The 61,584-nt window shown below is 37.3% G+C and overlaps 1 protein-coding gene and 1 long non-coding RNA gene across 2 annotated transcripts; both read left to right on the top strand.

The window, feature by feature from the left end:
* The first annotated feature begins 17,461 nt into the window (after positions 1-17,461).
* LOC121738934 (frizzled-2) lies at positions 17,462-53,576 on the top strand. Its single transcript, XM_042131214.1, has 3 exons — positions 17,462-17,804; positions 51,795-51,972; positions 52,137-53,576. The coding sequence occupies exons 2-3, from the start codon at positions 51,811-51,813 to the stop codon at positions 53,568-53,570; spliced, it is 1,596 nt and encodes a 531-aa protein (XP_041987148.1). The 5' UTR covers positions 17,462-17,804; positions 51,795-51,810; the 3' UTR covers positions 53,571-53,576.
* On the top strand, positions 34,891-55,067 carry LOC121738935. The gene is made up of 4 exons (XR_006037366.1): positions 34,891-34,902; positions 47,632-47,638; positions 51,704-51,710; positions 54,702-55,067. It is a non-coding gene; the product is annotated as an uncharacterized LOC121738935 (long non-coding RNA).
* The last annotated feature ends 6,517 nt before the right edge of the window (positions 55,068-61,584 follow it).

The raw sequence follows: 61,584 nt of genomic DNA on the forward strand, positions 1-61,584 counted from the left end.
AAAGCTATAGAGTTTTCATCGCCCGAAGAAAAAATATTCTTCCTCACCTCTGAAAGCACAAAATTTACCATACAAAAGAATTAGAAGAAAAGTTTTATAATAATTTTCTGTAAAATGATGTCCACAAAATCGTAAATATGAAGATTGCGATTTCGCCAATTCTGGCCGTTTTATTGCTTTAGCCCACAACCTTTTCCTATTTTTATCTTTTGGGAACAAAAGATAACCATTTTCCTTGCATCCCGGCACTGCACACTTTGTCATTTTTATTAGATTTATTATAAAAACGTCAAAAATATCTCAAATGTAACGATGCACAGATAGGCATAACGGATCATAGGAATCGCGACACCTAGCGGAGAAAAATGGCAAAAATCTTCCCCATTAAGAAGTAGCTTAAAAACGTTATCTTGTTTTATAAAGTCTTGACTTACTAGCTGTTGCCCGCGACTTCGTCCGCGTGGACTTTATAGTTGTTCCCGTACATCGATTGAGTCGTTTACGCGCAAATCAGAAAAGTATATTGTGTGGGAACCGCACATTTTTCCGGGACAAAAAACATTCCTTGTCCCAGATTCAAATTAGTATCCTTATTTTCCTGTTCTGAGGTATCTCCAATCTCCATTCCAAATTTAATCAAAATAGATTAAATAGTTTAGGCGAGAATCTTAAAAGTTTATTGTGGGGGAACCGTATATTTTCCGGGATAAAAAGTATCCCTTGTCCTTTCCCGAGACTGAAAGTATTGCCATACTAAATTTCATCAAAATAGATTGACTAGTTTAGACTTCAGGCGATAATCACAAAGTTTATTGTGCGGGAACCGTACATTTTCCGGGACAAAATTAGTATTCCTTGTCCTTTCTCGAGACTCAAAGTATCTCCACACCAAATTCCATAAAAATAGATTGAATAGTTTACGAGCAAATCATATAAGTATATTGTGCAGTAAACAGTTATTTTTCCGGGACAAAATGTATCCTATGTTCTTTTACACGGGCGAAGCTGCGCGGAACGTTAAATTTCGCGTGGTCACGACATCACGCGTAAACGGCTGGACCCATTTTGCCAAAATTTGGTATAAAGATACATTGAGTCCCGAAAAAGAACATAGGATAGGTTTACTGCACAATATACTTTTTTTTTAATGAACGCGAAACATAACGTTCCGCGCAGCTTCGCCCGCGTAAATTAGATATTTCACAGACAAATTAGTCCACAAAATGTAGCCTATGATCCTTCACGTGGTCTACTTCTTACCTGTGCCAAATAACAGAAAAAATTCTCCAGTAGTTCGTGAGATAAGCCCTTTCAAATAATTTGCCCAGTTTTTTTTCCACATTTTCCTGTATTTCTTCGCTGCTTTTAGGCTGAGCGTGAAAAAATATAGCCTTTCTCGATAAATGGGCTATCTAACAATGAAAGAATTTTCCAAATCGGACCAGTAGTTCCTGAGATCAGCGCGTTCAAACAAACAAACAAACAAACTAACTAACAAACTCTTTCGCTTTATAATATTAGTATAGATGAGATAATAATCATTTTAATCTTGGAAGTTGGAAGTTAAATCGCTTTTAATTACTGCAATATTTTAGATCTGAGTTCTGACCTACATTTGTATGTCATATTTTATACGATTTATTAACCGGTATAACAAAATGCAGGACATGGTTTATTAAGTACCTATATTTATACCATAAAATGTTATAAAGTATAGTAAATATACGATTATCGTGTGTTATACGTTCTCTCGTTACTGGACACATATTTTTAGGGTTCTGTAGATACCCAAAGGGTAAAAACGGGACCATATTACTAAGACTTTGATGTATGTCTGTCTGTCTCTGTCTGTCTTCAGGCTGTATCTCAAGAAATTTTTACAGATTGTGTGTGTCTGTTGCCGCTATAATAACAAATACTAAAAAAAAACAAATTAAATTAAATACTTATTTTAAGAGGGGCTTCCATACCTACATTAACTAGCGTACTTATTTTAATTTTTTTTTGCTCGATATCAGTAATGGTAATAGGTAGGTACTTGAAATGTTTCCAAAATACTCAGTTATATTTATACTTCAATAATTAATAATAAAATTTAAATAAAATAAATAATTAAGGGGTGCTCCCATACAAAAAACACCTTTTTTACCTATTTTTGCTCTATAATGGTACGGAACCCTTCATGCGCGAGTCCGACTCGCACATGGCCGATTATTAGGGTTCCGTACCCATAGGGTAAAAACGGGACCCTATTACTGAGACTTCGATGTCTGTGCGTCTGTTTGTTTGTCTGTCTCCATTTCCAGGCTGTAACTGAATAACCGCGAAATTTTCACAGATTACGTATTATTCTGTTGCCGCTATAACAGCAAATACTAAAAACAAAATAAAAATTAATATTTGAGGGAGGGAGGAAAAAAAATAATGTTTGTTGTATGGGAGATACAACAAATTTTATTTTTTTTACTTTTTTTTCTCGTAATCAATAACGGCAACAGCTGGGCACTTCAAATTAATATCAGACCTTAGTTATAGTCTACTTAAAGTAGAATAATATTTTTAAATAAAATAAAAAAATTAAAAACACAGATTTTGGCATATTTTTCCTCTATGACGGTACGGAACCCTTCATGCGCGAGTCCGACTCGCGCTTGACCCATTATTATACTTTCCCATTTTACACAGAGGAAATAGTTCCCTTCGAAACTATACTTTGTCATTTTACAGCTTAGGTGTAAGATATTTTTAAGTCTTAATTAAGTACTGGTATTTGTAAAGTACTTTACATTAAGGAATAAGCTAGAAATGTTATTTAAAGCTGTGACATGCCATTCAGATTCAATATATAAAAATATAATAGGTAATGCCCTTTTTTAAGTCGGTTAAAAAACCATAAAATAAGTAAAATAAGCGAACGTACAATAGTACGTTCGCTTACTTGTTGCATCACTGCTTGCTATCACACACAAATATTAAGACTGGATTGCACCACCTAACTTCAACTTTAACTGTAACTTTAACTTTGACTACAGTGCAAAATGTCAAATCTTTGGGTAAAGTTAAAAATGAACGTCATCAAGACGCCATATTTAACTATAACCATAGAGCTCGACAAGGTTTTAAATGCATGTGGCAAAAAAAGGAACTAACGCTGTCATCATACAAAAACCGCAATTTTTGACAGTTCTCCTTTACCAGCAGCGCCCCCGCCCACGCGCATGTATAACCTTGTTGGATCAGCTGTCATCTGTCAATTTCTCCGGTCAAAGTTAAGGGTAAAGTTAAAGTAAAAGTTAAATTTACCTTAACTATAACTTTAACTTTACCCACGCCTCTGGTGCAACCCAGTCTAAGCAGTAAAACGTTATTTTTAACATTGGGATATCAATAATATATCAATAATGTGTATAAACCATATTGCCGCCTGTCGATAGAATCCGCTTATAAACTCATAGGCTCTATTAAACTTAACCCTATGTGGGTTGGCTTAAGGTGGTGTCTAGGGTAATATAAGTTTGAACGTCCAGTAGTATGTTAATTTGGCGGCCAAAGAAGCCGCGGAGAAAGCCGCCATATTATATTATCCGGCAGCTTAACGCATTGCATCGCCCGACACGAACCTAACCGATATAAGATTAGACAGCGATGCCGGATAAAATATAGATGGAATTGAAATCAAACATGTATAAGGTGTATAATTATGTACTCTATCTATATAATATAAAGTATAAACAGCACCTATACTGTACGAAATCGAATAGGGAGGATAGGAAGTAGGTAGTAGTAAAATATGATTGCGGATTGCCAGTTATATCAAAAGCTATAAAACAGGGGGTAAAATGGCCACAGCAAGAATATATGCTGCGTAAGCCGTATGCCATCGTAAATCGTATGCTCAGAGCGTACGGGTTACTTTTTAGGTGCTCCTCAGTAGACAACGTCGCGTTTCCACACAACCTGTGTTGCGATTTGCAAGGAATGAATAGCGAGGTGATAGGCAAAAAGCGATTCTATTACTTAAAAGGATACACCAAGGGCGAGAGAAATTGAAAATAGGTATTTGAAAATGTATTGCTGTCTCACTAATCTCAAGTCTCCCACCGCAGAGCACGATAGAGACAACACGACAAAAGTTCTAATAAAAGAACAGAAGTTGTCCGCTAATTCCTTCTCCAAAACTTAACGAATTTAAGTAAGTACTTTTTTTATTAAGAATTAAAGCAAGGCTTGAGCTGTGTTCCTATCTTTTTTTTTTGTATATTTTAGCCAGTTTTGTTTTCTGGGTGTTTGAACACAGAGGAAAATCTGGCCATTTTTTTTGGGTTTTTGGATGTTATTATCTTTTTAATAATAAAATTATGAAAACAAAGAAAACACAGGGACATGCTAATAGTGGCCATAGATATTCAGGAAAAAAGTCATAACTCTACCGGCATTATCAAGGGAGGAAACAGGGCGACAACGTTTGTATGGAAAAACGTACGTACGTGGGAGAGCCATGCTTCGGCACGAAAGGGCCGGCTCGACCGGAGAAATACCACGTTCTCACAGAAAACCGGCGTGAAACAGCGCTTGCGCTGTGTTTCGTCGAGTAAGTGAGTTTACCGGAGGCCCGATCACCTACCCTATTCCCTTCCCTACCCTCCCCTATTCCCTTCCCTTCCCTACCCTCCCCTATTACCCTATTCTCTCTTAAAAGGCCGGCAACGCACCTCCAGCTCTTCTGATGCTGCGAGTGTCCATGGGCGACGGAAGTTGCTTTCCATCAGGTGACCCGTTTGCTCGTTTGCCCCCTTTATTTCATAAAAATCATTAAAAAAAAACAGCGGTGTGGACTCCTCTTAAGTATCAAAAAAAAAATCCTTGCAACGAAGCTACGGTGGAAGCGTGGCCTAGTAAAGTGTTTACCGTAGTAAAATTATTTACCGTACTCTGTGCTCCAATAGTCTCTAATTTTCTAAGAATATCTACCACAGACATCGCTGCCCGCAAGATGTCGTGGCGAGATTTATATTCCCCCCTTCCCCCTTCTCTCTTCCCCCCTCCCCCCGCCGTCGCCCGTTCCGTTAGTTCATAAATAAATAAACTTTTTTCAGACCTAATGCGGTTTTTTGGCGGACCCCGGACGTTTTTTGTCTACTGCGCTATGGGGGTCCCAAAAAGAATGATAAAGTTGTAGCGCAGGAAGACGCATGGAGTTTAGAATGTTTTCAAAACTAAATCTTGTAGTAAGTATGTTTATGTATTTAATATTTATATTTTGGACGAGAACCGTACATTAAAATTATTATTAAAATAATTATGTTTCCAACGTCTTCGTACGTACTTACATAATTAAATTTGGCGAGGACCCACAGATATATTAATCAAGATTATTTCTGTGCGAGGACTCTACATGTTCTTGCGATAAAAGGTAGCTTAGATCAGGCTTAGATACATCTTTCCTTGTGTTCTATTTATCTACAGATACAGGTGCCTTTCATTAAAATCGGTCCTAGTTTATTAGCCCGTTAAACGCAAACGCAAAAGTTCAAACAAACCTTTTCTCCTTATATTTTATTTACTTAGTTGATTCAAGAAACAATATTTTTTCTTAATAGTGTGTTTTCAATGAAACCAATAATACTTAATTAATATTAATAACACAAAAAAATCTCGTAGAGTGTCAAAGAGCCTTGTATAATGTTGTCTACGTTGCGGTGGCGTCTGACATAGACAAACCCGAAAAACTACTTATGTTGTACGTATGGTAGTCTATTCAGAATTATTTCACCCCAGAATATCTATTTCTTTATGAAATTATTCTATATCTAACTTATACCCTCACTGTAACGCTATGTTAGGGGTAAAATAACTGTAAACGAACTAAGCCGCTACAGCTGTATCTAATGGAACCGAGCAATAAATCAAGTCACAGTATTTATGCTACGACTAACTTGTATGGAACACATTTGAAGGATGCGAAGCGTTATATTGGTTAATTGGTTTTTGGATAATTTAATCCAGATACTACCCATTTAAAGTTAATTTAAGTGAAAAATGTAGCATTAATACGTCATGAAATGATGAAATAGGTTGAGGATTATTTCGTTTGCTAGTTGTGAATTTACTTGGGAATACAGTAGTTCTGAGACTTAACCTCAAGAGAGAAATGTGTGTATGGACTTAAAGGCGTTGGTACGTGCTAACGTCTTTAAGTCCATACACACATTTCTCTCTTGAGGTTAAGTCTCAGAACTACTATATTCCCTGTCATATATAATTAAATTAAATTAAAAAATATATAGATAGTAGAATAAAGATGACACGTCTGACGTGTCATCTTTATTCTACTATCAATACTTTATAATATGTATACTACTCAAATATTGTGATTTCTCGGTACAATAATGAAACTACAAAATGGTATTCTAATAAGACATACAATATCAAACCATGTGAATAGCGTACTGAATACAGAATACTGACTACTTACTGACACAGCTCCAAGATTCAATAGATTTACGTTTGTTGTATCTGCTGGTATCTGTTTTGCAGTTTGACAGAATCCGGAATGAATCGAAACTGTAGTCATGTCTAATTAACAAAATAATTGGGGTACTGTAATCGAAGTTCGATTTAATAATTATCGGTAAACCACGTTTACTACATACTAGATGATGCCCGCAACTCCGTTGCGCCAAAATTCGTTTATCGCGCGGGAACCGTACATTTTCCGGGATAAAAAGTATACTGTGTCCTTACTCACCGGGACTCAAAGTATCTCCATGCCAAATTTCAGCAAAATCGGTTCAGCGGTTTGAGCGTGAAGAGGTAACAGACAGACAGACAGACACAATTTCGCATTTATAATTAACCCCCGACAAAAAAAGAGGGGTTTTATAAGTTTGACGTGTCTGTCTGTCTGTCTGTCTGTCTGTCTGTCTGTCTGTCTGTGGCATCGTAGCATCCAAACGGGTGGACCGATTTTGATCTAGTTTTTTTTTTGTTTGATAGCTGACTTAGTTGAGCGTGTTCTTAGCTATAGTTCATCATCATCAGCCTGCTCCGTGCTGAAAAATCGAGGTTCATCTGGTTCGTGAAGCGCCGATTAGCAACTTGCAGTCGTTTGGTGGGCTTTATTGCATTCTAGTTCGTAACATTTATGAATATTTACACATTAATGGAAAGTTGACCTAGTGCTGCAGCATCACCTGGTAATCAATAGGATACCCAACTCCTCACCAACTTAGAGCAATGGTTTCGTGTTTGGGCTCATTTTAATTGCGACAACTAATAAGACGTAGATAACCAGTGGCGAAGAGTCCATATAACCCGATTCCCGTCGGCTTCCCTTTTGGAAAATCGAATCTATGGGCCAAATACATTTTTATCTAATAAATATTTTACATACTTAAAAAACTTTGAATTCACTAAACGCCTACAAAATTGTATATGCAATAAATTTTTCTCTCACTTGAAATAGTTTGAATTAATAATTAATTACCTACATAATGCAACGTGCAGGCCGTCTCCGATAGAAGCCGATAAATTAGCGGGTTATTTCTTCATACAACGATATTTCATAGTAAGCATCTGTCCTTTTCATTCCTGTGAACTGATCGTCATGTTCTGTCTCGTTCTACCACGCGCCAATATACTCGGAAATAAGCCGATACTCGGCGAGTTATTACGGAGAAAGGTTAATTAGCAACGCACAAGTGCGAGCGAGAAAGATGAACTTCATGAAGTAAAATTGTTATGAGTCAAATGGCGGATGAGTGTTTGTAAACAACTTGTTTGTTTATGTTTAAATGTCGAATATTATTTGTTTTAGCGTTAAGAAGAGTGCAGTGTCGCGAATTTAAATTAATTTGTATTGTGATTATTTTGTTAATTGTGACTCGTACAGCTGAGACTGTTGTCTGACAGATTATTTTCTGTCGAAGGAAAGTTCGTTTTCCAAACTTAGTTTTGAATGATCGTAGTCCGTATGTGCCGTCAGTCAGTCGTCACGCATACAACTTAACTCAGAAGGCATTTTTCAAAGACATCATTATCAAACTTTAAACTCGAACATTGTTGAACATCAGTGCTGAGCGTTTTAGTAAGTAGATTTTTTACTCCGGATTCCCTTCCGAAAATATTCACCCTTCGCCACTGTAGATAACCAATAAAATTTTGCATGCTACTGCTGCAGCATCACCTGGATTCTATAAGAAATGAAACCTCCACTTTGGGTTCATATGGAGCTCGGCGCTCCATATGAACCCAAAGTGGAGGTTTCATGTTTGGACTCATATTAACGGCTTCATCCAAAAGGACATTCCTAGATGGTATGATATAATATGATCCTGTTTATGTTAATTATTCTGCACTATAACCAACAAAAGTTTAAAAAGCATGAAATAAAATTAAATTAAGAAATTTAAAAAAACTCCCGCCAAACAACTTTAAAAAGTAATGAAATAATATAGTTTACTGACTTTAAGTTTTAATAATTCCTATGTGTAAAGTGATATTTTAGTCCATAATTGTTGTCAAGGTGTGTCGGGGGACCGCTAATGTAGATGTTTGATTTCACATAACATGCATTATAGTTTAAGGGTCAGTTTTCAGCGAACTAAATCGATACAATAAGTGACATTTCGATACAAAATGCAAAAGACACTGTTGGCGGTCCCCCGACACACCTTGACAACAATTATGGACTAAAATATCACTTTACACATAGGAATAATTATTAAAACTTAAAGTCAGTAAAATACATTATTTCATTACTTTTTAAAGTTGTTTGGCGGGGGTTTTTTTAAATTTCTTATATTAGTACGGATTTCGTCTCCAGTCAGCTTAGTACTTAGCCTATTAAACCACGGCGTCCTCCCTTGAGGGCTGAGGGCTGAGTCCTTCAGTGATCCTACATCCTTGTTCCTACATAATTCCTCATCCATATTCATACACTCTTGTCCCGACTGCTGACCCAGTTCACTCACTCACATGACAGATATCACGATTCGTTCATTCGTTCGACGACACAGGTTTTATCATTCGTCAAAAAAGAGTGAAAACCTTCCTGAAGATCAAAAAGTCGCCGCAGTTCTTATTTATTTTTTGTCTATGGGTCCAAAATCCAAATGGAGAAAGTCAAAAAACTTTATATTAATAGTTAAAATTCTTATGAAATTTTGTGACTAACCTTACGATTTAGATAGAAGTCTCTTCTAAGTTACTTTACTTCCTACCTACCTGCAGCTTGCTTCTTCAGTTCCTAGAGAATACAGAGTACCTATCACCAGGGGCTGTTCATTGCTACTCATTTGCTATCTCTTTAGTTCGACAGAGACCCCATGTTTTAACTACTTTTCTTGGCAAAAAATCATTCAACCTGCATTATCTTAACAGCATCAGTCTAATCTAACTCTGAGGCAAATGTTCAATGTAACTACGCCGCTGCATCGGTAAATATTCATAAATACAACCGTCTAATTTGGTTTACAATTATTAATGTGTTTATTTTGTTGTAACAGAGTTATTACACAAAGGCTCAGGGTACACTTCTATACATAACGCATAAAGATTAAAAGATTTAATAATATTGACTTTGTATCTACTGAGTATTAATTTAAGGCTCCAATCTGCTTGGCCACGCTTTCTCGCTTTGTCTTCTATAGCTACTCAACGTAATAATTACTATAATAGATCGTATGTGTGTCTGACATCCATACTATTGATGTGCGTGAATCGGAAGTATGTAAACTATTGAAAGGGATTGATTTAAACAAATCTGCGGGACCAGATCACATTCCACCGATCCTAATTCGCAAATGCGCTGAATCCCTGACCCCTCCGCTCACGTTACTCTATAGAAGATCACTCACCGAGGGAGTCGTGCCGTCTATCTGGAAATCGGCCTTCATAACGCCTATACACAAAAAAGGGCCGAAGGACGTAGTTAGTAATTATAGGCCTGTATCCAAACTGTGACTTTTTGCAAAGCTACTTGAAAGAATAATTTATAATCAGCTGTATCCTATCCTAAGTCCAATTATCACTACGTGTCAGCACGGATTTATGCGTGGGCGGTCCACTGCTACCAATCTCATACTCTGTAGTGACTATTTGTCTGAGTGTATGTCTGAGCGCACGCAGGTCGATATAATCTACACTGATTTTACAAAATGTTTTGACCGTCTGGATCATCACACACTGCTGCGCAAATTGTCTGCGATAGGAATTAGGGGTAACCTCTTTAGATGGTTTTCCTCTTACGTTGACAATAGATGTCAATCTGTTGTTCTTAATAGTTACACGTCTAGGCCTATGTTCATACCATCAGGTGTACCTCAGGGCTCGTTATTGGGACCCTTGTTATTTAATATTTTTATCAACGATATTATCGAATGTTTCAAATATTCAAAGGTACTCCTATTTGCTGATGACTTGAAAATTTTAAAACAAATCACAACCATTGACGATGCTATTCGCCTCCAGGAGGATCTTAATAGACTCCTTGACTACTGCCGTCGTAACCAACTAGATCTAAATATCACTAAATGTTACGTATGTAGCTTTACTCGTAAGACCACCCTCATTCACTACGACTACAAAATTACAGATATATCCTTAACTAGAGTTACCAAGATAAAAGACTTGGGCGTTACGTTTGATTCTAAACTTTTATTTGATATATAGACGATATTATTAAAAAAGCCGCTCAAGCTTAGGGATTCATAATACGCGTCTCCGGTAATTTCAGACACATTAAAACTCTTAAAATCCTTTACTGTAGTTTTGTGCGCAGCCATCTCGAGTACTGCTCCTCTGTATGGAACCCAGTTTATGACATATATATTAACCGTATTGAAAACATACAGAAGAAATTTCTTAGATACGTGCAATTCAGATCTGGAACGTACTTGAACAACTATTTTTAATCGCTGCAAAAAATTCCATCTACTGCCTTTATCTGCTAGACGAAAAGTATCAGACCTGGCTCTTCTTATTAATTTAGCCAACAGCTCAGCGGCTTGCGCTCATCTCACCAGCACAATCCAACTTCGCGTTCCAGCAGCCTCGAGAAGAAAGCGTGACCTACTGCATATTCAACACTATAGTACTAATTATCGCCAAAATTCTTATATGATCAGGGCTAGTAGAATGTTTAATGAAATATCTCGAATAATTGATGTGGGCCTATTCTTTACCAATGTAACAACTTTCAAGAAAAAATTCTAAATTATTGTGACCATTGTCTATCGCTGCCTTGTTTTTATTAGCATTTTTCTATCTGTGGAAACTTTTAATTGGCCTTCTTGTATTGTATATTTAAATTCTATGTGTATGTTAGCTGTAAGTTTTCCAAAAATCAATAAAATAAAAATAAAATATTGTTTTGGTATGAAATAGGTACTAACTACTAGGTAAGTTCTTACTAGTTAAACACTATTTTTAATTTTTGTTGGTTAATACGGATGACAAAAAAGAGGTCAAGTGCGAGCCTGGACTCGCGAACGAAGAGTCCCGTACAAAAGAAGTATATTATTTTCTAACCTCACGTTTTAAATGAAAGCTGCCATATATATTTTATTTAAACCACCTGACTATCACGCTTCTCTGGACACTGCTTGTGAGTTCTGTGACAGACTAGATATATTAGGACAGTACCTACATAATATACAAATATAAATTGCGTCTCGTTTTTACTTAGCGTACGCATCCCTAAAAACAGAAGACGGTCATGTTGTATAAAAAAGCTAGTAAAAAGTTAATCACCCGTGTGACGTGTGCGGTGTGACGCCACATGAGTTATGTCACAGTTATCAGCGCGTAATTGACAGCCGGCTGACGCGCACGGCGCAGACGAACAGCTACACAGTACAGAAGTACAGACTACTGAGTAGTGCTGAGTATACAGACGCCCGCGCCACCAGTGAGACGTCTAGCAGATGTAGTGTGTGATGGCTTAATAACAGTGTCAATATATTGCCTAAGGTTGTATAATTATAGCTTCACTAATTTGTTTTGTGGAAAAAATCCTTTGTCAAAAAATAATAAATAATTTGTGAAGAAAAGAATATGATACGCAAGTTTGAAAATATGTATGATTGTTGCTTCTATGAGGAAAAACTACCAAACTGATTATTATAAAATTTTGCTAGTAGTTTAGGCTCTGGATTAAATACATGTCTACTAGGCTATTAGCCTATTTTTAATGCGAAGTGAACTGTTTTTCCTTAGGAAATCTCTGGGAAACTTTCCTAGGGATAAAATATCTTATCTTATGATTGATTAATTATACAAAATAGAGCCTTTATTATAATACTAGATGTAGGCTCTTGAAATTAGTATAGCTACTTAAAATCAACCATTCTTATTATATATCCTAATTAGTTTTTTCCATAATATATAATACAATAAGTTCATACATTTAAAAATCTAAAAACAGTTTAAATTAATAGGCTGTCATCTGGAACATTTCTGAAGGATTAAACTCTATTTAAAAGCCTCTAATCTCTTTTATCTCTCCATTGACACGATCGGTTTAAAATTCTATTGTGTCACAATATTTACCCAGAAAAATGTAATCAGAACATTGTCTATTACATAAAGATAGAGCAAAAGTTAACTTAATCTTATTTTAAAGCCGCTTTGTCCCATTCATAATGAAAACAATGTATTTTTACACTTTCAATAAATGTTTCACGTATTCTTATTTCTTTCTTAGAGCGCTTACAGACGAACGGCACGTGTCGACGGCACGCGTCGGCGGCAGTCGACGGCAGACGACGGCACGTGTCGGCGGCAGTCGACGGCAGTCGGCGGCAGTCGGCGGCAGTCGACGGCAGTCGACGGCAGTCGACGGCAGCCGCCGACAGTTTATCACGCTTGCAGTTGTGACGTACCGCGTAAAGGTAAGCGTCCACAGGTCGGTATTGTACGCAACGGACGTTTCACATCAAACGGATATTTTTTTTACAGTACGTCCACTGTATCGGCAGCGTACGGATTACCGACTACCCAGTATGTTTATCTTCAAACTAGTCCAAACAAAGTTCCTAATTCAAAATGTCTGCTTTTGACTTTCCCATCCACACCCTCCTTTTGAGCATTAATTTACTAGGCTAGTCGGTAATTCTTACGCTGCCAATTCAGAGGACGTACTGTGAAAAAATTATCCGTTTGATGCGAGCCGTCCGTTGCGTACGATACCGACCCGTGGACGCTTACCTTTTGGCGGTACTTGACAACTGGGGGCCTACCACCACCTCTACTAAGCAACACCGTTTGACAGATAAACAATATTACTTTAAAGTCAAGCTAGCGATCTTAAAAAAGTTATTATTTCACAGCGGATTTAACAATTTTTAGTAAAATTATTTTTAAAAAGTGAGTACGGTAATGTAATTGTAATCTTACGACAAAATGTTCTGGAAACATAATAGTTTTAGGGAAGATCGTGGTAGGCCCCCTGCATGCGTCATAAACTGTCAACGGCTGCCGTCGGCTGCCGTTGACTGCCGCCTACACGTGCCGCCGACTGCCGTCGACTACCGTCGACACGTGCCGTTCATCTGTAAGAGCGCTTAGATACCATGTAGTTAGGGAATGTTATTATTCGACAAATTTACTATTCGAATAATTCGAATATTTTACAAAACTTTTCGAATAATTCGAATATTATTCGAATAATTAAAAAATATTAAAAAATGCTGAAAACTCTGAATAAAAGTAACAAAAAGCTTCGTACAGCCATGTACAACCTATTTTGTTATTACTATAAAGTAATCAATTCTTATTTTTACTTTTTTCAACATAAATCTTTATAAATGACATAGTCAATTTTTAGCAATAAAAGAAAGGCTGTAAAGTGTAAACCGTTTTCGATCGTAGCACCTTTTACTTTTGTCATGTGATTATGCTTAAATCTTGCTAGGCAGCAGTTCAGATTAAATAATAATATGATATTCGACGTTATCATATCTGTTCATTAATACTAAGCCAGCTTACCCGTCTTTTTGATATTTTCGATCCTAGTTCGCCTAGTCGGCTTCACCTGTGTCAATGTGGCTCGAAATTATAAAAAAGGGCCACTAGAAAACCAACCCCACAACAAAGAAAAAAAAATTGCAACGAAGCCCTGGGGGAGGGTGAAACAATCCTAGAGTTGGTGAATTTAGTAACTTGAAGTTTGATAACACAAATAACATGATATTAAGGAGCCATCGACATTTTTTGATACTGTACTAACTGTTTCAATTATCAGTCGAGGAGTGCCGTGGTAAAGCTATTGAATAGCTTATCAACTTGTCGAACAGATCACATCGCGAGCTTCAAGCTAGAAAGGCGTATAAAAAAATATATTTTATATTTTAGCTACATATTTTAAAAATCTCAATGTTGCACTTACATTTATTACCTTCTTAAAAAAACGAATTTGTTTTATATACAACCTTCTGGCGTAATGAACATGAACAACAATAAACTAAAAACATGGTCAACGGCGACGATGAATGGTCGTATACTCATTAGTTAGACTAAAAACAGATTTATATATATCATTAAAGATGTAGAATATTCATAAATAATATTATTTTTCTGAAATAAACTTAATTATGTACTTATTCCATGTTAATTTTATGTTTGATAGCATTTTAAACAAAAATAAAAAATATTTTTAGTATTCGAATTATTCGAAAAATAATTTGGCGAATATTCGAATAATAAAATCGTCGAATATTCGAATAAAACGAGTATTCGAATATTCGAATAACATACCCTACATGTAGTACATGGCATGTACACCTTTCGTAGAATAATTTTAACGGTAGAATAAAGACTCATTCATCAGTACACACTACACATATTATGTACACCGATGCTAGTTTTTTTTTAACAATCAATCAATCATTTATTTGCATTAAAAGTATTAGTACCATCAGAAAAATTGATTAATAGGAAGGTTCATCATTTGGTCGGGCTATCTATTTTTATGATAGGTGTACGTCTAGTAACTAGTAATTGCGTACGTAGTACGTACAAACTTACAAAGATATGTCCAGTATTTCCAGAGTTTAGCATTGTTCGTCACTTGTGTACGCGAGCGTACGTACAGTCGCCCACTCGCGCCCACCGCCTATTGTTGGTACAGGCGAGCACAATACACCATCTTTACGTATGCTCTCCGTTTAGTTTATAGGAACTCCATCATCATGATTAATAATGACTAGTTAGCAATACAATAAGCAGGCACTCAACCGATCTCTATTTTTTGTAGTTCTAACATAATATTACTCTCTTACATAGTAAACTGACCAAGCGCGATATACAATTAGGTACAACCAATTAATGTTGCCCGCAAGAAGTCGGTTAACAAACATGCGTATCTCGTGATAATAATATGAGGAAACCGATCATCTTTCTGGTAGTTAAAACTGCTATTTCCAGGAACTTAAAGACATGCTTCTACGCAGTACGCCCAAATTCATCGATATAACTTCAGCGGTTTGAATGTAGCGGATTAACTAGTAATAGACAGACAGTCAGATAGACCAACAGACTTTCGCATTATGTTATAATCCCTAATTATATTTTACAACCGTTTAGTTCTCATTGTTTAAGCCGTAATTGTATAAACAGCCGTTACGACCTCAAACTTCCTCCGAGCCCCGGTATCTCGGCGAATTCCAAATTTGAACCATTTAGCGCGCGATTTAACTCGGCGGTAATCCGGAGACATCCAACTCGCATTACCGACCATAAACAACGGCGGATGACAGATGACAGCGCCCATAGACAAGATACAGATAACGCATAATTTATGGCTCCGTAGTCCGTAGTCTATGGTACATTATAATCAATAACCTGTGATAATGTCGTGCAAGATGCTTTTTAGATTGTATCGGTGGTACATTTTTCAAGTTGAGACAAGAGCATTAATATTGCATTCCATATCTGCCCACTTGTAAACGCTACTTGAGTCACGTAGAAATTAGAATAGTTTGTATCCTAACTAATTATTAGTCTTGGGCCTTGGCTATCAAGCATTAAAGAACAGCTGTTGCCTGTTGCAATCACAGACATTTACCTTTATTACTTATAATGAAGACTTTGAAAATGTATGGAGCTTTGTCAAAATTTATAATTAAATTAACGTCTAGCAATTATTATTAAGATTTAAGGCCTAATTTCACCAACGTCAGTTAGTTTAGCGTGTTAAAATGTCATGTCGTCTCTTTCATTGATATGAAAAACGAAAGAGGTTTGTGAAATTGTTCCTAAATGTCTCTAAACGCAGCCGTCGTTAAAAAGAGTTAAACGCGCTAGGTTATTTAAATAAAGAATAGAATAGAATTTTTTTATTTGTACAACTTAAAACTAAACTTAAACTTAAAAACACAATACCTAAGGAAAAGTATGTATGTACAAAATACAAATAGGCGGTCTCTGCTGTAACAGCACTTAGCAGTAGGTAAGACCGCCTATTTATCAGGTATGCTTTATGCTTTACGGATAATAAATACTGCAAGGGTCAAGGAGTAGCATTTAAGCTATTGCTTAAACAAAAAAATCCTCCTTAAAAAATCCACAGCCGATTATATAACCTCCTCCTTTTTGGAAGTCGGTTAAAAATAATTACATTTTCAAATCTACATAACTAAAGCATGCTGTACTTGTACACAGTACCAATCATATCACAGTACACATTTTTTCAGCAAAGTACACATAAAGTTACGAAGGACGACATTTGCAATCGAATCATTATCGGAATGGGTCTTCAATCGAGTGTGAAAGGCATTTAATTCGAGTACAGACTACAGAGTAAACTGAAAATCATTTAGGAACTTCTAAAACATGTTTTATCTGCCCCCTTTGAGTTCGAGAATCGAGCAGCTTTTGTGACACGAATTTTTAATGTAAAGGATCGGTTTTTTTGGGAAAAGTAAATTGTAAAGAATTTATACTAATTTGAATCGATTTTAATGTAAGTATTAATGTCAATGAATATTTTTATTTTGCTTAAATGAAGAAATCGCTTATTTTTTGTCTTCATAAGTTCCGACTTTCGAGTGCTTTCGAGCTTTCATTAAACATATTTTTATGAAATATTTTGGCATGATTCTGCCGGCTACATTTTAATTTAAATTAAGTAAGTAAATATGTAACAAAATGTTATGTTTCCGTTATAGTATTTCCGGTTGATACTTAAAGTAACAGACATGTAGCGCAACAGAACTTAAAGGGCCAAAGTAATATCTTCGTTTCGACTCGTAAACTTGGATAACAATTAACAATATTAATTTACATACCTATCAAAGATTAAATTAATAATAATATATTTACGGCATTAATTTGCCTCCGCTACTGATTGTAGCGCCATCTATCGGCATCTGCTAGAGAACTGAGAACACACCGCCCCCCGCGCCGCGCCTCGCCGCGATCTGCCGCGCTCGCTCATTCGTTCGGTCGACAGTCTCCTCGCGAACGAAATTACGAATCAGTTCCGCTCCTCGCGCCGCGTTTACCGCACGTCGCTCGCGCTCCCGACCGAAATACCGACGTCAACTGTTTGTAACCACCGCTCAGCTGATCAGTGACTTAAGTTCGACATTTTTACACGGTATTCGGGCTATACCGAGCGAATTGTCCGTGTGTGATACGAGTTGGAGGTGTTCTCGACCGAGTGTATAAATATACGCGTCCGAACGGTCGCGAGTGTGACTGATCGATACGTTTAAATGATAACATGGATTCAATTAGGTGTTTAAGACGGTGAAGTTGCGTGCCCTCAGCGTCCCGACTGCACGTCACCTCGCTGGAGTGAAGCGGTGAGTTATCTATCGATTGCCGGCGATAGCTGTTGTTTTGAGGCGATAACCGAGTACCGACTGTTGACAACACACATACCAGCATAATGAGCCGATTACGGTGATAACCTTCTCGAATATACTCTGATTTCGCGGATCGAATACGATAGTTCCAGCTTATAGTTAGACGTTATCATAATCAGGATACGACAGTCAAAGTAGCATAAACGATGTTTCACATTTCTGAAATCATTACTTGTGACCATAATTAGCTAAAATTAATGTAATAAGTACGCCTAACAAGTATTTAAATGGGGCAAAAATTTACAAATGAGCCATTAAAACGTTTTACGACGCGCCACGGGCCTGTTAGTGTCTATAGACGTTATCGCGATCTTTATTCTTTACTAAATAATAAATATTTACTGTAAACACTACGCGTAGTGTACAGGTGTTCCTTTTTTATACAGTTTAACAAGTAAAAAAGGGTTGTTTAAGGGAGATCGCAGACGACAGACTTTTTTAGCGATCGAGTCTGCGGCGCCCATACAGTCGGCATGGCGCTCCCTAAGAAGAAAGTAAAAAGAACCGACTGCATTTTGATAATACAGAGTGTCGCTCAAATCAACAAATCGGTAAAAACGAATCTAACGACATCTCGCAAGCTAAAATCCGACAAGCCGTTCAGGCTGCAGAGAGGGCTAATTTAATATTTGATACATACTTGCCAAAATTACTCACAAAATTACCCTCCTTCTGCCATCGGGTAAAAAATATTCGGGTCCGTGTAAGGAATAAAAAATGTTTACAAGAAAACCGGATACGCCAGAAAGTCAACGCACCCGCCACCTGAACGCGGCTATAGTTAGCCCACGGTTAGCCCGGCTAACTAGCCGGCTATACCCGGCTATGTTAGCCGATGCACTTTCTCATTTGCAAGTCGAAAATAACTAACGAGCCACGAACTGACTCATGCCTTTATTTACGAGTTGCACTTTCCTGCCCATTATGATTTGCACGTTACCTATGGTTCAATACATGAGACAAGTTACAAAAAATGACAAAAAAAAGTCACATGTAGGTAATTAAAACTGTACAGTGTACACTCTAAAATGCATGGGCGTACCGAGGGGGGGCAGCAAGAAAATAAAGGCGGCAGCGGCAGAAAAAATTGAAAATAAGACTTGTCAGAAAGTGAGATATCAAGTAATAAATAAATCAAATAATGAAGTCATCTATTAACAAAATAAAGAAAACTAAACTCGGGCTCAAACAACGCGGTGGCAGCTGCATTATTTCTTTTTATCAGCAGTCGCATCATATTTCATTTAAGTCACAGCACACAAGAGAAATTAAAAAATAAATCTGTTTCTAAATTTAAAAGTTTAAAATGTAGCTTCCGACCTGCATAAAACCTACTTTAAAATTATCAGGATTTACGTTTTACGTGCAGTAAAGCTGCATAGCTTTGTATTTGGTAAAAAACGAGAATTCTCTTTGTACTAGCCAGCTTCCACATGCTGAGATTTATTGCTGGCACTGAGCTTGGGACTCGGCTCATGTCTGTTATGGGGTCATTCGCACATGCCTCACATGTTTCACTCATATTCTAATACCACGGTCCACGACCATTCTTGAAAACCGCACTTGAAAATATGTAAGTATAGGCAAAACAGTACTGCGGCCTATGGTATCAGGTATGTGATGCTAGAAGCTAAACTTAACCGCTTTGTCACTGACAGTATCTTTAATTTATCATGATTTATGAGTTATGAGTAACGCCAAATTGTTATTTTATTCTCATTTAAATTGTAAGTTTACCGTCTAAAAGCGTACTTAAATACTCCTCTCAAAATCATAGTAAACGTAAAATCCCAATAAAACTAAGATAAAATAGAAAATAAACGTTACGCGAGCGTTAAGCCGACTTAGTGTAAACAAAAAATAAATCGTAAACAGCCTATATTGATGGCTGAACCTATAACAACAGTGTTACATTAGACGTACAGTGTGGGCGAGGGAAAACATCATACGATTTATGTACCACGAAGCGTTATAGAAATAAAACAGGATATAATAAACGATTTATTACGTAAAGTGTTAAATTATATATTTTCTAATTTTAACGCGCTGTCGAGGCAGTGTTTAAATTTTAAAATAAGTGTTATGGGTTACCATAATACTTCCAATCTATGAAAACAGTCTTCTCTGTTAGAATGTATGAGAAGCGTCACAAAGCAGAGCTTATTCAATGAGATTCTTTCTCCTGATTGATAAGCCGTATTCGCAAACTACTTATTCATAAAACATTCGCAAATTCTTATCTACGTCACAGTCTATGAGTCTACGTATATTATGTTAACCCTGAGTTAAACTTTAACCTAAGCCACGTTCAATGATGAATAAACTTCAATGTACTCGTAATGAAGGGCGCTCCCCTTACAAGTTTGAAATAATATAATGTACCAGATGACGCCCGTTTATCGCGCGGGAACCGTACATTTTTTCGGCATAAAAAGTATCCTTAGATGTCCTTTCCCGGGACTCAAAGTATCTTCATGCCAAATTTAGCAAAATCGGTTTAATAGCGGTTTGGGCGTGAAGAGGTAACAGACAGACAGACACACTTTCGCATTTATAAGTATGTAAGTGTGGAAGTATGGATGGATGGGGCTTATGTCAAAAGTTTCATTTAATTACAGTTAAGTAATTAATTATCAATATTCGTCTCTGCGGCAGTTTGATTTCATGCGTTTACGTGCTTATAACTCACGTAGTACTATGTACATTCACATTTCACATCATACTGATGTCGGTAGGTAGTAACTAGTAACTACTAACTAGTAAGCAGTAACTAGTAGGTAAACATAAACAGAGCAGTAGTATTCCCGTTCGGTATTATCTAACACCTAGTACCTACTAATTACGGTGGCTAACCATGGTCGGATATAGCGGGTTCGACGCCCGCGCCGGTAAACAATCGAATGTTTGTCTTCGACTACTGCCATACAACAGTCCTTATGCTGGTAATCTTATTATCATGATCGTCTCTATGCTACGAGTTACGACTTACGACTCAAATAGATCTATGTCTAAACACACTAAGCCGAAAATACGCGGCCGAAGTTCGGCATGATCACGCTTGCACTTGCAATGCCCTACGCATACAATATAACGCGACGTAATTTCGGCATGGTATGTCATCAGCAATTTAAAATACATAGCAGGCATAATGTCAATGTTAATAATAAGTAATAATTAAGAATATCTGTCAAAAATAAAATAAAAATCCGAACTGCGAAGTACCCTCACTGTGTGACTGTCACGAAAAAAAATGAATATGGATCGCTCTAAAGTCCAAATCCGTTATAGGCTATAGCCGTTCTGGTCCTAAAGCTTGTCAAAGAAATACTCTGGAAAAACATAACCCCTTGAGCCGCAGTCGGGTAAAGAATAATGCATTGTTAGCCCAGGGCTCAGGCCCAGGCTATAAATCTGTCGCTTCGTAAGACCTTCTTATTGAGATTGTGCTAACGAAGTCGGGCGAGATCTAGTTTTTCATAATTAAGAAATAATTATCGTGGAGTTCTTAACCGGCCTACTTTCATGATTTATTAATTTTCTCTTTTCTCGACTCCAGAAGAATGAGAGCATAATAAGATATGGACCTTTGTGACGATGCAGGTAATTAAAAACGTAGAAACAAGGGAAGATTGCTGCTCGCGTAGCTAATTGTGTTGTTTATTAAGTTTCACATTAGTCTCGCTTTTAACGTTGTTGGAAAGAATAATAAATTATATGAAAGAGTAACAGAATCAAAAGATTGGTCCACGATCTGCAAACTTTTGCATTTCGCATAATATATAACTTTCGAACTTTCAGGTGTCATACTCGGGTCAGTCATACAATATTCGCTCTAGCTACGTATTTGCTATTTATTAATACAATAATGAGTTATATTTGAGCGGTCAAATAGATGAGAGCTACCGTTCTACATTGTATTATATTTCGATGGTTAGAAAGTATAAAATACTAGATGTTCGTCGCTGCTTCGCCCGCCTAGTTTGGGAATGTCACGGAAACCGTACATTTTTCCGCAAGAAAAGAAACCTATGTCCTTTCACGTGGTCTACTCTTCATGTGTGCTTAATAACATAAAAATTGCTCTAGTAGTTTCTTAAGATAATAAGCTATTTTAAATAATTTCCTCCGTTTTTTCCACATTTTCATCTATTTCTTCCCTCCTATTAGTCTTAGCGTGATGAAATATAGCCTATAGCCTTCCTCGATAAATTGGCTATCTAACACTGAAAGAATTTTTCAAATAAGACCAGTAGTTACTGAGATTAACGCGTTCAAATAAGCCATTTCAAACATTTTTCCCTCGTCTTTTCCACACTTTCCTCTATTTCTTCGCTCCTATTAGTCTTAGCGTGATAAAATATAGCATATAGCCTTCCTGGATAAATGGGCTATTTATGTGGCTATCTAACACTGAAAGATTTTTTCAAATCGGACCAGCAGTTCCTGAGATAAGCTCGTGCAAACAAACAAACTGACAAACTCTTCCGCTTTATAATATTATAGTAGGTACTTAGACTATAGAAGATTGTATCATTTTAAGTAGGCTGACATTTAGCTATGTAAACAAGTGATTAATTTTTATTATAATGTGCCCAGTGCCCACCAGTCCCATGTCATGTTGTGAAAGGTGCAGCAACTTTAATTTGATCTTTGAATTAATTTACGTTATTAATATTGGCCATAAACTTTATTTGTGAAATGAATTACTTTTTAGTTAAATCTATGTTCGCGGCTCGCGCTGTTTTTGTAGTTCTTGCTTTTTTTTATTTACATTTTACTTAGATCAAAACGCAATTTCTAAAAGATACTTTTAAGTTTTAATAATAATAATTGCCCTGGCCATAGGCCACATTACGACAGGTCATAGATATTTTCAATTTTGACATTCAGAATGTTTTAATGATACAGTAATTCTACTTTGACGCTCTCTAACACCCAAAGACAAGTTATACGCGCATTTTTCACATAAAAGTCTTCGTTTACATTATGTGGCTTACACTTTACTATGTTTAATAAACGTAAGGTACAGGACATAGAGCATGCATTGTCTGAACAGACTGCACAGAGCATACACTATGTAGGACGCGTCTCATTCCACCACAATAGTGCACACCACATTGTTTAGTTTTAATTCCGTCTTGCTATACAATATTGTGAAAATATATATGGTGTGGTATTCTTGTGTAAATTTTATTACAGTAAATACATGGACTACGTTTACTACAATATAAAAAAATGTAACTGTCGCATCCAGAGATGTTTAATGATTACCTAAATGTACGGTTTCTGTGAAATTCCTAATTCACGCGGGCGAAGCCGCGCGGGACATCTAGTATAATTTATAGATATAGATTTTAACATAAACTCGAAACAATTTTCTGCCAAACTCATCATTAAATTAAAGTTAAGTATGACTACTAAATGATTTTACTGCGACCGCAAGCTATCGTCTTATCCACGCTAAACTCGCGTCGAAGTTCGTCAACGAAATTATGCTAATTATTATGTCCTAAATTCTTGAATAATTTCCATAAAACAACCAATGAATTTTACCACCTTTCGCATTATCGTGTTATTGGCATCATTGCATGGTGAGAACATAATTTATACTGTTCCATTCTTAAGTACCTACTCTACCTATGATTTTTTTTGTAACCGATACCCAGAAGATATTGAAGCCCACCATCAGATAACTGAAAGTCAAAATATCCTAGAATTAATGGTGCAGTGTTGGGTTGCTGCCCGCTGCGCCGGCCCATAATGTATGCGCATAACTACTGTACCCATTTTGAACTTTATTCACACACTAATAAGGTTGATAAATATTGACGAAGTATGTTAGTGTGGCTCCACCTATCGCTCACACGATTAATATCTTTTCGAAAATATTTCTACGTAATTTAGAAAATATGATACATGACATAGTTAAAATTATGTTTTACTGTAGTTAGTTTTAACGTCCTTAAAATATTATCCAAGATCTACAGTAAAAGTTTATATTACAATCATTAAAATTTTACCGTACCGTACTTTATAATAATTTTATTGTTAGTTTAGTGATTTTGCTCAAAATTTGGTATGGAGATACTTTGAGTCCCGGGAAAGGACATAGAGACATTTTATTTCGGAAAAATGTACGGTTCCCGCTCGACGAATGAATTTTGGCGTAACGGAACTCCGTTGCGTCGAAATTGCGGGCGTCATTTAGTAAGTTTAAACAAGTTATTTAACTCATAAACGTAATTACTATGATTTATGAAACGTAGTGTATAAATATAATCATTAATCGTGTACTGTGCTATGACTCAAATAGCAATTAATTCAAAACAATAATAAGTATAGTGCAATTGTTATTTCATTACTGTCTTACTCATATTTAGTATTGTTTCATGAATCTAATAAGTAATACTTATTATTAAAGTTATGGAAATAATGGAATAGATTTTCCAGGTAACTATAAAATGGTCTATTATTATCGTACGTAGCGTTATAGTTAAAACAAAGACAATTGAGCATTAAGTTAACCCATCAATCCCCAAGCGGCAGCCTGCTTCCGCATAACAATAACTGAAAATCTATTGTGTCTGCGATACCCACGATGGAGGTGCTGCGAGGGGTCCTAAAGCAAAATACATGATCTTATTCATTCCAATTTCTTTTTTATACAGGATAATAAGCTACGAAATAATACTATTTGTTTAATTTCTTAAAACATAGCGATTTGGGCGTAAAGAGGTAGCAGAAATACAATTGCGGTTTAGAGACTTCATCGAAACTATTATTTTGGCGTTCTTAAGCAGAATGAATCTAAAATAAACTGCGATTAAATACCACACGACAGAGTTATCTAAAGTACATGCCGTACTTGAACCCAACTGTTTAACGTCAGCGATGAATAGAGTTATTATAACATCGGGTCGGGTTACTGCGCTTGTTAGTCATAATAATTCATAACTGAGGCTACTGACTATTATACTCCGTGAGATGAGGCAAAAAACTTTATAGTGATTACTGATTATTGTAGAGAAACTCAGCCCTCCACGATGTACCTTGATGCTACTTGCACCCATCGTTAATTACAGTTGTTTCCTTTTTTATCTATTCCGTTTGTACCAATCGGCAAAATGCCGTGTTGTGGATCGGATAATGTCTAGTGCTACCAAATAGAATACTCCTGAAAACCCTCTAGAAAACGGCCATTAGAGTGGGGCCTTGAGACAAAAATAATGCCAACAGATAGCATCGAAATATAAGTTATAACGTCGAGACGTGGTCGAGACACTCGGCGGGCTGCTGGTTCGCTCCCCGCTGTGTTTTATGACCAACAAAAAAGGCATCCAGAATCATCCATCCTGATCTGTAGGCTTTGAGACCCAATCTTGCGGCCCTATAGATTGTGATCGGCAAACACAAACCTTTGTAAGGGCTGAGGTACAGAAACAATGCAACTTTGCCCGTATGACCGTACTAAAGTGTACCTGAAGAATGTTAGGCCCTTAGGAAGATTGTTAAGACAGGCATACAACAATCAAAGTATTTATGATTATGAAAGCAGAATGGAGAAAGGTAGTAAATTGACATCCTTTGCGGTTTTAAAGATAGTATCCGCATACCTTGGTGATCACTTGCAAGTTGCATTGTTAGTTGTTTGTACACAGACATAAGTTGTTTACCAGTAACATCTATTTCGTATAAAATATACCTACAGCCGAACATAGTTTTTTTTTTCTTTGTATTCGGTAATTAATTTATTAAGAAATTAAAAAAAACCGCCAAACAACTTTAAAAAGTAATAAAATAATATTTACTGACTTTAAGTTTAAATAATGCCTAAGTGTAAACTGATATTTTAGTCCTTAATTGTTGTCAAGGTGTGTCTGGGGGCCACCAACATGGACTTTTACATTTTGTATCACCTAGTCACTGATTGTCTCGATTCGGTTCATTGTCAACTGACCCTTAAACTATAATGTGTGAAATCAAACATAATATTATACATTATTAGCGGTCCCCCGACACACCTTGACAACAATTATGGACTAAAATATCACTTTACACTTAGGAATTATTTAAACTTAAAGTCAGTTAATATTATTTTATTACTTTTTAAAGTTGTTTGGCGGTTTTTTTTCTTGCTTCTTAAACTTATGTTGGTTATAAAATTATAAATTATAATAGTGCAGAATAATTCCTATCAACAGGATCATATCAAAATGAATACCATCTATGAATATCCTCTTGGATGGGGCCGTCAATATGAGTCCAAACATGAAACCTCCACTTTGGGTTCATATGGAGCTCGGCTCCTATAGAATCTAGGTGATGCTGCAGCAGCAGCATGCAAAAATTTACTGGTTATCTACGTCTCACTAGTTGTCGCAATTAAAATAAGCCCAAAGACGAAACCTCTGCTCTAAGTTGGTGAGGAGTTGGGTATCCTATTGATTACCAGGTGATGCTGCAGCACTAGGTCAACTTTCCATTAATGTATAAATACATATTCATAAATGTCACGAACTAGAATGCAAAATATAAAGCCCACCAAACGACTGCAAGTTGCTAACATCGGCCCTTCACGAACCAGATGAACCGTGATTTTCCAGCACTCAGCAGGCTGATGATGATAAACTATAGCTAAGAACACTCTCGATCATGTCAGCTTTCAAATAAAAACACAGCAAACAAATAAAAACTAGATCAAAATCGGTCCACCCGTTTTGTTTGGATGCTACGATGCCACAGACAGACAGACAGACAGACAGACAGACACGTCAAACATATAACACCCCTCTTTTTGTCGGGGGTCAAAACACCCCTCTTTTTTGTCGGGGGTTAAAAAAATCTACCTACGTCGCGAGAGCCAAAACTCTGGGGCTCGATTCTCAAGCATGTGTCTCACTCGCGCACTTTTTGCGTCAGATTCAAATCTTGAGAATTGGGCTTCATTATTGCGATATGGTGCCTCAAAAGATCAGTATGTAATCCGCCACTGTAGCTGTGTGTAGAATGTTTAACACTCGCGTGGAGAAAGCTACATTAAGCAATTCGGCCAACAGCGCGTTAATCCCGATTCCCGAGCTATGCCGAGATAAGTTAATCCGGAGACCACCGGAGATGCTAGTGCCGTAAAGCTCCTCCACGTTGAACAAAGATGGATTACCGTGATTGTCACTATGGTTACGGAGCTGTGAGTCGATCGGCATTCGGCGTTTACCTATATCGATGGTAATCAGTTAATCACTAATCAGTAATCATCAGTATTTCATACAATTTGATGTACGCGTTCGTTATCGCAACACGTGGATAACAGTAATTGTCAGTTACACAGAAACTACGTCTGTATTTTTTAAACTTTGGAGATATTTGAGTAACTTGAGCCCCAGCTGAAAGAACAAAGGATATTTTTATTGATGTAAAATGTAAGGTTCCCTTCCCGCGATTAACAAATTTTTAGTTACATAATATAAGGTCCAAGCAGAACTTATGTCACAGATTTCAGGCTCGACTGTCGAGAGATAATAAAAGAAAGACCTTTTCTTCTACCGTAATAACATTCGCGAATTCGGAGAACGACCCTAATGATATGAAGTAGGACCTGGTCCTCGTCCTCGTCGTAAACACTTCCCGATCTATCAGAAACTACGACGAATCGAGATAATTTACAGTTAGTTTAATATTAAATTTATATTAATAATCCTTTCAGAAGTTGCCTAAGGAATACCAAACGTTTTAAATATTTAAATTCAAGAAGGAGCTTTAAATTCACAACAGAGAATGTGAAATGTGCATAACTCAAGATTTTGCATCTATCCTTTGCCTGATGCATGTGATATCAGATAGCTGACATGGGCTTCTCGCCAACAACTAGGTGGTCTTGATACTTGATCCTGTAAAGTGTAAAGTATCAATGTTGTCTCGACGTGATCAATAATTGTACTTATAGATCTCTAGATCGCTATATTGATGTCAATTGGTCTCCAATAAAGCACATGGTATCAATTAGAGAACAGCTGGATCCTAATTGTGGATCCCATCGTTTGGGATGATATTATGATCTAGAATATATCTAGGTATAGACTAGGGGTGCTCAAAGATTGCGCCGCGATAAGCAGTGAGGGTGGTACCTGACAAATTTCTATCATTTTACCAATCGTGCGATGTAGGCTAGAAAAATTGTAAGACAATTGAAACTATGTATTTTTAAACAGGTTTTCTGTTAAGACTAAAATATAGGGTAAAGATAATGGACTAGCTCACCCAGGAATCAGGATACACTCATGGGTCTGAAAACCATTTTCTGGGCCTATTCTAGATCCAAATTAAGGTTGATTCAGACCTCTACGCGACGCGTAGATGCATTTCTAAATTTATATTGTTATGAATTTGACAGATTCGCAAGACGTCTCACGCAATTGAAATCAGTCAAATCCATCAAATTTACGCCGCGCCGCGCCTCGCCTCGCCTCGTCCGTTGCGATTTGAATTGACACAAAATTTTGCTTCTAATCCTGTGTATCCCAATTTTAAAGACTATTTCAATAGATGTTGATTCTAGAATCTGTTTTAAACATTATGCGTACGCTCCCACAAAAAAAATGTCGATACAAGATAAGAGAGATTCGTGTTTTACATGCAATAAATCGTATTATATTGTAATATTCTGTGATAATACTCAACAATCAATAACGTAGTTTTATCTCGCGAGGCAGTGGAAAAACTCAAAATATCGTTAGATAGGGAGGGCAATATTAATAAATCATCGATTCGATAACGTCGTGGTAATTAAACATCGATCACAGATAGCAGCACTATCGCGTACATATGTTACGATAACTCGAAGAAAATCACTACTATTGTAAGGAAACTTAGGCTCGTACACACGGCGCTATTATACCGCCGTACAAAGTCAGACTCTCTGAGGTATTTCGAGAGGAGTTTAGCTATTCACTGGAGCTTTTGATTGGTTTACATTATCCAATATAAACTACGTGCGCTTAAAGAAACCGGACATAATATATTTCTTCCTTAGTGCAAAAAACGATGCGAAATCAAATTTTGTTTTAGCTACAAATGCATCATAAGCAAGCACCCATTCCAATATAAGAGCAAAATATATTACATACCACAGACATAGATCAAGATAGATACCACATGTCCCTCCATTTGTATAAAAACGAGCGTGCCACTGGTTTCCTACCTACTGTGACGTACCGATGATAAGAAACGTGTCCATTATCTAGGCCAACGTTTCTATTCGAGTTTCTGCGGCACAATTAGGCATTTAGGCATTTTTAAAATTCCGATTGACGTCCGATTCCGATAGCAGACTAAAGAACAGAATTTCGAAAGACGAGCATTGCTCGTCGTTTGGGAACGCGATATGGCACGGGAAGTACATACACATGCGGTATCTATATTGATCTATATCTGTGTTACATACATTATATTCTTTATAGCAGATTAAAATAAATAAACTTTCTAGTTTAATTTTCAAGGCGAGTTTATGACTATAAATAATAATTTTACGACGCCGAAGGAAAGTAAAGCGAAAACCTTTCAGAATATCCATCGGTTGGCCGCGACAACCATCGAGAGTAGTAAATCTTCCGACTGTCATGCCTTTGACAATAAACTTACAAGAAACATTACAACATCACTAAAATCAATCAAACGGTATCCTGGCACAACTTTACTGCCCCTTTACATTACAAAAAAAGCAATCCTTGTTTTAAATTTAGAATTTTATGACTGATGTTTTGTTTTCTTTCTGTTCTTATATTCATTTTTATTGGTACGATAATTATTACAAAGACTTCAAAATTCTAGGTATAAAGACTATTCAACGTTTCTTACGAACTCGTCGAAAACGATTTGTATGTAGTCGGCCTTATTTCGTACTTGGTTGATAAGTTTGATAAGGCGCATTTTGGTGGGACGACCGCTATCAGAGCTTATCGCACAATCTGGTAGTGCGCTACAAGTATATTACATGTTTATTACTACCTTTATTACACTAACAAATATTATACATAATATTATTATTTAAATTAAAGTATATCAGGCTAAGCTGCATGGAACGTTAATAATCCTATCATGCGGCTTACTTCAAATAGTGCGGTATCTCGCCAAATAAAAAAAAAACATTTGACACAAAAGTGGTGCGATTCGTCTGTATAGGAAGGAACAAAACTTACAGTGAACAGTAATGGCATATCAAAACGCGGGTAACCCCCGGATGTCACCCCAGCGCGGGGAACCCCCGGCAGGCCGCGACCCTCGCGAGGGGCGGCCATTTTCTTTTCATTCGCCTTTCAATCCGCCGTACAAATTATATTTGATGTCGCTTTGATTGTGCTCGTGTTGATATCGTTTTACGACTTCATTTTATGTAACGAGTGCTTAATTTTATTGCTCCTTGTACTGTACTAAATTGACATTGACATTAATTTTCAATTTGACGTTATGTTTTTTACGCAGGTGCGAAGACGTTTGCCATATTTCTATGGTTTAACAATATGGAATTTTGATGTGTAGAATTACGTGTTTATTATGTGTGACAGGGAATTAAATATAAGATGATTTCGGTTGACATATTTTATCGGATTATTCTATTGTTAACCCCAAAGCTGGGGTACAAAAGACCCCGGCTCCATCTTGAGACTCAACCTGATGACGTATAATTCGCTAAGCAGCGTCATTTACATTTGCATGTAAAATCAGCTCACTCTGGCAGAGACGGTAATTCCTAATCCTGTTGGAATATCGTAGGCAGAAAACTGGGGTTCGCAGATTAAAAAATTAGTAGGCAATTTTAGATTTTACCTTTCATTTTGCTCTTTATTTCAAATAGTGACTGCCCTGAAAAACCTAATATGTAGTAATTGACGGGAGATCTACAGTTTTAGGCCGATACATTTGAATGACTCGAATGAAACACTTTGATGTTTACTAAGCGAGTTTCAAAGCGATACAGTGCGGCATTAAATCGCGCACAAAAACGCTCAAAAGTCAAAACATATTCGAGCGATACAAAAATAAACGCAATCGTATCAAACGATATCGAATCAATGGGATAGAAGGCGCGGGGCGAATTGGGAGTAAAATGAGTTGTGAAAACGTCTGACGCGCCGTAGTAGGTATACGGTACAATACCCCGCACCGCGCACGTAGTGTTGCCAGAACTAAAATGCCAATTTGAGTTAGTGCCAAAGCGTGGTAGCCTTTTAATTTTTTTTATAAAAAGCGACAAAAGCACAGATTTTGAGTTATAGAGGGTAAGAAACTTTTTTTAATATTGTCTTTGTCTGGCTATAGACGATACCGATTAGATGAAATGCTCCAAAAAGTTTATAATCTCATCTCAGCGTTGATTGAAGCTGTGAAAAATTAACACAATCTAGTTTTTTGTCAAAATTTTGCGAGGTAAAGGTCATTGAAGTGCATCTGGCAATATCGCCTCGAGGCAGGTATTCGCGTTATGCCATTAGCAGCGGGGTGCCACCCCTGACAATGTACAATGCATCTTATATTGTAAGACATAAAACACAATTTCGTACGGCAGTAAATTCGGGATCGATTATTTGAACAAACAAGCAATAAATCATCTAGTCTTACGTAGGGTTGCCACATAAAAAATAAATAAAATGTAAAGGTTGTTATATCATAAAATGTAGTAATTTATCTACTAGTTGTTAATAATAATTATTGGTCTTTGTTTTGTCGCTACTCGCTAGCCAATCAAAGGCTAGTGAAGACATACACTAATGCCGAAAGAACTCATAAACCGAGCATACATGTTATTTTCTAATATTATTATTTTTATAGAATGATAATAATAAAAGTGATGCTTAATTCTTAAAAACATAATTTTAAGTAGATAATGTACTTACTTAATTATTTTATTCCGTTATAATTTGTCATATAAGTGCAGAGTACATCTCCACTCTCTCTTCATACAAAATATTAAGTCATTATTAAAGATTTGAGTTGAAGGGCCAGTGAGCCCTTGGCCCCTCGCCAGCCCTACTCGCATACCTGCGGGGATCGATACGAAAAGGTCTCCTACTTGAAACAAAAGGGAAGTGACCTTTTTTTCAATAATATTCCTTTTTGTTTGTCATTCATAATAATTTATTGGGTACAAGGAGAAACGTTTTTTGTTCGAAACACAGATTTTTGGAAAGTTTTATTGATTTGTTTAATTTTAAACGACTGGCAATCGGCATCTGTTGTAAGAATGTTGAGTAAAAAACTACTCCTTTTTTTACACAGCAGGCAGCATTCAGGAACATTTTTTTGTAATATACACTTGCGTGCAAAAAAATCGACCCACCTCTCTCCTTATGATTCAAACTGGTAATAACTCAAGAAATATAATTAGTATTAAATAAATGTTGGTATCGTTTTAAAGGTAATACAATAAGGATTTAATTATTGCTATAGTTATTGTAACTGTAAATTGTTTACTAATTCTACAGCCTTAAAACAAAAACCGGTCAGTTTGGCATAACATTTTAGTAGGCGATTAACGACATCTTTCTTGTAAAAAACACTAACAAATTGATTTCAATAGCTCGTAGTGCCACCCATTACCCTAATTTAGGTTTCCATCCGGGTTTTTCTTGACCTTATCAAAGTTATGATGAACTCCTGAGCGATACTATGCCGATCTTCTTGTACAGCCACCCGGAGGTCCTGAAGGGTATCTGCGGCAAGAGTCCGGGCCCTGACCCTCCTTTTGAGTTCTCCCCATGGGTGCTCAATAGGATTATGGTTAGGACTCCTTGCTGGCCAGTCCAAACCCGAAATTTCTACGTCGGATAAATATTGACGAACTTTCGTAGAAACGTGCGGTCGAGCATTGTTCTACATCAATATGAAACCTTCATCAACAAAACCAGCACGTGGCACCGCATGTTGTCCCAGTACGCCCTGAATGTAGCGATAGGTACTCAAAGTGCCAAGGCGCGGCCCGGTTACGAACTCAGGATTGGTTTATGCATCAAAAGAAATCTCGCCCCATACAGTCCCCGAACACCTACCAAATGGAAGCCTTTCGTCAATGCACGCCTGCGCAAATCATTCTCCTTATCTACGGTATGCTTTTCTGCGACCATCGTTACCATAAAGACTGATTTAGCTTTCATCAGAAAAGAGCACGACCCGCCGTTGCCCCAATGAAAAATCAACATGAGAACGTGCGAAACTAAGCTGCGCTTGACTGTGTGCTGGGGATAATTTTGGACCGTTAGCGAGTTTTTGTGAAGTCAAATAGCTGCCTGCAAGTCTTCGTCGTACAGTCTACTCAATTACTGTAACTCATTGGACTTCTCTTGGCCGTCGTTGCACTTGAACTAAAATGAGATGTCGATTCCGCAAGGACGTTGACACCTTAAAACGGTCATCACGTTCAAATGTAGCCCAATGTCTTCCTGAACATGGTCGCATGGTAAAGTTTAGAGTCTCTAGAATACTTAGGTATACTCTTGTAACCGAAGTTCGACTTAAATTAAGACTTCTAGCCACAACTCGTTGTCTAAATTCAGCTCTTAGCAAAGCCCCTGCTTGAGAGGCTTTATTCGGAGTAATATCCATTTTGCCACAAAGAAATTACGTTAATTAAATCAAAAAAAAAATTAAATCAATAAAAATCGAGACAAAACAAAAACAATAAGATTTGACCGATTTTTCATACAGAACAAAACCGTTAAAAACTGAGTGATGGGGGTGCTTAGTGATTTGTGTCGTTTGTAGTCAAGCATGTTGGTTTTATAAAATGTAGAGTAAACGTACACATTCCCTATCATATTAACTCGCATTATTAATAAAAAGAAATAATAAATAACTATAACTTTTTAAGATATAGCGACTTGAACAGAAATGCGCGGGGTGGGTCGATTTTTTTGCACTCAAGTGTATTTTTACGGACGAGTAAAAACAAAAAAAAATTCAAATGTCTTCGGAAATTATTTGCTACTAAATACATACATTTGAAGTAGCTCCCTTTATTAATTTATTTGTTAGCTTAATAAATGGAAGAACACGGAACATATAAAATACTAAATATGTACAATTGTACATGCAAGACAATACCTAAGACCATAATGGATTAGAACATGGAATGGATTACAAAAGATCCATATTATTTTCATAATATGATTATTTCAATAATTTTCAACGTCTATTTTGGAATAGAACTGACTATTTTTACTGTGTAATTAGTAAGTCACATTAGTAGTTGGCACATGTCAGCCGGAGGTCGTTGACACCGCGAGTCGCGACACGAGACAGCCCTAGCAGTTAGCACTGTTGACGAAGTCGCGACAAAAATCTGTCGAACCAATCACACTGAACCGGGGTACTCCTTTGATAACGTATACCGTATACGGTATACCGTATAGCCAATAATTTCGACGAAGAAATGATAATATATTTTAGGGCCTGTTTCACCACTTCCCGATCTTTATCGGGATAGCCTATCCTGCACCTTTGTGCAGGATAGGCTATCCACAACTTAGAGTACGCAGCATCTGTCAAGTTAAGTTGTGGATAGCCTATGCGAAACTTATCAGGAAGTGGTGAAACAGCCCCTTAGGCCCACTTGCGCAGATCCGGGTTAAAGTTAACCCCGGATTAAACCTTATCTCTTTCGTTAAATAATTGAAGAATGTAAGACATAACACACTATTTACCCCGGTATTAACTTTAACCTGGATCTGCACAAGTGGACCTTTGCGTTGTTATTTAACGTGTTATGTCAAATCCTAATACAGTTGTTTGTCTGAATTCGCTGTCGAAATTGTCGAATACAAGTTGTCTAATTATTATCCTACCTTAAATAAGAATATTAAGAAAAGCTCCTTCTCAGTTTCTCCAAATCTGTTCCGACTTTTCTTCAATTTATCTGCCTTGTACCCAGCCTCACTATCTTTACGCTAAAAGATAAGGACAATGCTAAAGATAGGTTTGTTATGTTTATGTTCAAGATAACAGAGATAAGTGATAAGCGGTAACAATTTTGCGAAAACTGTGTGATGTGTCTAAAGTGCGGGTGTTTGTTGTGAAGGAACTCTCTAGTGTGACTTGTGAGAGCTGATTTATTATAGCCTATCTCCTTCCTCGTGGTCTACTCTACATCTGCGACAATTGACAAAATATTATATATAAAAATTGTGCAGTAGTTCGTAAGGTTAGCGATTTCAAAAGAAAAAAAAAACTTTTATAATATTTAAGTATTTTTGTTTTTGTTCGAGGCTGAACACGTTACACGAGGCAGGTCCTATCACACATTGGCATCGCTGGTATTTTCATTATGTACTTACTTTTAATTAGTCGGCCAAGAAAATAAAACTGTTTTTCTCGTAGTCCTGGCCTTTTACTACCGGATCGGGCATTCTCCGAACATGTAACTGTCATCCGTCCCTTATTTTATGACATTTTTGTGTTTTTGTCACGTCACTTTTATTTTGTTTGTTGTTACAGCAACAATAAGGAAATTAAACAAAGGACATCGCTCGTTTATGACAAAGATGTAGTGTTCTTGGTAGTAAAACTGCTAGAAGTGCACTTATAGTGTTTTATTGCCGATTGTTTGAATAAGGTTAACATATTTTAGAAATAAAACAAATTTAAAAAAAATTGGAAGTTCGAGCAAAAACTAGCTATTATTTTGATACATTGAAAATCTATTTTTTGCTTTCCTTGTAAGACATATACAGCAAATGTTCCTATACTGAAACGAAAAAGTATGTATGTTTGTTTGTCCAATAAACACTTATCATACTAGCAATAAATATTTATATTTATTAACACTTTTAATTTAACGTGCTTACGTGATCGCAGACTTACGGTGTTGTATATTTGTAGCTTCGTCAATATTTGGAACATTATCGTTTGCACCAGATTATGTCAGGCACACTTTCCAGTTTAATAGGTTAATCGTTAGTCTTACTCGATAAATGAGCTATCTAACACTGAAATAAGTTTTTAAATCGGACCTGTAGTTCCTAAGATTAAGTATAGATTTTTTAAATTATCGCTTGACAAACTCTAGTCTCGATCTAAAAGACTATGAAAAGGCTCATAATCATGGGACGATGCATGGTATAATATGGTAGTATGTGATGATGATGAATGTAATTTGCATAGTAGCATATGCTTTCCGTTCTTAAAACAACGCCGAAACTCCCAAACTTGTATCTATAAAGAATCAGGAGTTCTCTCAGCACCTTCCGAACCACGGTATACCAGGTATACCTCGGTGCAAAATCTTACTTGTTGGTAGCATATGCTTAGAATACTTCTCACGAAACCGAAGTCACCACATGTTTCCCCATAAATTTTGAGGAGTTCCTTCGATTACTTCTAGATCCTTTATCAGATCACCACTTTTGTGAATATAATACCAAATTGGGATGATACCCTACATACCAAAAAAAAAATTTTTGAAAATCGGTTAACAAACGGCGGAGTAATGGTGGAACATAAAAAAACGAACATAACACCTCCCCCATTTTGAAAGTCGGTTAAAATTGTAGCCTATGTGTTATGCTGATGTATAAGCTATATTATTGTAAAGTTTCATTAAAATCCGTTCAGTAGTTTTTACGTGAAAGAGTAACAAACATCCATACATCTATACATCCATACATCCAAACAAACTTTCGCCTTTATAATATTAGTAGGATATTACGTACGGTCGCACTCTGAGACATTTAATGATTATTAAACTTCAATATAATGAAGAGTTTGACAGATAATGTATGGGGCTTATGTCAAAATCTTCATTTAATTGCCTCTACAGTTAAGTAATTAATATTCGTCTCATAGTGCGGAAGTTGGATGTTTTCTCTGCCAGTTGCCACTCAATATGAACTATGCAGTGAAACCGATTAAGTTATTCGTTAATAAGTAAAACAGGTTGTTAGTTAAAGCTTTGGCACAGTCGCAAATCGCAATACAATAGATGTAAACAGTTTGACGTGGTTTGACCCAAAAGCCGCTGTTAACCTGACCCGCGGTTAACGTTTAACTGCACTAAACGTTTTAAACTTTAAACGCAATTAACGTTTTGTATTACTCTGTCATATTGTGTTTTACTCTCGTCTCTGGCGGACCAAACAGCGCAAGTTCTGAATCGCGAAGCTATAATAATCCTTTTCCATTTGATCCTTTTCCCCTATTATATAATGTACCTACAAAAGTAGCTCACAGAGTTAATTTTAGGATTTTGTTTTACACATTGTCCTGGAGTTGTGTTGGAGTTACGAGATGCAATAACTCGTAACAGTTTCAACTTCATCAGGAGTAGGTACGCGTCCCACTTCGCTATTTTGTCCCTTATTCCCCTGCAATAGGAGACAATAAGGTGCACCGGAAGAGTCTGCACAATGCTGCGGCAAAACTCATAGGCCATGATCGTAACTCACACGGCAGTATTGTCACACCTTAACGACAGTGGCTGGAGATAGGAAATACTGGAGACGACGTACTAAACCAGCTATACCCAACCTGCGGCCCGCCGGGACTGGCCCGCGTGATGTTATTTATCATACCAAATAATCGGCCAAGTGCGAGTTAGACTCACGCACGAAGGGTTCCGTACCATTATAGAACAAAAATAGGAAAAAATGTGTTTTTTGTATGGAATTAACTATTTAATTAATAATTTTATTTAAATTTTAATATTAATTATTAAAGTATAAAATAAATACATCTGAGTATTTTGTGATTAAATATAATTCCAGGTGCCTATTTATTGCCATCATTTATATCGAGCAAACATGGCAAAAAAAGTCGCGTTTGTTGTATGGGAGCCCCCCTTAAATATATATATTATTTTGTTTTTAGTATATTTTTTTGTTAAAGCGGCAACAGATGTACATAATCTGTGAAAAATTCATTTCTCTAGCTCTATCACCGTTCTTGAGATACAGCCTGGAGACAGACAGACGGACAGACAGACATCGACGTCTTAGTAATAGGGTCCCGTTTTTACCCTTTGGGTACGGAACCTTAAAAAGGTTGAGTACCACTGTGCTAAAGTATTGTAAATTGTAATGCTAGGACTACACAGGAGTCCCATCATACCCCGGCCGATATCCCCAATTTGCCGGGGATGCGTAAAGCATGATAAGTTAAAAAAAGGACTACACTTTCAATGTAGTATACACTGTAGAATGTACCCAGAAAGTATGTATTAGTATTCGATGGTCAATGCTTAATTTTCTACACAGTGTTGCAGATGGTGAGAAAATGTTAACCCTTTAATTGATACCTCCTTTGTGTACAACTCTGAACTCACATTAAGTTTGCTCCTGCATTATTTTGTGCGTAAAAACTCGCGGCATATTTCCTCGGAATTATGCAAACGAGTAAGCGCTAAAAACGTAAAGAGTCATGTCAGGTGGTTACAACTTGTACAGGAATGAGGAAGGCTTATTGTGGACTTACAGGAAAAACTTGTATGAGAACACCTTATTAGTGTTATGTGTTAAGTGAAATCCAATTTAAGCACATTAAGCTATAGAATTTTGCTAAATGTTGCTTCGAATAATGCGCCGAAATATGTAGTGTATTATCGTGTGGGAACCGTACATTTTTTCGTGATAAAAGCTGTCGTAATTCGTATGCTTTTTCGTGGACTCAAAGTATCCAATATGTCCTATAGCTGAGACATGTAAGGAAACACACAAAAGTACTTTTGCAATCTAAGTTATGATCTTCTATAAAAGTATCGAAAATTATAATTAAAGACACCGCATGTGAAACTACTTGGCGATACCCATGGCTGGTAAGACAAGACACTAATTATACAGGGTGTAACAAAAATAAGTGATAATACTTTAGGGTGTGTACGTGTTCCTTGTAGAGAGTTCACTGTGAAAGTAGCAGCGCTGAAAGACCAAAAATTTTTTTCACTTTTGTATGGGCAAGGGTCCGAGCGTCACGAGTTTCCCCATACAAAAGTGAAAAAATTTTTTGTTCTTTCAGCGCTGCTACTTTCACAGTGAACTCTCTACAAGGAACACGTACACACCCTAAAGTATTATCACTTATTTTTGTTACACCCTGTATATTCTGTGGTAAGACGCAGTTAGCTTATCATCAGGCGATGACTGGCTAGTGGCTTATCCATTATAAGAACTGATGATTATAAATATTTTAATAAATAATTAATATTATCTGTTTACACATTCGAAACATTTCAAAACATCATCACTCATAAACAATTAATGTCGCTTATAATGGCGGCTCGACACGACACGGATAGTACAAAATATGTCAGGTGTAAAGGTTTAAAGTAATGGCCACCGTTAGTGTGGCCCTCCTGTCGCCCGCGCCGTCATGTCGCCAACCCGTCCATTTGAATTTAGAATTCCTTAGGGATACCAAAAATAAAAAATCCGTACGAAAATTAAAATAAGTTAGGCGCGCGTCACTTGGTGGTAGTTTTCATAGAGTGGCTCCGAAGGTCTATAATCTATATCAGATCCTGAAACGTCGTATGGCAAGAACCTTCCTTGCTTAATTCTCTACGAATTAATAAAAACGTCATCGAAATAGAACCAATAGTATTTAAGAAAATCGTGGACAAACATACAGATCTAACTAAGACAGAACTTTTTTAATCGATTAAAAACTTGCACTTTACAAGTGAAAATGCTATATTCTACGCGTAGAGATCAGAAGTTGAAGTAATATTTGTGACAAGTCTTGTGCCTTTGTCCTCAACGTTCAAACTTTCTCTTCTCAACTCCAAAGCGTTTGAAACTTGCTCGTATAGGTGACATTTATTTTTAAACCCGCGACAAATGAAAAAGGGTGTTATTAGCATAGTTAATTTGAACTATGTTATAAGTTTGATATTGTGTTTGTCTGCATGTGGGATTGTTGCATCCAAACGGGTGGACCTATTCTGATCAAGTTTTATTTCGATTAAGAATGATCTTAGCGATAGTTCACCATCACCAGCTCGCTCACTGCTGGTGATTTCTTTTTTAATTTCTCAATTTAATTTTTACGTATATTGAAATCACAACCAAACCTGTACCTATTTGCTAGATTCTAACATAGCCAGTTGGCATTAGCACTAACAAACGCTATAGTCACGCGACTTTATACTAATGACTTAATTAAACGCCGACTTATATTCTGAGCGGGAAATATTTTTAAAATGGCTGAAAAGTCGTGAAAAATTTAACGGTTTTATAAGTGTGATGTGTCGGGTTACTCGGGTACGGCACGCAAAAACGAATTATGCCAGCGTTATAAATTAATTTTGTTTTAGGTTGTAAATAATGTTTATTATTCAGTTAAAAGTAACAACAGTTTGACGTTTAATTTGTGGAATTGAAATGTGTGCTTTGCTTCGTAAATTCTAGTTTTTCTAGCCTAATTAGCAAGTTATTTATTATAATTATTATTATTATTATGTTACACGTCAATCAACAAGTCTTCTCATTGTTTTTAGATTTTAAAAGCCTAGAGAGCTAATAATGCAATAAGTAACATTATATTTTGTATTAATGGAGTACGAATTATTATTCTAAAGGCGAAAGTTTGCTTGGATGTGTGGATGTATGGATGTTTGTTACTCTTTCACGCAAAAACTACTGAACGGATTTTAATGAAACTTTATAATAATATAGCTTATAGTTACGTCAGAATAACATTTAGGTTACAATTTTAACCGACTTTCAAAATGGGGGAGGTGTTATGTTCGTTTTTTATGTTCAACGATTACTCCGCCGTTTGTTAACCGGTTTTCAATTTTTTTCTTTCAATAGGGTTTATCATCCCAATTTGGTATTATATTCACAAAAGTGGTGATCTGATGAAGGATCCATAAGTAATCGAGGGAACTCCTCAAAATATGGAAACATGTGGTGACTTCGGTTTCGTGAGAAGTATTCTAAGCATATGCTACAAACAAGTAAGAATTTGCACCAAGGTATACCTGGTATACCGTGGTTCGGAAGGTGCTGAGAGAACTCCTGATTCTTTATAGATACAAGTTTGAAGGTTTCTTCGTTGTCTTAAGAACGGAAAGCATATGCTACTATGCAAATTACATTCATCATCATCATCATCATCACCACCATATTAAGTATACCCAATATATATGTATCGTCCCATGATTATGAGCATATTATGAGCCTATTATTGGTACTTTTCATAGTCTTTTAGCTCGAGACTCGAGTTTGTCAAGCGAAAATTAAAAAAAATATATATATTTAATATTACAAATCTGAAGAGTTTGTTTACTTGAACTAGATAGCTCATATTTTATCGAGTAAGGAGTACTTATAGACTATAGGCTATATATTGTCACGCTAAGACTAATACGACTGAATAAACTCAGGAAAAGGTGGAAAAAACGGGGGAAAATATTAGAAAGCGTTTATGTCACGAACTACTGGAGAAATTTTTATGGCAATATTTGGCACAGGTATAGAGTAGACCACGTGAAGGGACATAAGCTATTTTTTGTGGGAAAATGTACGGTTTCCATTAAATTCCTTATTTACGCGGGCCAAGCCGCGCGGGACATCTAGTATAGTAGGTACAGTATAATATTCTGTGATCTGGCGCGCGCTGGCCGCCGGCCAAGGGTGCGACTGCTACAGCTACTGGACCTAAATGCCGGAAGACTGTTCACTTTCCCCACACGTATTACATTTCATATTCAATTCAAAGTTAATATAGTTCTGGCCCGAAAAGAAATATTAATAACTTTATAGATATTATGTCGCAGCCAACTGGTTAAAGTAGCCGTTCGTAGCTAGATTTCTGAAATGTTCACAGATTGTGTGTATCTTTTGCCGCTATAACAACAAAATATACTAAAAATAGTTTTTATTATTCGTAGCTAAAAACAAAATAAATTAAATATTTAGGAGGGGCTCCCATACAACTCACGAATTATTTTTTTTGCTATTTTTTGCTTGATATCAGTAATGGCAATAGGTAGGCAGTTAGGCACTTGAAATGTTCAGAAAATACTAAGTTATATTTATACTTTAATAATTAATAATCAAATTTAAATAAAATAAATAATTAAGGGCCCCCCCCTCCCATACAAAAAAACCACATCTATAATGGTACGGAACCCTTCGTGCGCGAGTCCAACTCGCACTTGGCCGATTTTTTTATTAATTTCCAGACTATATTACAATCTTAAGTTAGTTCTTATTTAAACTGAGAAGTAATAGAAATTAAATATTTTAATGCAAATAATGTTAAAATAATTTTAAAATGAGAGATTTAAGCAAACTTTTGTCTAATTAGAATTCAGCACCGCTTATTATTGTGTTAATAATTAATTATTCAGATCATCACCGAAACGGAACACCATTACAATTTACAACACAACTTTATTTTTTAATAACGATCGTTAAAATTTTACTTTAGATTTTCGTCTAGCAATAAAATAGGCACTAGGTACTTTCGTATCTAAATTATATGGAAAAATATAAGGAGAACAGGTCTATAGAGCTAGGTTTAGATAAGCTTGATACATAACATTAGAAATAATTGCTAGATGAATATCTTATATCCAATCTGAAAATAGGGAAACCGACGAGGTATGAAATAAGAAAACCGAACATGGAGCCTCCTTTTTTTAGAAGTCCGTTAAAGAACCTCGTTATCTCACAATTTTTACTGACCACTGCGGTTAGGATTAGGTCTACAACCCTCCCCTAATGTCAATCCCAAGTCATATTAATGTTAGTACTTAAAGCAGTAAGGTCTTATCACACGAGACAGACTGGCAAGAGTGGAATCCCATAATATGATAATTCAGAAAAATTTACAGTAAGTATAGCATTTACATCAAAATAAATTTTAATGGAGATAATAGTGGGTACAAAAGAAAACTGTTACATATTATCATTTATCACTTCTGAGAAAGTTTATTATTCGGTCTTGTCAATATTAACATGTTATTATAGCTTGAAGGACGTTCAACTCAATTAGTTTGATTTCGTATGATTTGCATAATACATAGTAATTGTAACTTGATTTTGGTTACTTCTTTTTTCGGGTTCCGTACCCAAAGGGTAAAAACGGGACCCTATTACTGAGACTTCGATGTCTGTCCGTCTATCCGTCTGTCTCCAGGCTGCTACTCAAGAACGGTAATAGCTAGAGACTTTAAATTTTCACAGATTATGTATTTCTGTTGCCGCTATAAGAACAAATACCTACTAAAAACAAAATAAATTAAATATTTAAGGGGGCTCCCATACAACAAACATGATTTTTCAATCATTTTTTGCTCGGTATCAATGATGACAACAAGTAGGCACTTGAAATTTTCACAAAGGCCATAATTATACATATATGTAATTTAATAATTATTAATAATATTTAAATGAAATAAAAATTTAAGGGGGTTCCCATACAAAAACACAATTTTGGCCGATTTTTGCTCTATAACGGTACGGAACACTTCGTGCGCGAGTCCGACTCGCACTTGAGCGATTTTCTTAATTTCTGTATGACTTAAAAATAATACTACCTAGTCATAAAAGCGAGCACTTTAGATAGCAGTTATATTACTTCATATTATCGTAATGTTAACTTGCAACAGGTTACAGGGTAATGATACATTAACTACTTGTACAATCGAATTGTGTTGTCTGTGTATCCTACACATTACACACAGTTTAATCATAAACATAACAAAATGCTTTGTGTGTGAAATTAAAGGTCGCTCCCCGCATCGCTCCGACATAATTTTTTGGCTTCTTTGAGAAAGAGTGTGCGGACAAGAGAGGTCTGTTTAGACTTTAGAATTTAGACCAAGTTTATTGCATCATCGGTTCTAGTAGAACTGGAAGTGACTAGATTTTTATTGATGTTAGAGAAAAGCATATTAAGTTTCATTTTAAAATTCTTTCGAGTTCCTGACAATAATATAATATGCCACTGATCGCAGCAGCTTAATGCCTCGTATAAATTCTTGATAAACTCAATAAACTTGCTATATCCTGTCTTGTATGAAGTTATCCGTTGTAGTGATAATGTTTCGCACATGACATACATAATACATACCTACTATGTGGACGCTTTACGCGTGCGCCTACTGCTTATTACACCGTTTTAAATATTTATTTATGTTAATGATAAATGATTAGTCATTTATTATAGGGGGCGACCAACCCAAAATTGACGATTTTATAATTCATTTTTATAGCTACTTGAAAATAATCCCCGAATTGTTTCATTTTCTAAACATAGATACTTACTACATTATATTTCCAAGTTAATATTTTAACACATTGTATAAAATTCTATCATTGAGACGCTGACCTGGCGGATTTTTAAATGTTGTATATTTATCGAGTTATTAAGAAAAAACTAATTTGGCGATGATTCCGCGTCGTCCTTTTTCACCTGGCATATGAAAGACGGGCGTGAGTGTGAAGGGATAAGGACGATGTTTATTTTTTGCGTTAGACGCCCTCTACGTTTATACTATCCTAAAATTGGCGTGTACGGTGTACGTCAATCATCGAAATAAACATGAAGTGTTAATGTTTTGCTAATAATGACGAATGACGAGGCGTCGGTTTATTAGTAGTTATTAGCTGACATGAAACTGATGATGTTACTACTTACTACTCAACACTTACTGAGCCCTTAAAGTCCATATTAAGACTATACAAAATTCGTAACACAGGTGCTGAAACGAGGACAATAAATAGATTATAAGTACATAGTATATGTACGCTACTATACTCATCACTCATCAGTCACTTGTGTCAATATTGTAACCGTATTCGGTAAATTAAGCGTTGTATAGTGTACAAGCTGAGTAAGCAAGCAGCAGCCAGCATGTACTGCATACAATGCATACAATGCATACAAACATACCAGAACATTATCCAGAATTCCCGCTAATCACTGAATCACTGCTCTGCTAAAAACACACCGCAACTTCGTTTGACGCGTGGAAACCGTACCGTTTTCCGGGGAGAAAAAGTGCCTTCTAGGGCCTCACAGTATCTTAATATACAAAATTTTATAAGAAGAGTGATGGTTTAACAGACAGCTGACAGGCTGACATTGCTGACAGTCATTTATAATTTCAGCGTAGATTGTATGTTTTATAATTATTAATTTTTATTGCTATAAGTAATACTTTTAACAGTAATAATAATACACTTTTCATGCACTTTTTCCACTTTTATTAATTAACAATTATGTTTTACACGCCCGGTTTCGATAGAATCATCATCAGGTTACGGTACATTCAATATCATATAATACTTTTAATGCTTGACTTTGGCGTTTGCAATATTAAAGCATTTTCGCAGAAAGTTCTAGCAATAACATATGCGGTCCTGGATTAGTGGCATTAGTGCATTACCGGCGGTGTCCAGGCACGTTTGGGCAGTAAGCCTGAGAAAACTCCCCCATTGTTACTATTTCCATTGAACTGGAATAAACTGTAGTGTGCCGCCACTCGCAGCGGTAGCTTAGGCGACAGCGGAAAGCGTGCGGACTGCGGTCGCACTTAGAAAGATTTAATGATAACTTTAAATTAATTTAATTATATTGATAAATACTTCATACGTTTTTGATCCAATTCGTAATTCGTATAATATTTTTCTTTTGTAAAGAACAGATACCTACTGCATATTTGCCGTGTAAATATATTTTAAATACAGTAAACAAATTTTAAAAAACCTGCCGTTTACTACTTTGCATAGTTATTTTTATTTCACGGAATATATACAGTGTGTAACAAAAATAAGTGATAATACTTTAGGGTGTGTACGTGTTCCTTGTAGAGAGTTCACTGTGAAAGTAGCAGTTCTGGAAGATGAAAAATTTTTTTCATTTTTGTATGGGCAAGGGCCCGAGCGTCACGAGTTTCCCCATACAAAAGTGAAAAAAAAATTTGATCTTTCAGCGCCGCTACTTTCACAGTGAACTCTCTACAAGGAACACGTACACATCCTAAAGTATTATCACTTATTTTTGTTACACCCTGTATAGCGTATCGTACAATATGTTCCTTCAACTTACAAACCAGTACATTGGCACCTGCGTAGGTTTGTTTTCATTTCTCCGAATATACGAATGAATTAAGTAGTAAGCATTTTACATCTTTATACTTTCTAATTAATTCAAGTGTTTCGACGGGTGCAAAGTAAAAAGAGTCATCTACAAAACAGCAACTTTTCAGGAGAGCGCATAATAGGAAAAAATGCTCCCATTTTGTCAATTTCCGATCAAATTTATTGAAATTTTCATCATTGTTTCATTATTTATTAATGAATCCACATGTATATTTAATTTCTTCTAATTATGTTTAATTTACGAGATATTGTAGTTGTCTGCATCTACATTGCGCTTGAAAATATGACAACTGAGTTAACTACCACTTGGTCGTTTCTACGTGGGAATTAAAAATTATATTTATTAAAGTATTTTTACCGATTACTAGTACGATTATCAGTAACTACGTAAAGTGTAACACTTTTTATTATTATTAAAAGTAAGTTATATTATTAAAATATGTAGTTAAACGTTTTACATCTTAAACACACCAAGTTCAGAACATAATTGCGTAGATATCTTTTTCTACGTTTCCGATTCGGTGCAAGGTACACGATTTAGAAGGAAGTTAAAATATGAAATACTAGCTTTTGCTCGCGGCTTCGCTCGCGTGGAATTTGAAAATCGCGTAAATTGCAAATATTCCCGTAAGCTCCCTTAGAAACATGATGTTTTTCCAAGACCAAAAGTAGCCTATGTTACTTTTCATCCTTTCAATTAAGTTTATGCCAAAAAACAATACGATTTGTTTCTTCGTTAGAGCGTGAAGGAAGGACAAACAAACAAGTAAATAAATAAACATACTTTCCCATTTATAATATTAGTATGGATATACTTAGGAATCATTAATTTACTTTCGTAAAAATCGTATTTTCTCACAACAAAAATGAAATTCTGTGTCAATACTTTAATTATTTTAAACTAATTTAAAAATTATTCAGTATCATTATCAGTACAGGAACTATGTTGTAAATTATTATAATTTAGGCAGAGGCTTATTAAGTCTTTGTACTTGGCACTTGTAAGCATGATGGGTTCATTATAACATCATAAGCATCGCCGGACGTTTTACACCATCGGAGGGGTGCATACGATTCTTCAGAACACAAAATGAAATTTTATTTCAACGATTTCTCAATTGCTTCTCGTGATCACAGAGATTCCAAAACCGGTCAAAGATAAGTTAATAGAAAAACTTCGCGAGAACTTGCAAATGATATGATGTTACGCAGGTTGCAATTTACCATTTCTGGACTGATGTAATTGTTTACCTAAATTTTGTCGTAATTTACGTCTCGTATCAATACACGTGTCTTTATTTCTCAATCGCCTTTTCTTTAGATCAATATTTAACTGACGTCTTTTTCTACCGTTTAACGAGGAAGGCGTAGAACATTCACTTGATGCCTCCACTGCCGAAGAAGCATCAATGGTGTTGTCTATAGAAGATTTAAAGTTTGAGAGGGACAATATACTCGATGGCCTGTTTGAGTTAATAAACTCAAGCAGGTCATAGATTATATGAGATCAAAGTATCTGTTTAATAAAAAAGAATATATAATATTTTGATCTAATACTGATAATGGACGCGGCGGACTTGAAGTGATGAACTGTATTCTGAGGGTGTTGGCGTATTTGTTAATCTGCTGAGATCGACAAATTTTCAAAATCATTTTATATTTCAGACTGAGAGTGAACTGGTGTGACTGGCCTAGAGTATTCAGATCATGGGGACTTATCTTACAAAGTTAACTTATATTAATTTGTCTTCATCGGTGACACATCAAGGTTTTCTATAAGATGTTCAATAATTTCATCGGGCAACACAGTATTTTGCTCGATAAATCTATCACTTATGGTCTGAAAACTTTCAACTTCTTTAAAAAGTCGTTTTGGACTTTCTGAACATGAAAAAACAGTAAAAAATAACAGTAACAAATTAGAAGTCAATTAATATAGCTAACAATAAGAATTAACATAAATAGGTACTCATAAACATAATAAACAATACTAATTTGCAAAAGTAAATTGAGACATCTAAATCACAATCGCAACGTAGAAAAAGCTATATGGCAGATAGCCGCTTATGCCGCATAACATGACCCCCGCGCGTCCCGCGTATAGACGACCAGCGGTAGTTATCCGCATCTACATCGTGCAATTTCACAAAACAAGAGTAGATGTCTTCTTTTACGTGACAAAAGTACCAAAAATAAGGTGATATTTGAATTTTTGTTTTTGGTATGTTGTAGAACATGATATTTTAAGCTAGTTTCTACAAAAAAACGAAAAACTCAAAATTGCAGATGACTTTTTTTACTTTGCACCCGTCGGTTTGTTGAATATACTGCGTGAAATTTTAATGGTTGTTTTCCCGCAGTATTCTATCTTAGTAGTACAATGATAGTACTACTATAAAATATAAACGTCACGTTGTATTATATTTCCTTGATTATATTTTTTCGTCATCTGAATCACTTCAATCTGAAGCAAACATATTATTTTCTTTAGTGGTCTTTGGCCTACCACAAATTCACTGTGTCATACAGACGCGAATAATTATATTAATTTATGGTCATATTAAATAACTAGTCATGGAAAATACATGACTCTCGATTCCCGAATCCCGAAGCTCGCGTCCTCATCCGCTTTCCGCTAACCGCCAACACTAGCGCCAGTCGCCACTCCCTGTTGCTGGAATCGGCGAGTTTTACGATCGAGTATTGACTGCCGGCCGGTGGTGAACGTCCGAGCTAATTGTTCAAACACCGTGCCTATTGTTGGTGGAGTTATGATGATTGCGCCCGTAACGTGACACCTTTATGCGCTTTATAATTGTACAGGTCACCCAACAAGGAGTTTCATAGGTTTTAGCTTATAAAATGGTTAAAACAATTGACTGCTCCATACGATGTGTCAATTTAATAAGTAGTTATTTTCCCAATTGCAGGTGTGCTTTACTTTATCAACAACCGATTTTTGACTTACAACATTTAAAGAATATTTTATCTGTAGTCGCGTAATGCGTTAAGAGGATTCCACACCGCCATTTTTCCCATACAAACGCTGTCCCCTGTTTCCTCCCTGGATAATGCTAGTAGAGTTATAATTTTTTTCCTGAATATCTACGGCCACTAATACAATGTCCCTATGTTTTCCTTTTTTTCATAATTTAATTATTAAATAAGATATGAACGTTCAAAAACCCAAAAAAATGGCCAGATTTTCCACTGTGTTCAAACGTCCAGAAAACAGATTTGGATAGATTATACAAAAAAAGCAAAACATAGGAACACAGCTCAATCCTTTTTTTAATCTTTAATGAAAAAAGTACTTAAATCGGTTAAGTTTTGGAGAAGGAATCAGGGGACAACGAATCGTTGATTTTCTGGATTTTCTGCAGTTGTCTCTATCGCGTTCTGCGGTATAGGCTTGAGGTAAGGGAGACAGCTATAGATATTACACGTACTTTTTTTTCATTTCTCTAGCTGCTGTGGTATCCTCTTAAGAAGGCAGCGAATGATTTTAAAATGGCTAACTTTGATAAGTTTGATTGTTTGTCAGCCTGTTTCCTCTTACATTTAGGTATTAATTTTAGTGTTTGTACCTTAGATAAATGATTGGTCTCGCGCGCGCGTTCGACCACGCGCGATACCAATCATTCATCTAAGGTTTGTACGTAAGATTCTCCTGCTTTCTTTAAGCCAGGCTTCGAAAATGGTGTATACAATACATATAATATACGTATTATCACAGCACATAAACCTATGCTGGCCCGATCGTGATATTTATTCAGCGCGCTCGGGAGCCACGTGGCGGGTGTCGTTAAACATTACCGGACATAGATTATCATGCCTTATGTACAGATACTGTACATAAGGCATGATAATCTAATGCTGCTACTGCGCGGCGTTTAAACTTATGTTAATAATAAAATGACCTTTATTCCAACCCTATAAAGGGTCTTCTTACATAAGCTCGAAGGTATATTTAACTGTGAACGTATTATACTCTAGAACGTGATGGACTGCGGAAACGCGAGCTTCTTATAGTAGGACATTAGGCTTCAAAGCGGATGTCGTTGTGACTTGTAGATTTGCGAATGGAAGTAAAAGTATTAAGGATAAAAAGATCTGTGTAATGTGTATAGAATACATTATACAATACGTTGATTAGACAGCACCTTTTACAATGCCAGTATTCAGTAATTAGTTCGATACTACCTTCTATATAATTTAATAATATTATTGTATCTACATTCGTATTTGTAATTTAGAATTCATTTCATTCATTCACTGCAAAATATTTACATACCAAAAATATGAACGATTACAATATTCAGAATTCCGATTTGTAATCATTCATATTTTTTGGTATTACGTAATACGTTTGTATGAGAATTGCGAGGGCACCCGGACTCTTAATGTCCTATTCTCTGAGAGTAAATCCGTAGTTAGGCATAATCGTGCCGAGTCGCACCTCGTGGCGGGCGTTTCGTCGTAAATCGTAATCGTCACTATATTTAACGCGCATGGCTCGACTAAAATACCTAAATAACACCGACTTGTACCAATACGGCGTTCGACGAACCCGCTCAGCTCGCAGGCGTCTGTTTTTTACGAATCATTATGTGCTTTATTGGTATTTGGTACCTCATTCCACTGTGCGTCTGTGCGTCTGTGCACTGTGCACTGGACAATCGGCGATTACAAATCTTTATTTGAATACCAAATATGAAATAACGAACTACAAGCTTCTGGCTTAAAAATAAAGAAAAGGATAGTTCAATTTGGCAGCTTCACTAAGGGTGGGTTGCACCAACTAACTTTAACTATAACTTTAACTACATAATATAACTACAGTGCGAAATGTCAAATCTCTGGTTAAGGACGTCATATTTGATTTTAACCATAACCGCTCGTACAGCTACTTAAATCGACATTTTTTCGTGAAAATTTACTGTGTTGTCATAAGAAATATTTTTCCTGTCGGGTTTTACGGATAATAAAATTTTTTATACTCTCAATCCCGTTACCTGTAGCTTGAATAAAAAAATAAACGCAACAGACATCTGTCAATTTCTCCGGTCAAAGTTAAAGCTAAATTTAGCCTTAACTTTAACCACGCCTCTGGTGCAACCCACCCTTACTGTTATACTACCAGGCAATCAATAAAGAGATAATATAAATAAGAACCAATTACATAATCATGTATAGTTTATATTATATATTTTAAAGTAAAATATTAATAATTAATATAGGTACTTACTTTTCGAATTTAGATTGGATGTGAAAATTGTATATAATGATAGTAACAGTTGTCGGCCAACATGTTGGAGTAAATTGAGTCATGTAACGGCCTTGAACCAACATTAATTCGACACAATTGTGTAATTTCTCACAATGTGTTTTTCCGGGATGTTAATTTTCACACTGTGCACTGTCATGAACTCAGGATGCTAGGTATTCGTAGATCAAAACAATAATATTCATCTAGTAAATGAACTCTGCTGAGAGGTTTAGTAATTAATCAGAATAAACTCTTATAAAATCTGTACACTTTAATAATAATTATGATTACACAGTACTAGCACCAAACTGTTACTATTAACATCTGCTGCTAACATCTAATGTACCACTTTTAAAGCAAATAAATAATTGATTGATAAACGACTCGTTTGTTATAAAAGCTGGTCACCATAGACAGTGATTACTGATTACCTTACTCGAATACAAATTACAAATTGTTTACGGTGTTGTGCACAGTATTAAAGTAAAAGCACGCGTTATGTCGTCTAAGCCCTAAAGTTTTAGCAAGCAACGATTGTATCTTATTCTTAATGTTTTCCAATTCCAGATGCGGTAAAACCACAATGTGGGCCCTGGTGGTGCTGGCGGCGGTGGGGGCGGTGGCGGGGGCGCTGCAGCCGCGCTGCGAGGAGATCACCATACCCATGTGCCGCGGCATCGGCTACAACCTCACCTCATACCCCAACGTCATCGACCACGACACGCAGGAGGAGGCAGGACTTGAGGTACGAGGACGCTTTGGACGCTTTGGGGATGGCCGATGGGGAGGATGTGGAACAATACCAACAAATATGTTACTTAATAAATTCTAGTCCATGAACTCAGCTACAAATGCATATTACATCATTGTATGTCGCATTGACCTCGAGGTGTTCTCTGCGTATTTCAGGTGCACCAGTACTGGCCGCTGGTCGAGATCAAGTGCTCGCCGGACCTGAAGTTCTTCCTGTGCTCGGTGTACACGCCCATCTGCATCGAGGACTACGCCAAGCCGCTGCCCGCGTGCCGCAGCGTGTGCGAGCGCGCGCGCGCCGGCTGCGCCCCGCTCATGCAGAAGTACGGGTTCCAGTGGCCGGAGCGCATGGCGTGCGAGCGACTGCCACGCGTCGGCGACCCCGACCAGCTATGCATGGAGGAGACCGACCGGCCGGAGCCCGAGCCGCCGCGCCCACCCCCGCGCCGCCCCCCGCCCCGCCCCTGCAAGGACCCAAAAAACTGCGAGACCGGCCCCGCTGCCGCCGCCGAGGACGAGTGCGCGTGCGCGTGCCGGGCGCCGCTGGTGCCCGTGCGCGCGCCCAACGCCAGCGTGGCCGGCCTACCCGACTGCGCGCTGCCATGCCGCGGCCCCTTCTTCACGGCCGAGGAGAAGGAGTTCGCGGCGGTGTGGGTGGCGCTGTGGGCCGGCCTGTGCGCCGCCAGCACGCTCGCCACGCTCACCACCTTCCTCATCGACTCGCAGCGGTTCAAGTACCCCGAGCGGCCGATCGTGTACCTGTCGGCGTGCTACTTCATGGTGGCGCTGGGCTACCTGGCGCGGCTGGCGGTCGGCCACGAGGCGGTCGCGTGCGACGGCACGCTGCTGCGCACGTCGGCCGACGGCCCTAGCGCCTGCACGCTCGTCTTCGTGCTCGTCTACTTCTTCGGCATGGCGTCGTCCATCTGGTGGGTGGTGCTGTCGTTCGCGTGGTTCCTGGCGGCCGGCCTCAAGTGGGGCAACGAGGCGATCGCCGGCCACGCGCAGTACTACCACCTGGCCGCGTGGCTCGTGCCCGCCGCCAAGACGGTGGCCGTGCTGCTCGCCGGCGCCGTCGACGGCGACCCGGTGGCCGGCATCTGCTCCGTCGGCAACTCCTCCCCCGAGAACCTGCGCAAGTTCGTGCTCGCGCCGCTCGTCGTGTACTTCGCGCTCGGCGCCACGTTCCTGATGGCCGGCTTCGTGTCGCTGTTCCGCATCCGCTCTGTCATCAAGCGGCAGGGCGGCGTCGGCGCCGGCTCCAAGGCGGACAAGCTCGAGAAGCTGATGATCCGCATCGGCGTGTTCAGCGTGTTGTACGCGCTGCCGGCGGGCGTGGTGATCGGCTGCCTGGCGTACGAGGCGAGCGGGCGCGAGCGCTGGCTGCGGCGCGTGGCGTGCGGCGCGGCGTGCGGCCCGCGCCCGCTCTACTCGGCGCTCATGCTCAAATACTTCATGGCGCTGGCGGTGGGCATCACGTCGGGCGTTTGGATCTGGTCGGGCAAGACGCTGGAGTCGTGGCGGCGCGTATGGCGCGGCCCGCGCGCGCCCCCGCCCGCGCACCGTGCGCTCGTCAAGGGGGCGGTGTGACGGGGCCCCGCGGCGCCCCCCGCGCCGCCGCCCCCCGCCGCCGCCCCCGCGCCGCTCGCCCCGCCGCCGCCATCCGCGCCGTCGGCCCGCTCGGCGCTAACGGCGCAGCCGCTGTCGGACTACGGGCCGGTATAGTCGGCGCGCCGCTCGACCAGCGCGAGGACGTTCCCGTGCGCCGGCCGGGCCGCGCCGCCCGCGGGCCGTCGCTTCCGACGCGAGAACTGATCAGTGAACCGAACCGATTGTGCGAGGTGAAGTGCGCCCGCGCCGTCTAGTCGTAGAAACCGGCGCGGGCGGTATATACGTAACTAGTGTAAGGACCGTGTCGCAGGAGCGCGACCGGACGTCTGCGCGCCCGGGGCCGGCGGACTGCGAGTGAGGCGACCACGAAGTCGGCGCCGCCGCCGGCCCGACATTGTTGTGTCGGCTCGAACGTAGCCGCACACGTACGAAGTTATACGTATACGTAGCATGTTAGTGAGTCGCGAGCGCGAGCTCCGCACGACAGGGACGACCTAGATCGCATGTTACAAATTAATTATAATGTTATTGTGTATTTAAATTACCTCGTGACTGTATCGGAATAAAACTTTTTTTACTACATCAAATTTTGTAAAGGATACTTCGACTGTCTTCTCGAGCGGCTTCTGTTACAAACTTTTTCAATCGCTGACATCTAGCAGTGGTAATTAAAACTTAATTATGAATTCGAATCTAGGCAATTCAAGAAGACAGTTCTATATCCTCGGCTAGCAACAACTTTTGAGGTTTGTTAATTAAATAGAGTAAGAACGACACAAATACTGTATTGTTAGTAAGACTGCCTGCTCCTGTGCCCAGCCTCATACAGTGCCGACATCTTGGGATGATAATACAATGTAAATAGTACTGCTTTATCTTGCCTCCCTGTCATTCCAACGACAGTATTGGCGGTTCCGCAAGCGAAATTTCTACCGCACTGTACCTGCTTTATCGACCGGTCGTGCATAATCTGTGCCATAGAGATGGAATATCTACTATTTAAAAGTCACGGTTGGTCGGTAAAACAGTCTACAGCAAATCACACCAAGCCTGAAATAATATAAGAGCAGGAATAATTGCATGGTAAAGATAATAATTGACAGAGTCCAGTGTAAACTGCTGTGAAGATTGAAAGTGAGTTTCAGTAGAGTGCACCGAAGCATTAACCTGTAACACTGCCATCTATTGTTGTAATATAGAACTAATTTAATGTCACCTGACCCAGGTGGGTACTTATAAATATGTTGTATAGTAGATCGTCATGTTCTTAATTTCATATCGATTTTAATGATAGCGTCCGTCAAAGAGTTTATGTTATAATTAATATTTATATACGAAAATAGTCTGCAACATTCGAGTATTTGATCATAGTTACAGCAATCGTGGTAGCAGTAGTCCAAACCACAGGAAGAGTCACAATATTTCACAGACGAAATTTGCTTGAAATTTGTTACTGGACTAATATTTTGGACTACAGTAGCGCTAGCTCGGCGACCAGCGGAAAAGCGAAAGTATGGACAAACTGTGGAAATAAACCTAAGGTGCGTTCCGATATTTTTTCGTTCCGAAAAATTCAATTAAAATGCCACTTTATGACACACTATAGTATATGTCATAATGTAGGATATTATTTGAATTTTTAGAACTATAGTCTGTCATAAAGTGGCTTTTTAATTGAATTATTAGGAACTAAAAAAGATCGGAACGGCACCTTAACTTTATCTCCACAGTTTGTGACTATAGTCTGTCATAAAGTGGCATTTTAATTGAATTTTTCGGAACGAAAAAATATCGGAATAGCACCTTAGGTTTATTTCCACAGTTTGTCCATACTTTTGCATTTCCGCTGGTCGCCGTGCTAGCTCTACGTGTGTCTATAAAACTGCTGTTTCAATGAGTGCATATTTATTGCTCTTACCTATAGCAACTTTTTGTAATTATTGCCAATGTTTGTAATTGGGAATTTTCTACATTTCGTTTTACACGTAGTTTCACCTCTCCAGTATAAATACTCCTACTTTTATAATCTAATATTAAATATTAATATTTGATGTATAATAAAAATCATTCTATATAATTTAATATATTATTGTAAACAACAAGTGTGTACGTATCCACCACGCCGGAATCTTTGTGTAATATATTTTATATCCTAACTGTAGATATTACACTGACTTTTTTATGTATATCTTGTTTCATTTGCCACATCTCCAAGCTCCTAATGCAATAATAATGACATGATAATATCAACACCATTACCAGGGAAGGGACCAATAGCATAAAGAAACGAGCAAGACCAGACTATCAATATATTTACTAAATCTGCAAATCTTGTCATTAGAAAAATTATTATAAATCACAGTACGATTACGTATATTAAGCTATATTCTATAGTCAGTTATCATTAAATTACAAAAATTAAACAAGTGATAAGCTTATACTACTATAAGTTATAACCCTACTTCGTACGAAATACAATAAAAAAATAGCCTGTCACCCGTAGCATTATTACTTTTGACAAATAATTGTTACAATCGGACAAATAGTTTGGCCGCTACCTGGGCACATACATAGATACAATATACACAGACTGCCAAATCATTACACTTTTGGTTTCACCGTTGTGGGGAAAATCGACTACTTATAGCAATACACTGATTTTTGTCACATTCGTGTCTCAAACGGCTATGGGTGGGTTGCAACTTTAACTGTTACCTTAACTTTGACCACAGAATTTGACAGGACAGCTAGTCCGACAAGGCTATAAATGAACGTGGGCGAGGGGCGGGGGCGCTCCTTAATCCTTTTTACGCCGCGTTCATTCAAAGCCTTGTCGAGCTGAAGGTTATGGTTAAGAGCCCATATGACCCTAACTTGACTACATACTTCAACCTAGATCTCAAAATCTGTAAGGTCTACGAGTAGAAAACTGATTTTTTGACACAAGTAACTTCAGTTCATAAAGATTAAATGCTCAAGACGAAAACACGATTACTCAAAAAATGCTCGATAGTTTCTTTTTTACAAAAAACCTTGTTTTAGACACATTTTTGCTTGGATCTTCGAAGTTTGCTGTCTTTTGTTTAATATTTTTTAATATCTAAAAAGGTATTGATAAAACCTAAATTTGCTCAAAACACTTTTTTCATAATCATTATAGTTCGTCTTTTATTCAAGTAAAACTAACTCGGCGATGATTCCGCGCCGTCCTTTTTCACCTGGCATATGAAAGACGGGCGTGATTGTGAAGAGAGAAGGACGATGTTTGATTTTTAGAGTCAGGTGAGCTCTTAAAAGGGGGTCTCTCATACTTTATGTCCATAACGGAACCCTTCGTGCGCGAGTCCGACTCGCACTTGGCTGATTTTATTAATATTATTGTTTGGTACGGTCAATAAGTATTGTGCATAGAATTAGAACTTTAGAAAAGGCATTCCATACAATCGCATTCCATACAATCGTCAGCGCTAAAATGTGTCACCCTCGAAATGAGTGAGCTCACTCATCTGAGAGCAGTGTGCCTTAGGACGCGGTAACAGCCAGACGTGTTTAATTCATTAATTAAGGCGTTGTTTTTCGCTACATTTCGCTCCAGAATGCCCTCATGTGCCTTCCGACAGTGCAGTAACAAAACGAGGAATACAAATAAAGCTAAAGGTGTAATATTTCACACGTAAATTACTAAGATTTTATTAATATTTAAATTACTGTCTTCCATTTTAAGAGACAAAGCGAAGCGTAAAATGAGCGAAAGAGAAAGTAGTTTATGATAATATTACTGTAAGACAAAAAAGGACGACAATATTTTCTCGATACACATTTAGCATGCAAAAACATTGCTACAGTTTTGACGGCATACGTCGTATCTAAGTATTTTGATATCGTTGGTATTGTGTATAAAAACGAATTGAAATTAGTGGTATTCTTAAGGATGTTTATGTTATTTAAAATATTATAAAAGTCTTAACACATCATATTTTACAATTCATATTATAAGTACGTTCAGTACAATAACATTTTACATTAGGTACATATAATTGATATATAAATAATTCATTTTTGTCACCTAATAAGACTGATGCCACAGTCAACTCATAAACAAAGCAAAGCAAGCTACATGAAAGGCCAGGCCTCATTGTTTATTTCCAAACCAACTAGCAACAGACTAGTTATAGCCACGATTAAACTACCATGGTCTTAACCAGACCAGTAGCGTAGACCCTTTCGAAAAAAAAAGCTACATGAAAATGAAAATAAAAACAAGTCAATTTCGACGGTTGGGCTAGCCATTATAGGAGGTATTAACGTATAAAACTACTTAAAAATACTATTTACAGCTGTTTTGGGAAGACTTGAATTATAATGCAGATTGCATTATAATGGCGATTAAAATTATTTCAAAAATTATATACCTATGTTACAGTCAAAACTCTTAACCAGTCAAAAGTACTATTGACTAACAAAAAAAAATTATTAGAAAGGTGCTCTGATTCACTACACAAAGTAAAACTTTTCAAATAAGTAAACAATATTTAAGCGTTGTTTGTATCAGGTATCAATAGATGAATAGAAAATCAGGCCTATTTTTATATAAAAGTACTGGCAACTACGACTACACAGTTTAATTTTTGCACAAAATACACTAAATTGAAACTTTAAAGTGACTAGAAACTTCTCCACTAAAAAGCTTGCAGTAAATACAATACATCACTAGCACACTAACTTTACACTAAGGACGCTACGCTTGGACTTGTTAAATCTTATTCGATTATCACTAACCATTTTAATACGTCGACTTAAAAATTATTGCGTAAAAAGTCGAAGGTAAAAAGTAAAGGTAAAAAGGCAGTAAGTATAGTATTTAAAATAAACTTTAACTGTGTCGATAGATGGCGCTGATACGTTAAAATTCGGTAATTCAGTAATCACACGATATCTATACTAAAATATAAAAATTACGAATCACAATTGATATACTTAAATAATTATTATTGGCGATGCTCCGAGCTATGTAGAGTTGCTAAAATCCGATTGCTGATTACGTATAATAAATTCCACGTAATCAACAAACGGATTTCAGCAATAAAATATTCGCATCGCCATAAAATATTGTAGTTATTGCGTTTAACATATATAATGTACTTTATTCAGCTCGATAACATAAAAACCTTAATCTAGACAATTACAACATGCAAATTATTTTATTTTCAATGGTTTTTTATATTAGAATGTTAAGATCGCAACCGGCAGCTTAGCTAGGTTACAGTATAACCTGTGTTAAAGCCACCGGACCCTTTCCCAACTACTGATCGCATATCGCTGATTTTACATTTCAGGCAATTAAAATTAGATTACAAATCAAATCAATGTTTAAAGTTAATCAAACTTGATACAATAAACAATACAAAATAAAGTATAAGAATTCCAATCAATTTTATATCATAAATATTAATTATCAAATTATTACATTAAAATATACAATTAAATGTTGTTGGTACAAATTTAATATAATATTATACCCAATATAATTGGTGTGTATTTAAGTGCACATTGTGTTCGTGTGTACTTTGTGCGTGTGGTTGAGGAGTGTGATTAGAGTCAGAGTGTGAGTGAGCCTACAACGTTATAGTCAACAAATCTTCAGTATCTTCGTAAGTCAAACCTAGGAGCCAGTCATTGAGCGTATCTTTACAGTTTTTAGTGTTCAATTCATATATTGGTAAGTATTTATTTATTTTGTTATATAAATAAGGAGCTAGAAAGTAGTTATATCTCATCGATTTTACAAAGTTATAGTTATTAATTTGACAGATTTTATCACTGCGGCGTTTGTTTATTTTTTTAAAAGCAGTTGCGGCATGCTGTGCTAGGATTGTGCTCATTATAAAATGTTGTCTTACTGTTAGCACCCTGCAACATTGGTATAATTCCGTCGTGGGAAAGGTATAATTTCTAAATGTGCCAACCTTCAGTATTGCTCTTTGCGCGCGTTCGAGCTTTAGAAGTTGAGATTTAGGTACTCCACCCCAAGAGGAGATGCAATAGGTTAGGGTGGATTGACAAAGAGCATGATAAACCCTCTTAAGGATATGTGGGTTGGCTACGTGTCGGAGCGTTTTAAATATATAAATAAGTTTGCGAACTCTAGCTTGAAGGAGGTCTATGTGTGTTGAAAATGAGAGGTTGCAATCGAGTATGACACCTAAATATTTAACACTCTGAACACGTGATAGCCGTGGACAATCACAGGGTTGGGAAAAAGTGCGACATGCATGTGCGATTAAAGTCATTGCAGGTGGGGGTTGAGAAGATTCCCGTAAGGAAAAAGTCATGTAGTGTGTTTTGTCAGCATTAAGAGTAAGAGAGTTTGCAGCCAGCCAAGTGGAGACTAAGTCAAATGCACTTTGTGCAGTGACAAAAGCTTCACCCCAGGAATCGCCCACAAACGTAAGTGCCGTATCGTCGGCAAACGCCGTTATTTTGGTATTTTTGTAGGTCAATTGGCATAACTCATTTAGGTACACAAGAAACAGCGTGGGACCAAGTACACTTCCCTGGGGGACACCGTAGGTAATTGGGAGCTCTTTGCTTTGGTGGTTATTGATTTTAACACATTGAGTTCGTCCTGTCAAATAGTCTCTCAAAATATCAAGAGAAAGCCCCCTAACACCCACCCTTTCGAGTTTTTTGAGAAGAAGGGGCAAAGAGACCGTGTCAAAGGCTTTTGCGAGGTCCAAAAAGATAGTTAAAACCTTTTTTTTGTTATCTAAGTGTTTGATAATGTGGTTGGTAAGGTTCAAAACAGCTTCAGACGTGGATTTTTTTCTTCGGAAACCGTATTGATTGGGGGATAAAAGGTTTTTTGCCTCTAGGAAATTAGTCAGCCGCTTATTAATTATGCGCTCTAAAATTTTGGACAAAGCACTCAAAACTGCAATAGGACGATAATTAGTGACACGGTCTCTAGGGCCGCTTTTATGAATAGGGTGTATTATGGCCTTTTTAAAGTAGGTAGGAAATGTCCCAGTTTGGAGGCAAAGATTAAAAATATGTGTTAATGGGGGAAGTAATTGCTTATTAAATCTCTTTAAAAATGCTGTAGATATATTGTCCCACCCAACGGCACAATCTGTCCGGAGGGATAACACAATTGATTTAATTTCGTCGTAATCGGTGGGGAGTAAAACAAGCGAGTTGGGAGGCTTGGCACCTAAGTTAAATGACTTAAGGAATGAGGGGTTATGGACGGGTCTAATATTGTCTGCGAGATTTTTTCCAATGGTGGCAAAGAAATCATTAACATTGTTTATAGCGCACTCAGTATTTGAATTTGTATTAAGTAACTCACTTGAAGGTGATGTAGGTTTTACAGAGTTTGTGACTCTTTTTATTACTTGCCATATACGTTTATTATCAGTGCCAGCCTCAGTTAGTTCGTTTTTATCAAATTGACGTTTCAATTTTTTTAGTAATTTGTTGCAGAAATTTCTATACCTACTGTAAGTTACCTTTAGGATTACATTTTCTGGGTTTGCTTTTAGGGACTTGTGCATCGAGTCTCTGTTTCTCATGCAACGTAGTAGGCCCGGAGTTATCCAGGGCTTGAGGATGGTTTTGCGTTTAGGTATCTTAACTGGCATAGAATTGGTTTTTATAACGCCAATAAGACGGTCAACTAACTGGGTTGTAGCCACATTTGCGTCATCCAAAAGAAATATGTCTTCAAAATGTAACCGATCCATATCACGAGATAAGGTTTGATAATTTATCTTGTGGTGGACTAGATGAGTTGGTTTTGTAGTAGATTTAATTCGTTGATTGAGACAAAGAAATATACTGTTGTGATCTGTTATAGACGAGTCCAAGACTAGAGTTTGAGCGTCACGGTTAGATTTGAGTAAGACGTGATCCAGACAGTTCATGCCCCGTGTTGGTAGGGAATGTGCAGGCAAGAGGCCATGACTAGCTGATATATTAAGGTAATCTGAGACGT

The sequence above is a fragment of the Aricia agestis genome, chromosome Z (assembly GCF_905147365.1).
Source record: "Aricia agestis chromosome Z, ilAriAges1.1, whole genome shotgun sequence".
NCBI lineage: Eukaryota > Metazoa > Arthropoda > Insecta > Lepidoptera > Lycaenidae > Aricia > Aricia agestis.

What these genes read in the sequence shown, in the direction of transcription:
- LOC121738934 (XM_042131214.1), top strand. Translation starts at nt 51,811, where the DNA reads ATGTGGGCCCTGGTGGTGCTGGCGGCGGTGGGGGCGGTGGCGGGGGCG. An exon ending in AGGAGGAGGCAGGACTTGAG is followed by an intron (nt 51,973 to 52,136) that starts GTACGAGGACGC and finishes TGCGTATTTCAG; the next exon opens with GTGCACCAGTACTGGCCGCT.